This window comes from Varroa jacobsoni, unplaced genomic scaffold, assembly GCF_002532875.2.
Source record: "Varroa jacobsoni isolate VJ856 unplaced genomic scaffold, vjacob_1.0 scaffold_270, whole genome shotgun sequence".
Taxonomy (NCBI): Eukaryota; Metazoa; Arthropoda; class Arachnida; order Mesostigmata; family Varroidae; genus Varroa; species Varroa jacobsoni.
In genome coordinates this window covers 260,633-332,721 of record NW_019213172.1, presented here as the reverse complement: position 1 = coordinate 332,721, position 72,089 = coordinate 260,633, and the positions used below count along the sequence as shown (strand labels likewise).

At 41.1% G+C, this 72,089-nt stretch overlaps 1 long non-coding RNA gene across 7 annotated transcripts; it reads left to right on the top strand.

The window, feature by feature from the left end:
• The first annotated feature begins 17,473 nt into the window (after positions 1-17,473).
• Positions 17,474-46,266, top strand: LOC111258845 (uncharacterized). 7 transcript variants are annotated; one of them, XR_015310320.1, is made up of 7 exons: positions 17,474-18,474; positions 23,405-23,598; positions 23,757-24,109; positions 41,735-42,028; positions 42,472-42,546; positions 43,276-43,356; positions 45,413-46,266. It is a non-coding gene; the product is annotated as an uncharacterized LOC111258845 (long non-coding RNA). The 7 variants fall into 7 exon arrangements; XR_015310319.1 differs by lacking the exon at positions 43,276-43,356 and having other exon boundaries at positions 17,475-18,474; XR_015310317.1 differs by lacking the exons at positions 41,735-42,028; positions 42,472-42,546; positions 43,276-43,356; positions 45,413-46,266 and adding an exon at positions 38,422-39,786 and having other exon boundaries at positions 17,476-18,474.
• Positions 46,267-72,089: the final 25,823 nt, after the last annotated feature.

The window sequence follows — 72,089 nt, the reverse complement described above, 5'->3', positions numbered from 1 at the left end:
AACACCTGAGACGGTGCTTGGCCGGTAACGGATTTCAAAATTTGCGCGCCGCGCCTAATCCTTGAACCGATGTGCTGTTGTAGCTCCCATAGAAAACATACGGCGATTTTATAATTGGCATTTTGTACGTAGATACCATTTTTATAGCTGATCTAGCAACGATGACGAAAGCAGTAACCAAGATACAAGCCTATGCGAGCGGTGAGGGGAAGAAGATACGTAAACGATACATAATGTATTCTGAAATTTCAATAAATAGCATAGTCATATGACTGTTATTAATTTTTAATTTGGTCGCTACACATTCTCTTTCTAAAATAACCTCAAGTATTTTTTTATTATTTAAACATTTTAAAAACGACACAACAGATATGCTGTACTAAAATTACTGCGGTCATTTTTAATCACAACCATATTCCCTTGGAGATATTCTAGGAGTAATGATCTCAGTTGGTACTTTTTTTTCTATTATATTGGAATGCTTAAATACACCCCATAAGGTTGTTGATTTCCCCATGACCCTCAAATCTTGAGAGGGAAGAAAAGTGGTATTCACATGAATGAACATTGCCACGATGGGCTGTGGGATCCTTCAAGTGCGCGCTAGACTATGTGACGATGGCTGTTGATAGAAGCAGCCTTGACCCATAAAGCCTGCGGGTTTTAGGTTAATCTATTAGTTCACCTCCCTTAACACAGGCCAATGAGTCGATACGTACTTCGGCTGCGGCTTTAGGTTAGGCGCGCTATGCCTGTTGGCTAGATCATTAGCTGCCTCACTTCTTAAGAGTAAGTGGTGAGGATATCCGACGCAGCGTCGCGTTTTCGAAGATCAGAAACCAGGCAGAATATTTTACAATAAAGTTGCATTTTACGGTCAAAAATAGAAACGAGATGTTTATGGAAATATAGATCGCCTTATAGTGAATGAATCGAGTAAATCTTAACTTATTTAATTCGTGCGTTCGGGAAAGAGGTGCAACCCTGCCAACCAAAAACTTAACGCTACGTTAGTTCCGAACTTCATAGCTCGACCTTCCGTTTTCCCCCAAAGCGACTGACGACCAAAGTTGCTAAATAAAGCTTTCGGTCATTTTCAGTGCTTTGTCCCCATCTTAGTTTGGCCTATTACACAGCAACAGAAGGCTCGTCGTTGGAAGCATCCCATGTTTGTAATTTCGATAATCTGGCCAGTAGCCCATGGGTGGCTCCATTTCAGCCTTTAGACTAGGGTCCCGTGCACCCGCTGAGCTGAACCCGATTTGATCGGACTCGTCGTTGCTGCTGTTATATACGATTCCATCGAATGACTGCTAAAAACCCCATAGGGTCTACTGTGCTTAGCGGTTCGCTCGTAGTCAACTGTGTACGTGTGCAGACGCTTCAGAGGCAATATTTTTGTTGGCGCATCTCAAAGCGCAAGCGTTAAGGGTGTGTGTTGGAACGAAAGCCGAAATAAGTATCGATGCTTTGATCCGCAGTGTTTCTCTAAGGGAGCATAAGAGGCAGCAGAGTAAGCCAAATGAACATCGAAAGGTAACACAAAAGAGGGGCGGCGTACAAAGGACGAGACACCACACACATTCTTCCATCGTATGCTCCCACACAGATTATCAAATCGGCGAATATGGACTTGAGAAGTCTAGGAGGCACGGAGCTGCTCGAAAATCCACTATGTAAGCGTTTCCACAGATTTACATGTCACATTGCTTCAAGTTAAATAAATCAACTGGCAGTAGGATTAGTAGAGAAACTAAGCCCCTTACTTAGTCCGTGACGTGTCGCGTCACTGTTTAGGCCTTCCCCTAAAAAATTAGTTAGCCTGTCGAATTTCATTTATTATAAGCGGCAGATAGAACAACTACGCTTCCTCATTGGTAGAGCGTTAACAAGATGTTCTATTCTTGGCAAACCATTAACCCAAATTTGTACAGTTCATCATAGTTGATGCACGTCCTGTTCCTTCTATGTAAAAGGCTATCAAGCAAGAGTAGAGATTTACTAGCCTGCAGAAAATAAAATTTATCACGGCAGACGTGTCCGTATCATTACTAATCAGAATTTTCCAGATTTTCTATTTGTCAATATATCATGACTTTCATTATCTTCTGTGACCAGATATCACGTTAAGCATAATCATCATAACGATAATGGTAATAGTGATGGTATTTGGTAGTCATTTTTCTTGAGTTTTCTCTGTATATGTGTAAATGTTCATACGTAAAGGGAGCGCACCGCAATTGAATGCGTTCCAGTGCGTATTTGCCATGGTACTAACCGCTTCCATCGCGAAAACAGGAACTATAAATAGCCGTCACATGGAGACAGAAACCTCACCATCTAGTAAGATGCAACCTAGTACTTTGCCTTGAGAGATGTTCTTCCTTTCATACCTGAAACTGTATGATATTCTGAGGACTTAAGTAACGCTACGAGGAGGCTCTTTTCCAGTAGGCTGTGGGGCGCCAGCGAAACGTGCCCCCCACACATTCTATTGCCGTATAATGGTGTAAATGATTACATAGAGAAAGAAGTCAGCCGTAGGCCGTGGACGATCTAAAGCTTGTGGCCTGAAAACCTGAGGACGCGGCCCGTGTCTACGTGTCTGGTAGACCTTGTAAAAGGAAAACGAAAGTACGGCGCTTTCATTCTTTTGATCCCAAATGATGCTTTAGCAACTATATCCTGCCTCGTACCGTGTCACCCACTAAAGGTCCGAGCGTTGCAACCTAGCTAGCTGACTAGTGAATCAGGACTTTTCATTTATTTTACGTAATTTCGAATAATGCTTATAAAGAAAACAACCCAGAAGTGGGCTGGGCTTTGTGCATCGTCAGCAAAAGAGTCCATTAACCTTGTTGTCTTCTCAACGCAGCAGGGGCATCTGGGAATCGAAGACAGGGGTATAGCGGAAAAAATCCTACGAGGATATGAGTAACAGAATACAGCGGGTCATCATGCAGCACAGCCTAAGGCATTGCTGGGCGGTTATATCCAAGCATGCGGTGCGAGAAGATTTAATGGATAATCGTTGTGTCGAATATCTTCAAAATGTAGTTGCGTCTGTGTGAGCACGATTTTAGATATATCATAGATGCTTGGTATCAATATATGTGAGTGCTTCATTGTGGGTGAGAGGTCATCTCCTTCAGAAAGGCTGCTTAGCCCTAACGGAAAACTCGACAACCAATGTTATGGAGGCGCTATTCACTAGTTTTGGCCAATCACCGATAACAACAATGAGTACAATTTGGTGGCGACTGAAGGGCAATCTTTTGATGTTCTCGATGACGGGGAAAGGGAAATCACGTTTGGCACTCGTTCACCCGCCAGAACAGCTTTAACGGCAATATAATAAAAGTGCAATAGGAAACAATGGAACTTGATTGTTGCCTTCTTTACGTACTCTAATTTCCATCATTGTTGTTCAATTGGTTTAAGAAACGAGTCTACCCTATGCATTGGAAAGGATGCTATATTAAAGCTAAATTCTCCGTAATATCTGGAGACCATCATCCAAATGTACGGCTAAGTATCTGTGACGCAACACCTGACGACACCTAGCGGACATATCAGCGATGGTCTAATTGTCATTGTTGTGATCCTTAAATCCTAATCTGGAAGAAGGGCAAGGTTTCCAAAATACGAAGCCCAATCCATTGCGCATTTAACACAAGACAGATAGTAGTAGCCTTTTGTGATCGGTAAACAAATACGTTTCTTCGCTTCTGTCATCAATTATTTCATTTCATCAATGAAACCAGAGTCAGTGTAAAGATCTTTTAGGAAACCCGAACGCATCTACACTGGAAGTTCATGATATGGGGTGCATTTTTCGATCAATCTATATACTGAACGAAATGAAGAACAAAATGTAAGAAAGACAGAAATAACCTATAAAAACGTATATTTCATATTGTACGGCCTGTCAGAGATTCAATTTCAACGTAACACCGTCGAATTTGACTACTCATAAGAGTGTAAATTGCTCATTGCTTAAAAAAACTGTCTTCTTTTTGAAATTGTTTTGTCCTATACTTGTGTATAGTCTGGCTAAATTCGAACATGGTGCATTCATAAATACTGAATTTATCATAGTGATCCCCATAACGTTGTGATCTTACCGCGCTTGACTAGTAAACTTACAGATCCGTACATGGATTCAAATTCGAAACTTAGCGTATACGTGCGTTGGGGGCCCGCCATCGGAAGTTGTACTTTACGGCAGTACCGGACTTTCCGCTCGAAAGATTTATAGGTCGACAACAAAACGCTAGTTAGCCCGTTTTATAACTCTAACGTAAACGCTCTTGTTCTATAGCTTTTTTTTTTTTTTTTTTTTTTACCAAGTAATTATATAGAACGACAGGCGAACGTGTGTTTCCTTCATTTTCATATTATCATCGTTTCGATACATAGCAGGTGCACGATTTCGCGTCAGCTTCTTCTGGAAGAGTCGGAGGGGTTAGGTGACGCACAGCGTTACGTGGAGGCCGATCAAGAACCCGTTCCAGTTAACATTCAGCTAGTGAATGTGAAATCAATTCGATTCCGTGTTTTTGGCCACGTACTTGCTTGCTTCTTCCACCCTTTTTTATGTCTAATTGAGTTACATTTCTTGACTCCGGGATAAAGTAGCAGATCAGCTTTTCTAGATCGGTCCCACTCCGTCGGTTTTCAGTTGTTATTGCCGCTGCAACCGGGTCCAGTGGCGTTTGTTCTCCAGAGCTTTTTCCTGATCTCCGCTTCCGTTCGTTCTAGCAAGCAGAGGGCGGAAGCAAGAGAGTCATCAGTAAAAGTCGTGTCGCCAGCAGGACAGAAGAGAAACGGTGCTCATCTGAGACAGTTAGGAATGAACGAGTTGGCAGGGGCGTAAAGTAAGGGGACAAGGGCAAGACGAGGCGAAACGAAGTCGGTGAGAAACAGTTCCTTTTATCTTTTTTTTTTTTTTTGCTCTGGAAGCCGTCGCCGTTTTCGGCGTCGGAGAACCACAGTAGAAGAAGGACCTGTACATGCGTTTTGTCTCATGCGTTCTCAGGGCGTTCGATACATGGCGGCTATGGCCTTGCTTATGTAGCCACCCCTCACCCTGACACGCTTCGCCCTCGCCCGGGACGCCAGCCGGTGAGCTCTGTTGTGCACAATGGCTCCCAAGGGATTCAGGGCCAGCATATGCTACTTTCTGAAACATGTGCAACTTTCTTTTGCCCAGTAGAATTGGAACCTGGACAATTTTATCCTAGAAAAGAAAATGTTAAAACACGTTAGCGATACGCTGACTGAACAAGAGAAAGGAGACTGATATTGCTCACGTAGTAGGCGGACTTGTCGAGTTTGAATATCCATCAAATGTATGAGATGTTTCGAATTCTATTGTAGCCAAATGTACCTGCAAATCGAATGGTAAGACGGCCGAAATTGAGCTTGACAAATAAATAGATATGCGTATAAAAGATAAAACAAGTAAGAAATTGCATATGGAATTATTTAGGCCAACACGGATTCAGGACAGATATAAACATGATTGTAAAATATTTTATACGTACTCTTGTCTTGATAAAGCAAATACGATTTTTTTTTTGTGAATGTCTGAAAGCTAGTGATGACAATTCAAAAAATATAGCCGATCGATAAAATAAAGTTTTCAATCAAAATGTTTGTCCTTTTATTTGCGCCGGTCTACTTGCGCTATTAGGCAAAAGAGCTGATCAATCAAAAGACACCGTCACATCTTGTGCGCCCTGTCTGTAATAATAAAGAATCAACGCGGTCTTGTTTTTGTCTATTGTCTTTGTAATTTGTACCTAAAGGGCCCGATTGGCAGACAGGGTCATTGGCCCAATGTTTTATGCGCCCGTCATAGCCGGAGCTAGCTAACAGAGTATTAGTTTAATAGGCTAGCGTGTGCTCTGTTTGTTAAGTACGTAGAATAAGAAAATCTATTACTCTTACATTCAAAATCGATTTCAATTGACTTACTAGAAACAGTGGATGTATTTAATTAATTGGCATTAATTACAAATGGTTGTTAGTTTATTGCAGAAATGATAGAAATACGCGTATGACGATTTGTCGGGACAGCAGCCCTCTTCAAATTTTTGCGATGACCTCATGTCGCAAAACTTGCAATATTGTTCCAAATTAAAGGACACCTCAGAGAGCAGAACTATTAACCTTACATCCACAAAGTACTACGTTTGCTAAGGGATTCTATACGACTGCGTAGAAGGAACATTTTGTTTTAAATGCGCTCCATGTCCTCATCTCTAACAAGCAGAAGGTGGTGCTATAACACCGTGTGTCGCTCACTGAAACACCAGCCTCCCACCATTGGATATATGGTTACTAACAATATCAAAAATGCCCACTTAGACCCAGACAGAGTCATTTTTTTCTGGTCAAATAGATAGGATACATTTGAACAACACGATACAACTATTAGCGTTGCAAACAGCGTAAAAAGAATAGTCCCAAACAACACTACGAACCTCATGCGGTTTATATAAAAGATAAAATAATATAATGATATCCCTCTGGCCCACACCAAACAACTTTAGTTAGCGTCGTCTGGCATAATACGGAAACTATCAATACCGTGTTAGATGCATGTATAAATCACCTCAATGATTTGAACAGGGACTCAATCGAAAAGCATTTTTCTCATTATCGTCATCTTCTGCATCTGCTGATGCTGCTCAGGGGTTTTGTCAGCTATGGACGCATGTTTGAACTAAAGGACAGACCGTGTGCATTTCCAAACGTACTAACACAACACCTCTCTTGCCCAGTGCAACAACGTGAATGTTTCCTAATCGTGCTAAAGTAGATGGCAGCTACGTAGATCAACGCGTACTTTAGTGCTACCAGGCCTTGAACTCTCTTAGCAGGCATGCCTCACAAGCGGAGGTAAACGATACCCTGTGAAGATGATGCTCCAGTGTCACAAAATGTGTCTTAAATCTATCTGCACCTCATCAAATCATAGGTGCGTATGCTCTGTACGTACTAAGACAGAGTTATGGCTATGATACTTAATGTAAAGGAACTCTGCTTTGATATCGTTACTTGTCTTCCCGAACAGGCCTGTCCTGTGTCGAGGGAAGTATTCAGACGGTGGCAGCGTTTAGGCCCCTGATTATGACCGCTGATGTACTTTGGTTAGAACTTTTCTAGATATTATTCGGCAGAAGGAACGAGGCAGTCCGGAGGTTCCTGCGAGTGCGGGGCATTAACGATTTTAATGGCTTCTGCGAGACGTTGGATTTTGTGATCCGTACTCGAGCTTCCATCGAACCGCCTGATGCACAAAGGCGCTATGTTGATTTACGCAAAATTTCAATAGGGACTATAGTGACGTGCCTTTGTTTGTGAGGCACCCCTTACTCAGCGATTTGCTCGCGCGATTAGAACTCTTCTCTAAAGCCAGATGATTGGTCTATTATTAGACAGGTTGCTGAAGTCGTGAGCCAGATGGAAATTGCCAGTGTTCGCTGGCCACTCAAGGACCCGCGAAACAGATTGTGATTAGACTATACAATGTTCTAGCTTGCTATCGTACGCGACAGCTTTGAGTCGAAGCAATCACTTTAGAGCTATTAAAATACGATGCCTGCATAATTATTTGTCAGGGTCAGTGTTAAAGAACACTTTCTTGTCCAAAGAGGCCGCTATTTTACGAAAGAATTGCCTGCTAGGACTGCCTGTAGGCTCGATTTTGCAGGCCTCTAGATATGAACACGCTTGAATGTACCATTTTTGGTTCTTGCCTGACAAGTCCACTGCGGAGCCTCTTAATAATAGGGTGTCCATGCTTTTCTCCGAAAATGCTTGTAGAAAACGGTCATCTACAAGGATTGCAGTGCGGCACCCTAGAAAACAGCCACTCTCAAGCAACTTAAAACAAGATTCTGTGTTCTACTGAGGTATCTCAAATTCATGACTCATTTGCAGAACAAAAAATGACCAGCTCTGTAAGCGAGAAAGAGCTGTCAAATGTTTATAACTAAATTGAAGTGTCTCGTATCGCTTCTTCAGCTCAAGTGTCATCATCAGATGAACTTTATTATCGGGCCAAATCATTTGGTCAACATCCTGTTTGTAAATGTAACGAATAACAGAAAGCAGTTTTGACATATTACTGCCCAGATTGACATTCTATGCAACAGGCTGTATCGTGCGGTAGCATGACTCGTGCCTTTTTGTTATAAATACCTTGAGTATAAATGATTCAACGTGACAAACTATGTAACAGTTTATTTGTACTATGGCATGGTGAGACTTGTATCAGTCCCCTTTGGCTCGCCCAGGCGTGACCCTGTAGATAGTTTGTAATTCAGTAATTTTATTCAGTTTGTCTCACCCACCTATATAGGTTTTATAGACTATACATTTATCACTAGTTTCGGGATGATTCACCGAGGTGCCTGAAAGACGACTATGATTCAATAGCACCTCATCATCATCATCATCGCCTTTGAAAGTTTCCAATTTTCGTTTTAGTTAATAGAGAATTAGGCTTCTCTTCCTATCCAGCAATAATGGCATTGAACGGCTAGAGCTGATGCTTTTTGTCGAACGTCACTTGCCCTACAACAAGTCCTTGATTCCAGAAGGCTTCCAGAAGACCTTAGTAGTATAGCAGAGGAACGTTAATACGAACATTATTTTCACTTCAAATAAACAGAGTGTGAGTATTTTCAGGAAGAGCAAATCTGACTGAGACTAGCTGAAAAACACGATCGGGTGAATACGTTCGGACGCTCAGAGTTCGCTTCGGCTTATACACACAAACGCCTTCTCTCGGTGTAGAGCTAAATGAATTAAAACGACTCTGATAGCTTTTGTGATGATCTTACAGCAAATAGGATACCAAATAGAACGTTATTGAATGTTTGTTTTTTGTTAACTAAATCAAAATGTACAACGATAGGTAAAATGTCGTGAAATTACATCTCGAAATTGGAAATTTTTGGGATGAATAATTTCCTTTTAGCGTGCCGACCCTTCGAACCAGAATTGTTATTCCCGCAACTGGGCAGATGGTGTACACGTTATTATATATATATCGGGAGAAGAAAAACACTAACCGATTATCGGACCATTCACGAAATATATTACTTTCATTTTCTAAATCCGATAAATGGGCCTTTTTTTAATAATCGCACCCATCGTTTATTATGTCAAACTTATCAAAATATTAGCAGAAATAAAGGCGTTTCCCTGAATGACGAGGTTGAGTTAAGGTAGTTATCCTTTAGAAAAAATTATCTTAAAATCTCCATGTTTTTATCGCTTTATAGCTTGAGGCGTCTGAGCGAACGTAAATCGATTAAAATTTACTCAAGCTTTTATGGTTTATAGCTCCGGTAATAAGCTCGATCCCTATAAGAATAGACTCTGGAGAACATATAATAATAAAAGAAATAATAACAAGATAATTTGACGAGAAAAATCGTTGAAAATAATGTCGCTTACGTAAACGTTCCCCTAACCTAACCTAACCTAACCTGGAAGCTAACGATGAATAGTTGCGTTATTCTTTACCGGCGCAATTTGGCACGCGTAGTAGGCCGAATAAAAACATTTCCTGTAAATGAATGATTATGCCAAATATAAACAATAGCCATTGGTCATAGTGATTAGAGACGTGACGTGATAATAAACGAAAAATCCACGTCAGCTGTAGGTATCAAAATACTGAAATAATAGGTTAAACACTAGGAAAAATCGAAGCTTTTGTTTTTCTATGTATTTTTCAATCCACGTAGTCTGCTCAGGTGACAGCCCCGTTTCATACAATGCTCACCCAATCCGTGCGCAGCCTTCGTAATCAGTATGTCAATAATAATGATAACTCGAAATAAATTAGTTCTGGTTCTGCGTAAATGTCTAGTTGACACCTAAAAAAAAATAAATAAATAAAAAGTAGCATGATTTGACTGCTATAATGCTATTCTTTTGTCATCTGCTGGATTTCAGCGTTTCTTGGGTTAGATCATTTTTTCCTCCAGCCATGTATACTCACCTTTTCCCATGGGCTAACAACAGAAGCTAAGTTTATACTGAGTACTTGTACAACCCGCAACGTCACAATTGCTATATGGGCTGGCGTACGGAAAGCCTCGTATCACCGCATTTCATTGGCTCATTCACTACCGAGTGACTTAGTTGAAATAACTTCAATTAAATACATCTCTCAAATGATCTCCTTCAGTAGAGCTTCACTCGCTTTATGATACTGTCTCCTCTACGATTAGTTATATCGTCTGTTCAGCTCTCGGTATCTTACTCTGTTTATATCAAATAGGTAAATTCGCTGATGGCTTTCGGGTAAATTTCGACAGGATCGGTAAAGTGGCTATCAGAAATGTCATATATATACGCTTAGCAATATTTCATTGACTTCAATCAATTTCAACAAGCCAACGGGTCCAGTGTGAATGATCCTGTAGCCAAAAGTATGGCCCAAAAGAGTGGGTCGCTCCTAGCGTAACTAAATGAATTTCGTAGTGAACATGAAGGCTAATCTCTTGTGTAGTCATAAAGAAGTTAATAACTTGAAACGTTATCGGAGTGATGCCAAAGCCCTTTACATCTAGAATAGCGTTATGGGTTCATTTTCAATGGTACCTTTCTTCAACTAGACATCCATTCATTTGGAGAAAAAATGTATGCGTGTAAGACTAAAAACAAAATATCACAATCATTAGATAGATACTTGCTATATCCTAAAAGAAATACAAATGAACTAATTGAGCTCGCATCGATATATTTTTTACTGAACCCATTTGCATTCCCGGTTAGATAGTCCCCAACTTCGTTGGTAACAGGAGAGGTCGGTATAAACATTTTCCAAAATCAGATTCAAGTTTTGGGCTTTAGCTTTTAACCACTAGCTATTTTATTCGTACGAACTTTATCTTATACAATTGCTAGAAGTCAAGTTAGATTGAAGTTAATGGTCGAAAGAACAACTTTCGGATATCTTTTGTACGAAAAATGGGGAGCGTATCCTGTGTGAAGGTCACTGTATGTATCGAACACAAATAACTGTAGAAATTATAGGCAACACGTGTTGCAATGGTCAGAAGCACAACTTACCATCAGACATGCCATGACAAAAATAAACCAGGTTCTTTGGCCTCATGATGAGGCGAAACAACCTGTTATTGACCGATTCTCAAGCCGTGATCAGTTTGAGTCCTGAGAAAATTGCTGTACAGTTGATCAATCAGGAAAAAGGGAACTACTTGCTTATTCTGTTTTAGCGTCCGAGCCGATTAGGGTACGAAGATCGCCGGATCAAACACACAGTTAGCTCCAGGCAGATTGCTTGTGGCCAAGAACTGTGTGCCAATAATGTACATGCTGCTCGATATGGGTGATTGTACATCGACTTAGCCTGCGGGTTATAACATAATTAGTATGAAATTATCCGCTTTTGAAAGCTTGTTTTTGTCCAGCGAGTAAACAGGTTGGCCCAAAGACTGCTAACTATATGTTACGGGGTTACGATAATCACTGTTACGCTTTGCGGGATTCGACTTGAGGGGTGGGTCGTATGTACATTTTAAGGTCATCAAGATGATTACACCGTTCACGGTGCCTTTAACTTACGTACGTATTGTACATTCCTCTTAACTAGTCTCGACGTAATGGTCAAAAGCGCGTGGGTCCTAAGGGTTAAACCGTAGTAGAGAAGAAACTGTCAGAAGATACAAAAGGACATCGGTTCTCCTGATCTCTACAACGACACTCTACTAGTTCTGCATTTGATCAACGATGGCTTATTCCTTCTCGGGAACGTTTCGTGTACGAGCACTATTTGGTATCCAAGACATAGACCGTCACAGGCCAGTTTTTGGAGCAGATTATAATGCAAATAAACAGTGGCGCGCTCCCTCCGTTCGAAGTTGGATAGATATACGTGGGTCTAACGGCATTTTTAATTCTGAACGTCCAGTCGGGGCAAAATCTATCAAAACATATTTTGTGGAGCAGAGCTAATTTTATCAGTCAGCAATATCTAGTGTTGTTGTTTTATTGAGTTTAAATAATTACCCCTTAGTCTGTTCAGTAGACTTGTACAGCTTCCAATGCCCGTTCAGGGGGAGATAGCGTCACCTGTATGGCCAACAATAGCCAACAATTTTTCTTATATTTCTCAGGCAAGTACTACGCGTAAATTATGTGCTTGTACGGCTAAATTGTCTAGCGTACATAGTGAAATTTTTCCAGGTGGGAATATGTCAGTGGAAATATCAAAGGTTCAAAATAGTTTATCGTGACTCGTGTACAAATTGGATATTGTATTTAGAATAATGTGGAGTGAAGATTTGCTAACTTGGTCAAAGTTGTTCTATTGCAATCGAGAGACACGGGTGGACCACTGTATGGCACTAATTGACATGCTCCAAGTGACCTGCGTTTTGTGCTCCTCTGCACAGATTAGAATTATAAACGGCCTCGTTGTCTACCGTTGCAGCAGGAAGTTACTTTAATGCGAACCATTACCTGCCGATCGGCAGTTTATATACACAAGGAAGAGTAAATAAAACATTAGAAATTACCCGTGGACGTCCACTGCAGCTTTAGCGTAACAAAGCGGCTTTTACGCTCACGTCTTAATTACTCTACTTTTATCTGATAAGAATGATGAGCCCTCTGTATAGCTAGCGCATTGATCCGGGTTTTGCAATTAAACCCTAGTTATTATCAGTATTATTATTATTATTTTTTAGCTTAGCTAAAAATTACTAAACAATGCTGCTACATTTAGCATTGTGCCTAGCAGCTGATTCTGACTCTGTGGTCGTCACCGCATCAAACGTATCCGCTATGTCTAATCGAGATAGACAACATCCACTAGGAACACGACTGACTGTACACCTAAATATAAATACAATCTTGTGTATAATAATGGTCATAGTGTTTCTTATCGTTATTATTCGTGTTTTTTTTGATAAACACAGTCATATGATATTTTTCGCAATAAAAATGAACACTATTACTACCAGACTTGCAAGAGAAGAAACAAATTTAAAGCGCGCTTTGGATGCCATCGAACAATACACGCACGTTTACATGACTGAGCGGAGTATAATGACCAACATAATCGAAGATCCTGATCTAAGCAAGATAGTTACAGAATTGAGAAACGGGTAATAAAAGCCCCGGAGTTTTGTTGTGACATGTACGTTATGAACCAGAATATAGCCGCTGCTATGCCTCGATGAATGTCTACCTGTCACGCGAAAACTCCGCAAATCAAAACTCCATTGCCACCGCTAGCTGGTCCAGGAACTGTGTAGGCCGCAATTTGTTCAATCATAGGAAAAAAAGGAAAATCCTTACTTACGTAAGGTTGTAGTCTGCTGGACTGAGTAGAGAAAGCAAATATTGAGGATCCGTTACGATTAAATAGAGAAATTCTTGCTTTATTTAGACTTCGGAAACAGGCGTTGATTGCTGTAATTCTAGGTCGATTCCTCAGCTCTACCGCGCTTGCTTAGATAGGAGTTAACATTGTAACCAGATTTCCTGTACTAGGGAAACTTGGCCACTGGCGTTGCCGCAGTCCTACGAGAGCGTGCTGCTTGTACTTGCTTTACTCACCATCACAAAAGCAGTTATTAGGTCAGTCCAGTAGAAAAGATGTCCTAAGTGAACTTTGTTTATGAAAACTGGTCGAACCCTCCTTTCAGGATTGATTGACTATAAACAAATCCTGCAAATCCTATTGGTAAGAATTTGCCTCGCTTACCCATTTATTTTTCTCAGCTAACAAAACGCCATATTATCTACAAGCTTTTTTTGTGTCGTTAGCGCATAAAATAGGTAAACTAACTTGTAACCCAGTTTACCGGAGGCTAACCAATGTAGCTCTTCCTAATGATCTAAAATAGTCGAATAATCGTGTAGGACGGAGAGTTTTTATAGTATATTCATTTAGAAATAGCAGAACGCTCAACTTAGCTTTTGCGGACAGGGTTTAAAACGATACACGAAGTAAACCAGCTACTCAAAATTAACCTTCTTCACCAGAACGCCTTTTGTTCTGTTCCCATTTTGATTACATCTTGTGTTTCTCTCTAAAATACGGACTGATACAGATGACCAGCGGGAGCATCCGGACGAAAGAGCACTTAGTACAATTTATGGTTTAACTTAATAATAGTAAAAAAATAATACTTTTCAATTGAACGATTTGCATGGCCATCAGCCGTGGTAGGATTTGTTCCTTCCGAGGTCACTGTCAAGGTCTAACCCATCGATAACCATAATTTAGTACAATCTTTTTCTATAGATCATACTACATAGATAATACGATCTATTGGGCTTAGGCGTTCAATACCTTCGCATGTGGTTGATGATTGAAAGTTGTCCTCGATCTCGAAATTACAGACATGCCCTTCCACATGTTCCTATCCTGTCAAGTCACGGTTTAGCAAGTTTAAAACCGATTAGCGGATTGATGGTGCGTGTAAAGAGTTCGGTGAAGTGAGGAGGGTGAGAAGAGACTGTTCGGGGGGCAGAGGGTGTCGGGGGGCACGGCGACGGATTTCTAACCGGACTAAATAATCAATCTCCTAAAATAAATATGGACATTACTCCACAGAGGCGAGTTTCCAGCTGCACACTCAGTAGAATTTCGCAAACAGAATAAAGTCACTCAATATAAATATTAAAACCTTTGTTTTTCAGCTTTACTATTTGATTCTACTTCTCTTCTAAATTGACAGGTGTTGTAGGAAAATTACATTTTCGAAAGTATTTTACTAATAATAAAAAAAAACACTAAGAATCGTGTATATTTCCTTTTCTATAGGAACATATCCTTTCGTGGCTCTTTGTCGATTGATTTAACAATACGCAAGACGTCCACTCCTTTCGGCAGACAATGACTATCTACTGCAACGAAACGCCACGCCATGGCAGCAAAAACACATCGTGAAGTAATCCTATGCGCGTATTCGGTAGATTCTACAAGATAATTTCGCTACACTTGGTTTCGACGTAATATGACTTCGCTGTTTCGTTAAATAAATCTATTGTCGTAGAAAAAATCAATTGGAACCTGACTAGTAGTGAAAAATTTACTGGTCCTATAATAATCTCTTGGCCCAAAAACTCAAAATCCACACGAATTTTATAGCATCATTTGCAACCGAATGGGTTTTTTTAAATCAAATGCCCATAGCATGACCGAACACGTGACTTCAGCAAAACTGTTTGGCCACCGCCTTGCTTTTAAGTAAATGTGTTGAAGTAAATATAATGTGCCTCGTCTCATTTCTAAGCTATTAGCGCATGCCTTTTGTACCTGAGTATACGATACTATTGAGGAATGGCGTTCGAGTATAGTCCAGCGAGCCCGAAATCGTAGCCCCCTCGACTGGGATAAATGTGTGTAGGGTTTGCCATCATTTTTAGATAACTGAGCAAATTCAAATACGTCCTAGTCCGATTCGTACTCGGAATCCTGGCTGTCTTCAAACATTCTCCAAGGATGACTGTGAATAAAGGACACTAAACTTGTGGGGATACTGCGTTCAAGCACGCCTCGTGGTAGGCCACGACATTTCATAGATGCGAAACAACGTAGAGGAGGCACCTTGGAACCGGGGACGTCCATGTTGAGCAGAGCTCGCTGCTCTTTATTTAGGTCCATTCTACAGCAAATTCGTGCTACCAGCTCTTGTCTAAGCTCTTCTGACACCTTATGATTGTCCTTCAATAGAAAATATAGCGTGCTGACTCGCTGGCCAGGCGGAGCCATCAGGCTGGCGTTGAACCTTACCAGTGACAGGATGATTGATTCAATTGATTCATTTGAAAAATCGGAATCATACATGACAGCGATAATACGTAAACTTTCATTACGTCGCTCAATAATCTTGTTAACCTGTGCATCCAACTCGGTAACGGTCATTCGGAAAATCGCTCGCTCTAAACCCTCGCGAACTTCTTCTCTTAGCACTCCATCTTCAACGGCCTCTTGGAAACAGTCGTATAGCAGGGGCAAAAGAGTTACCGGTGGATGTTGGATTTCCCATAAGATCGAAATGCAATACTGGTAGAAGCTTGACAGAAACGCTATCATCTCCCTGTGGCGTGTTGCAGCATCAGTCGATGGTAAGAAAGCGTTTGTATTGAGGATAAACGACTTTATCAAAAGCAGCTCATTTAAGTCGTTGACGTATTCTTCTTGAAACAGCCACGAAGTTAGTGCCTCTAGTGGATAGTGGTGTTTGGAAGCGACTAGGATGATCTGCCAAGCAGTCTCAACGTAATTGTGTTCAGATATCTGCTCTTCTAAACGGTCGATATCCTCAACCGATTCGAACAGTCTTCTCGATCCGACGACCAGGCGTCCTTCAGCGTTCACTTCCGGGCCTTGTCTGAATCGCAAGGACTCCCGAAAATATTGGAGCTTTACAACTGGCATATTGGTATGAAAGTGGCGTGAAACTTCACATATTTCTAGCGCGTCTGCCAGTCGCTTTCGTTCTGTGGCGTTTGTCGTTAGCTCATAGTTCAGTTCTGCGAGTCTTAAGGGTCTCGAATTGACTAAATGTGCCGCTAGGTATATTTCATCAAAGGTAAATTTGACAAAGTTCCGTAGAACCTCGATATGCTCAGAGGTTAGCAACGGAATGAGTTGTATTGGTGGCGGCATTTGATTTCGACCAAATTTCACAAGTGGTTCAAGTAAACGAAGCAGACGTGTCTTTTCACAACGAAGTATAGCCCACAGGCAAAATGCTCTCGGTGGCACAGGAAGTCCGACAGCCGCAAGGTACCAGAGTACGTTTGGTTCAGGACTTTCTTTTCTCAGAACTGAGCACATTGGAGACATGAAATTCGCGTCTGAGGAGATCTGCGCCGCCGGTAGCTCGTTGAGTCTTAAGCTGTCTATTGCGTAGCAAATCTCATTAATGCTTCCTTGTAAACATATGATTGAAAGAAGTTTACAGCCTTGATCGTTTGAAAGGAAATATGCATGACGATCTTTGGCAGGAATTTGTTGAAGGACAATCTTAAGGTCATGTTGAAGCTGGCCGCGTTCATTCACGTGTTTCCAGAGATCGCCGTATTCCTTTAATTTGTTTCGAGATTGCTTTTCGAAACGAGATCGTTTATTGGAAAGTGCAACGGCACAAAGGTCGCCCGTGTGAAAGGCCATTTTAATCGAAACTCACAAAAATTCGATGGTTTACGCTGGCCGCACCTTGACGAACGTTCGAAAGACACGAGTACAGTAAAAACATTAAAGGAAACATTAAATGTGGAGGCCTGCATTGTGCAAAAAGCGGTAAGCACATACGCACGACATAACTGACCGACCATCTTCATCGTGCCACCATAATGCACGTTTAGATAATAGAACATGTACACCACAGTCTGCTTTTTCGCATGCTGATCGATCCGGGTACGTATGATGTTGACTGAAAAACGTCCACGTAAACAGCAGCACCACACTGCCCGAGCCATTGCTGCTGCTGCTGCTACAATGGCCGCACCAGCACGAACCAGACATTGGAGCGTAGTCAAGCTGATATTTGCCACGGTACCGAATAACAAACTTCCTAATAGTTTCTATGAGTTCTAACCATAGATTAGAGGCTTCATGCGCGCGATCGGTCAAGGTGTGCTTATAGTTGAACTAAGGATGATAGACAAGTTAACAAATAAAAAATATTCGTGTTTGTTGAAACAGTTGAAAAAAAAAGTGTTACTACTGCGCATTACTAGTCCTTGGTAAGGCGCCAACAACACAAATTATTCATACGTGTTGCGTAATCATTGTTAAATGGTCCCTGAATATGTGTATGCGTGTGGTTTTTCAAAAGAACTTTAACAAGAAGAACACAGCGAGATAGAAGAACGTACAGAGGACCTTCTTGTGATACCCGAAGAGCGTGTTTGTCGCTTTGTCTGTGCGTCTTAATGAGACAGGTTCTACTGTTCTCAGATTAACAAAACTGATCGCCATCCTCGGGCTGCAAATACAAGTGTATTACTGATTGTGTTGTTAGTTACCAGGCAGTACAATCCGGTATCATTGGCTAGTAGGCTCATATGACAGAATTAGAGTCGGAGCTGTCAATATTTCTATGGAACTATGACCGAAAGAGATGTGATTTTGCATACTGCTACAATGCGTTGGCCGTCACTAATGTTTGTGGTCATATTTACAGTGCTGAGATCATTACAGCCAACAGCATAAAGTTTTACGTAGAGTGAGCATCGAACGTTTACGTGTTTTTTTTGGGAGTCGAAAAGCTGAAAAGTTGCGCGTGAATATTCTATGTCTAAAGACGCGACATGTATCAAGCCCTCTTATTGAATAATGAGCCAAGTTCACTACATTTTTCCTCCCCTCGAAGACAGAGTAAGACAATGTCCCGGCAGAAGGACTTCAATAAAGGCACTCTATTAGCCTTATCACTCAGAAGATATCAAGATGTCAATGTAAGTTACACACGCTATTCGGGTAACAACGCTAATACTAAACGTGCGTCAATACGTAAAAGTCTGCTGGGTTCATGTCTCAAAGCAGAGAGAAAAGTTTCGTAGACGAGCTGCTTAGAAGTATGGGGGAACCGCTAAGTTTTCGAATGTTGCCATAGCATAACAATGAAACTTCTGATGAGTGCTAACTATTTAACGACCGATTAATAGCTCTAAATGCAATTCGTAGTAACAGTAAAAGCAGTTTAAAAGCTGAATCCAGGTTATCTCTGCTGGAGAGCTGATTAAGGGGACGAATATATAGACAAAGACAAAGAAAATCGCCAGATTCGAATTAATGAGGAGACAACTCAGAATTTATCTATCTATTTGATAGGCTTTCGGTTGCAGCAAGTTACAGTTGCCAGCACTGTAGAAAACCAAAGATGCCGAAAATAAGGCCTGATTTTGAGGCGTTCCAACCGTGGAGACCTTTGCTTCTTGACAGCTTCTAAAACTCGTTAAAAATATCAACAATAGTAGCGGCTATTTACAATTGGCAATATTTTCCAAATAAATATAAAGAGTACTGGAAACTTGAGGGGAGTGTTGTTGGCAGTTTAACAGGCCAGATCGTTCATCTTGATTTCACACATGAACTACATTCAATCGCGGTGCAGACGCTCTACCGGAGAAGCTTCGGCAACATATGAGTCGCCGAAAATGTGCATATGCGGCCTACTTGGCAGGTTTTTGCTCAATTATCTGACCTTTGTCAACCCTTGATAGGCTAAACACCTGTGTCGACAACATCAGCGCATTCTCTAACGAAACATTACCACAATTATTATTATTCTATGCTATCGCAATGTCTATTAAAGGATACTGAATATCTAGTTTCATGCAATGAAGAGGCTGTATTAGATACACAATTCAATAGTACTCGGTTAGGGGCAATGTTGACACAACTTGGAAGATAGACTAGAAATAAGGCACTAATATGACGAAAATAACAGGTAACAAAAACGCTAGACTTTATATCTTCAGGCGTACAAAAAGTCGTTCGTTTCACCGTCCGATGCAACAATATATTGTTCATCCGCGTAGACGTAGCACACAAAGTCCTCGAACAGGCAGAGCCCAAATTTACAAAGTTCTACTCGTAACTCAGACCATATGCTTACTGCTTCATCGGAAGATGGTGATTCTCAGAAAATGCGTGTTCTGCATTCGAAAGGCACCAACGATATACGTGTCGGACAAATATGCCGCCGAAAGAATCGAGCCTATGGATGTGAATGGGGGCTTTCGCTGCCACACTGCCAGAATAAGTGGGTTTAATGTGACATCTACAAAGGGAAACGTTTTTCGATAATGCACTAAAAAAAAAACTACTGACACCAATAGTGCAATGATTTATCTTTAAACAGTGAGAAGTTCAGTGTGAACATATAGGACAGCAGCACATAGACACGGTAACACCGAACAATGCAGTACGCCGTAACGCTACGAATTACAAACACGTATCCTCTGGTTGTCAGCGGAAAGCAAATAGATCCTGTGAAGGATTTTGCAAAAGTCAGGACAAACAACGCTTTTTGTCATTTGTCGGTTGAATCATAAGCAGCGTCTTGGATTTGAGGCAAGGCGTGTTCCCTTCCAATATTCCTAAGAATTGCACGGTTCGTAAGCTCGTGCTGAATAGCCATCTACATCAAACGAGACCAAATACGTCAAAACATTGGGCGTTGTCTGCGTAACAAACGGTCAACTAATAGCCGATCACATCAACCGCGACGTATTTGACGCTATCGATTACTGATCGGTAGAGGTATTTTACGGGAGATATTGCATATGAGTTCTACCTTCTCATCATCTGTGCGCTCATTCGTAATAAACACCATTTTTCCTTTGCAGCTACAACGTTTCTAGAAGTTTGTCATTCGAAGTCCAATATTACGCGCGTTATGTTACCGGCTAACTATTTGACTAGATTAATATATGGTATAGATAACAGCTATATATTAGAATGGAAAACATGACTGTAATTATTATTCTTACAGACCCAAAGTGAGAGCAAATACGTGTAGTTCCTATATGTATGCGTGTGATCTTTTGGAATAAGCTTAATCGAACGGCCCTTCGACGAATTGGGCCGTACTAGTGCCCCTTGTCACTTTCAAACGGCATAGCTATTACGTTGCGTGCAGATCTCAACGAGACTAGTTCGGGGAACACATCTCAAACTGGGATGATTGACTGCCATCCTCACTGTGTCCTCGTAGTGCAAATGCATTGATACAAAGATATGGTTTAAAGTGTTGTCAGCTATTAGAAAGTGCAATCTTCGCACACACAAAAAATAACTTTTTATCTATAGATAATAACTGGTAAAAGTGTCAAGTTGGTCCGAATTTTTCCAAATGGTCAATCGGATCACTCCCTGGAAAGTCAGACATTCTGTACCGGAAATAGAGTTGTAACTAAAAACCCTAACTGCTATTGCTCAATAATAGAATATGAAAAATATTCGACTAAAAAGAAGCGGCCACATTGATTCCAGCGTCGTTACGCAACAAAATATCTAAGTCGTCCTTCGTTAATCCCATAACTTAGTTTATTGACATAAGTAGGTAGAGTTCACCCTCAAAATTTAATGACACTTAAAGAATCTATAGTAGAGTAGACCCGTTATTGGGAGTTCGAACAGGCTAAAATTTGTGTTGGTCAAAGACTGCTCATTTTTCCTTGGACCTCACACGATGTCCTCGTTGCCTACGAAAGGAATCTAAAACCTATATCCGAGGTATCCTATATGATCCGAGTCATTAACAGAAGCGAGCTTACGATGCTAATAAGGCCAGTGAGAGTTTAATGTAGTTGTGGTTATTTCATGGGAACGCTTGCTCCTTCTGCAACCCGAGGGGCCATTAGTAAGGCGGTGTAAACGTCACCACGAACATGTCCTCCTCTCTTTAGAAAATAGACAGAGAAGAGGCGTTTTCGTCCAGTCAATTTGATCAACGGTCTGCTGATTCACCCGTGCTCCAACGGCAACTCTGGCCGAAAGTAAATTAACGTAATCAAGGTTAGCCCCTTGATCAATTTACTTCGCCCAGCTTCTAACCTCAATCTCTAAGAGATAATGTCGGAGAACCGAACATGTAGATCATCAACAATAGTTTGACGGTGTGTGCAAGGAAAGCCTATCCAACGAAGATTATTAATAGGTCAAGCAAAAACGGAGATAGAAATAGTTAACAACAGACGTGGCCAACAAACGGATCTTCGACGATATGCGTAAATAACCACATTAACACCTGCTCAAGTGATCATGAAGCATATGTATTTAACAAGATCTATAACACATGAAGATATCACCACTTGAAGATATCAGTTCAATAGGTTCACAGGGAGCAAAATAACTGATAATTGATATTTTCGTAAATCTAGAGATAAATGCACTGAAATTTTCTAACCATTGTCAAAAATACTCACTACATGGTTTACTCTCATTCGTAGTATTTTATTTCCTAAATAACAACTTTATCCACCTGACATCAGCCGAACATCATCGCTGCCGTTTATAGGTGTTTTTAAAGACACCTAAAAAAAAACCCAACAGAATCGAAGGATAAATCGTAGGTGAAAGTTAAATGAAGAACTCTCGTTCCTTCTATAATAGCATGCGAGTGGTCATCTAATAAACCGACGCTTTTTACGAAAGAGCAAATCTGGGTCACAAGCATTTTTTGGCGCGACCGGGGGTTAATAATCTACTATGCTGACACAACGTCGGAAACTTGAAAGGATACTTCTGTTTTGGAGTACTTTTTTTATCTTGTTATAAACCTTGAGCATAGATCAGGTCTCTATACTTATTGCCAACTCCACATGCTAAGAATACGGTAGATGAATGAAAGAGAACGAGGTTCTCGAAAACCCGAGGCGGGCATTCTGGGCTCATCCGTTTCTTTTTTTGGTGAATAGTGTATTTTAAATGGAAATCAAATGACGACCATGGGACGGATACGAGGAATACAGCTGTCCGCTAAGGTATGTAAATTTTACGTATCGCCTTCTGCAAATTAATGGACAAGACATGATGCCATACCAGGTTTAGCTTTTTTGAAGCCCACACCACCTGGGATTTTGTGTGATGCTGTCTTACATCGAGCTCGAGTCTCTCAGCACCAGTACTAAGTTATATCCTCTATATGCATATGAACTTCCTAACTTTTATCCTCATAATTGTTTGCTTGCTTTAAGCGACACAAGCCCTTTCAGGGATGAGCCATAAGTTTACCCAGTCTGGTTTTTCCGTAACATCAGCTCACTTCCCTTTGTCAAGGTCCCTAGAGTAGCCAACTGATTTTTTAATTTGGCGTGGCAATTTCCCTAAAGCTTACCCCTTCCACCTCGATGCGTACAGTTCTACAACACTTGTAGTACCTTCTTTAGTTAAAAACAAACTACACGCATTTAAATATTGTAAATCTATATTTTTCATTATTACATATTTCTCAATACATTCTTCCTTATTATATATTCATCAACACATTAATTATTATTTATTGAGAGATTTATCGACAAACCTATACGCCATGACCTCATCACATATTATACATTTCTCTGATACATTTATACTTATTATTTTACATTTGTCGATACATTTCTCATTACATTCGAGGCCGCTTAAACTTGCTAAGGTTCTTCCTTTTGACTTCTTCTTCCCTTTGCAGTTAAAATGTTTGACGCTTCGTTGAACTGCTGTTCTTCGTGGAAATCAATAGAGTAATTAGCGATTTACAGGATTTGTTCCATAAGAGAAGATTCAAAAGAGGCAGATGGACATTTGACAAAATGCCTTAGAAATGCCTTAGAAATGTGTCAAAATAATTAGAAAAAGCTTCGCCGGTGCGGACGCATCAGCTGATCGATTTTTCCGCAGGTAATTTTCTTCCGAAACCAGCACTTGACACGACACAGATGCGACTGAACGATCACGGCAACCGATGGTATTGGACCATTGATGTCAAGAGGGCATGGATAATGGCCAACGACATTAACTACCTTGGCAGACCGTTTTTGAGGTTGTTTCGAGGATAGCGCGAATATTCGTCTGCAGCTAGGCGAGGACGAAAGGTAAGCCTCGAATGGGAGACATTTACGTTCAATCAGGCCCACTAGTCTAATGTTCGATCCATTCGATCGTCGAACAATTAACTTTTCATAGATCGGTTTGACCCGATCATTACGAATGGTCTTCAGTAGATTGATAAGAGTACTCTTTATTCGGCCAGGGAGCATCATCAGACCCAACTCGCGGCGTAGCAGAGATCGACTATGCTGGATCGGTACAATGCGCGCGTGACAACGTACTTATGAATAGACATTGTTTTATCTAGTCAACTTATGCGTCTAAACTTAGAGCAGGAGATCCTCATTTAGCAAACCGCATGAGGAATACCCGATTACAAAGTTATTATGCAACATAATAACTCTGTGTCGGGTACCGGCAACAGCCATGAATATGGAAAGAAATAGGGAGTGGGAGATGACAAAAAGATCATCTTTGCGGCGATGCCGGACGCTACATATGAACTCAAGGCGTTTCGCGGGACTAAGTGATTCGCCAGGAACGGCAGCGCATCAGGTAGGAACGATTTCCTATCAGCCAAATTCAGTTAGATTTTTCACACATTGTAATGGGAGAGAATCTACTTAACTTTTAGATTCGCTGTAGAAAATACCGAAAATCTGAGTCTGGAGGCAGCAAATAGAGTCACATAGTTCCAACGTGATCATCTGTAGCCATCTGCAGCTCTAACTTAGTTAATTCGCAGTTTATCTGTAGAAAATATGGTTGGCTAGAAAATTTTATCTGGGCCCTACTCATTCATTGATGCGTGGGCTGATATGGGCTTATCGGGGTATGATGCCAGTCTGATACAAGCGCCTTAAATTATCAATGTCTAATTATGAATAATTAAAGCCTTGTCTGTTTGACAAGCTTACCCAGTTATTTGTACGTTCCCAACTTTGATCGAGATGAACTACATGGGAACGGGGAAAGCTTACTTTATCCATCAAATAATATTCCGACCGACACGAAAGCACAGGCGGCTATTCATTTGAAAGCGATTGCTTAATTTTCAGCCGCTATATTAATGTTATATTAATATATAGGTTTAGCGCTCTTCGTCCGCGTGTCGATCGGCTGTGTATCGGCATCGGTCTGTGTTACGATCTGTTTTGTATTGAAAGACTGATCCGAATTGTCCACGTTGGAAGAACGAAAGTCTATCGTGGTTACTGCTTTTAACATATGTTCTAACTTAGAATTGGCCAATAAAAACTTCCAGGTCTTATTAACGACAATTCGCTTACTTAAGCGATTAATGCCTCCAGTGAATTTAAATGGTTTTTATTAACTGCAAGCAGGACATCCGGTGGGCGCTTTCTGGACGGAACCTCGTAGACTTTCAAGGACACCTCGGTTCCCGGAATTTGTCTGTGCCGAAGGTAGCATATGACCCTTCACATCTGGAACTATATTCCGGCTGAATGTGGTTTAGTAGGCTGCAGCCTCGGTCTAGACCTTGCTCAGGATGTGTGGATGGAAAATACTGTGAATTGGATTCTGACAACATGTTAATGATCGTTATATGAACGGGATTCGAAAAAATGTTTAAATAAATATGTGTACATTCATCAACAAGAATCTTTGGCTTCGAAAGGGTGACGGCCTTAAACGGTTTTCAATACATAAAACCTGTTCGGTTATCCACTTGAAAAGAAAATGAGTAGTTAGAATGAGATTAATCCTAGACCTAGATAAGCACCCGATGTCTAGCAGGATCCTATCTAGTCGCAATACTCGATTCAGGTCCTGACTTCCTACTTAGAAAAAAAGACCTGCATCCTAACGGGCATCACGCCGTAAACCGTATTGAACTTCCGTGACGATTTACCGCGTAGCCAATCGTTCGACAACGTTTACGTTCAAAAAAAGCCTTCGGTGCAAACTGATCGTTGTTGTTCCGGCTTCGTCTCCATGCAAAAGCTGCATGTGTTTGTTTGCCTCTCTGCTAATTGAGTGTACGGGCTGGCGATGAGTGCTGCCGATGGGTCGCGTGCTGGTCTAACCATTGAAATAAACCTAGTAAGCGCTTTTGACAGCTGTATAAGTCATCCAATTATTGGCCATAGGCGAACGCAAACGAACTAAATAGCTACCAAGATTCTTGACACACGTTATACAGCTGAGCTTCTACGGGAGGTTCGAGGGAAAAGCGGAGTTCGCCTGAGAGCTACACAGTCCAGGGGGTCATTCATGTAAAGGCAAGATGGTGCTGCTTCCGATGGCGCTGTAGTTTAACTGCGTTTCAATCTACGCTTGTGCCTGACGAAATAACACATCGCGTGACAAGGACTAGTGGCCACAATATGTCCATATGTGAAAATATTCGTGTACTCTTAAAGCATTTTATACGTATACGTGAGCGCAATACTTCCGAGCGTGCTAAAATTGCAAAGTTCAAATTTTCGAGCGCGAACTGTGACCGCATGTACACCAGTACTGTCTTATTTATTTGTACGTTACTCTATGCGTATTATTTCGGAAGACAGTGTCGTCGGCCAGCCATCTTTGTGGCTGAAGCAAGCGTTTTAGTTACCATTGAGCGACTATAGCTAGCTGCCATTAGGCATCCTTAGTAGTGTTTTCCAATAGCTTTTTTTCCCCATAGCTTTTCTACTGAAACAGATGTGATGATTCTATCTAGAATTATTGGCTAAAAGAGGACGTTGCGAGGAAACTCCCTGAAATCTCGAGGGATATCTGGTACTTGGATCCGCTATGAGTGAACGTAAGCTTCTTCAAATAGAACAGATGAAAAAAAAGCGGTTAAACCCTACAGAATAGGCACTGGCAGATATGTCTCATTTACACAGACGGGCGAATATATATTTCGACTACAGCAGCCATTGTAGCTTTTAAAGTAGCTGGGGTCTCTATTTGACTCGTGTATCATTGTAGTTTTTTCATCTAAAGGCAAATGGAATCGATACTGTGTTGAGGCAACGGATACATTAATGCGGTCTATTGCCAAGTAAATTGTATCTATCAGATAAAGAAACCAATTGAAATATTGAGTTTAAAAGTTTAAAGGGTAATTAAAAAATGACTATTTGTTTAACACTTCTTTAACTTTAGAAAAATGGTCAAGTTCTTCTATATCGATGTTACACCAAAGTAAATTAAATGCGTTCATTGGACATGCAGGTAATAATTAAAAGCATTCAATAATTAGGAACAACCAACGAGTCTTGCAGTACCTGACATATAATCTTAAACGTAATCATCTATATTTACAATGATTTATGTTCCATTAACTTCAACTATAGTGTTTGTCCCATTAATTATCCCGATAGCCACCGGTAACAACAGTCATTTTAGCTTACCTTTGTAGCTTACTTAAAAAATAGAACAGAGTTGAACAACAGTTCCCGTAGTAACTGGCATATGTACACTGAAGAAGTTATCCTTTCATATGGCTTCGTGATTATTGTAGATTTTCTAATGGCCCCCAGCTAATTCCGATTCCTAGCTATCGTTCCCATTATTTCAGCTTACTTCCTTATTCGCTAGTCTAGCAGTCATTACCTTATCTGATTCAGGTAGACAACTTGTAGATTCGTCGTGCCGTGAACCTGGGTTTACTTGTACGTGCGTCAACGAAGCACGTGCACTTTTCTGGTATTTGCTTCGATCGAGCACCGTTCCCGCAAAATATCTATTCAGATGCATTTATGTAATTGCGGCGGGTGGTTGGTTGATCGTTGAATGAATTTGCTGTACGCCACAAACTGGCGCCCAACTTAAATTATTAGAAAGCGGGCGGCGCTAAGTATGCCGCCCACTTAGAGTCATCTCTCTCTCTCTCTCTCCCTCTCGAGTGAGCACGAAAATGCTAGTTGCTAATGGGAATAGCCTGTTACAATATCGAGGCCTCAGGGCGAGTTGTCTGAAGGTGACCAAATGCAGCCTGAGGCCGTCAAATGAAGGATAGCGACTAGCACAGGCTAGACCGCCGACGACGTAAACAACAACAACAACAAATACCTAAGCGGATTTCATGAATAAACATATATTTCTGTGCGTACATGTATCGCACCACTTTCCCACCCACTTTTCCGGACGCAGACGCCGTCCTGTATTTCTCCCGATTGCAGCTTCTTTAGCCCAGGAGAATACCTCTGCGGATTCAGCTACACTCCTGACTTTCGAAACCTCCGCACCTGCTAGTTCCCGCATGCGAGGCTTTGAAAACCCTGGGCCTCTTTGGGCAAGCGCGTCGGATAATAAACGAAGTCGTGTTTCACAAACACTTAGCCGTAGCAGCTTGTGCTCTCCGGTGCTAAGTGCGTCACGTACGGTGATTTTCAGAGCCTTCAATGTGTTTTGGTAAGCGGACAAGTAGAGCCCAAGATTACGGGATACAGTGCGAAATCGGTGCGCTAAAAAGAATCCGAAAGGCGGCGCTACCGTCTGGACAAAGAGAGGAGAGCGTTATATGTCTTCAATGGCTTTGCCTTAATAAATGCCTGCTTATTTACGCTTATCTACATTTATGAGCTATTCATGGCTTAACAACAAAAATAAAGTGGATGGTACATGTCGTTAGATGCAAATTGCAAAAAAAAAAAAAAGAGTTGTCATTCCAGTAAATATGCAGGCAATAACAATGATTTAATGCTGAGCTTCTGTGAGAACAAAAGATACATACTAATATGGTAGGAATACAGAAGGGATCATGAGTTCATATAGACATGCATCTCTCCTTTTGTTTGGCGTGTAGTAAACGTTAGAGACTTAATTCTTTTCTCTCATTACTTCAAGATAATCCTAGATTAGAAGTTTAGTATTCATAAAATATTGGCTGCAGACATAACCGTAAACCAACTATTTTCTTTGAACGGTTTCAAGATTTCATCAAATATGTATAGAATTCAGTATCCTAGTTTTGTCGTTGCACCGTGACGCCCACTTATTTTCTTATAAGCAGGCCTCACGGTGCAACATGCGTCTAACGGGTAACATAGTTGAGTTTAGTACATGTTATTGAAATCAACCGTTTTGCGTTTGTAGTTTTCCATGTTAGTGGCACCAAATAACGCATATAGTGCGCGGATATATTTTTATCTATTAAAAAATGGAAGAAAAGCGATCCGTTTTCCTCAGTCCACCATATATAATACGTTATATGCACACAGTGAACGCTGTAATAAAAGCTAATATGACTGTCGTAGAATGCGTATGCCAACGACAGGTCTTTCCAGGGCTTCGAAAATAGGAGCAAACTGGCAATTTTTTTTTGTAAAGTGCAAAACGCGGTTCTACTCTATATTTGCTCACCGGCCGTAAACGGCCGTCTGGCGTCTTGAAAGCACCGTTAGTCGACGAATAAAAGGACCGCTCCCAAAAAAATATGCTTCCATACGGGTTATTTTGTTAGATAAAGAGAACGACGACATATGCTCGTGTAACAGGTGGGACAATTATTAACGTAAGCTTTGCATTAAATTAAATCAAATTATAGAGCCTTTTGACCTGAAACAAAGAGTCGACGTTATTCACGCTTTCGTGGATGATTACGTAAGGCAATCAAGCTGAACGTACCGTACGATCTACGATCTAGAAATGCAGTTTACTATCTTCCAACGAAGCAGTAAATCAGCCGAAATTGTTTCAGTGAAACTGATCTAGCTGCCGTCGGTTGCGGCGGCGTTCGTGCATTTAGTAGGTGTATAAAGTAGGTGTATCGATCGATGGCCTGGAAAAAGGCTAAACCGTATTTCGCTTATATTAGACGATTTAAGACGAAGCAGCTTCTAAACTTATAATAACCAGCTGCAAATGTTTTATCGTAGATCGGTTGATCGGTGTAGATATCGAGCCGCTTCATCTTTCGTCGTTGTTTTAGATACAGCGGACGCGTACGTTTTTAGACAAAACAATTGAAATCTCTATTATGCTGTCATAAATGTGAAGCTAATGAGTTTAGTCCGTCCGAGAAGGGCTTTAGTGCGGTATAACCGAGCCAGCAAAGTAGAAGGCCTAACTCCTATTTTTTTTTGTTGTAATAATAATTTTTATTCGTATGCGCTTTAGGGACATTTTGTACAAGTAGATTAAGTGATCGAATGGGCCTACGTGCGTGCACGGAGAGCACAATTGCTTTCCGCCCAATCTAGGCTGACTTCTCAAACAGGCATAGAAGGACTTGATAGGGAGAGTTACATTAGTATCAGCTTAAACAACTGCTAACATCTGACAGGATGACTGATCATTGGAAAATATCAGAACAGGTGCATTAATACAGGACTCCGTTCGCGTTCGCGCATCGGCTGGTAATGCTGAGTAGATAACTTAAGTTTGGAGCCAAAAAACAGTCTCAGGTACTCAAAAAGATGATGGATGTGATTTGTTACAGAAAGTAATACCGCCAGCAACTGGATATTACCCTGCTAATATTCAGCCAGCGCCATATTGGTTTGGTCAAAACTATGTTAATTAGGCAAGATCGTTTTTTGTCATATTTGACGTTACTCGTCTCAACCCTTTTTTTTTTTTAAATATTTTCGATTTGTGTTAATAGGAGTATACTTATTGCAGACAATCATCGGCTTGATCTCGATGGGTGCTCAGTATGACCACCATGGAGAACATACTACCCCTTTTCTTTACAAAATTTGCTGCCCGATCTTGCCCTACTTGAGCAACACCTTCCCCAACTTTATCGATGTTAGCGGTCAATGATAGTACCAATTCTAATGCAGAACTTTAAAACGCTTTAATGCGCTGCCTATATAACGGTCAGCAGTCTAAATGTCTCTTCCTTTGACGAGTTGTGTAGAGCTGGCAGAAGCGAGAAAAGAGATCTGATTGAAAACCATATGCTCGTAGCATATAATGCTGAAGAGACTCATTTGAATCTCTTTTTTTTTTTTTTTTTTTGTATCCGTCCAAACAATTTTAGTTATCAGACCAGTTGTACACTGTGCAAGTACGCATAAACATAATATGTATCTAGAAGTCGATAGTCTATCGGTGATATTCAGAGTATGCATGTACATGCCAATTCACCGATGATAATCTTAGTGAACGTTGTCAGCGGTTCATAAAGATACAGTTGCGTTTAATAAATAAATACACAGCTGAGTTTTCCGCCAACAGCTGTTGTGGACGATAAGATGTATCGATTTCACGAAAACAACTGAACCACTCTATATATACTATATATAATTATAAATCACCGAAGGCTAATTTATAGCTGGGCGTCATGTCTCGTTTATTTTGTATGTGCGTGCATCCTGCCCTTTAACTATGAATCTGTCCTTTTTCTCCCTTGAAAGTTCCTCGCCCAATGAAAAGTTTATAACGCGCATTGCTTTGCATATCATTATTATTCTACTATTTATGCAGCAATAAAAATCCGAGCTAGAAAAGATCAGGAGAACGATATAGATAGCGAAAAACACTGTATAGATCGAAAGTGACTAGGCAAAAGAGATAAAATAAGTGTGCTACTATGGTGCCTTTCTACCAGGACATCGTAGTCACCTGGTCTTTCATTCATGCATTCACTCATACTACCTCGATGCTTTCTATCTGTGTATCTCTTCATTTTTAAACTGATGGGAAGTAAGCCTTCACGAACCCTCGGCGTAAAACAACAATTTGACAGGATGAATCGACGCCAAGATTAATTTCCCGCCCATAAAGTCTATACACACGACTTACACAAGTTATTGTTATAGAGTGTTGTAACAGTTTTTCGTTGCCTTCTACCGTCCGCTATTTCACTCAAGTAGCGCCCCAGGGTGTAAAAAGCGACTTCGCCGGTAGTGTAGCTTTCCCATGGTAATTCGTGGTAGAGCAGTTGAAAGCATCTGCCTGCCGTTTGCCCCACTGAATTGCGTTAGATGTTAGTCGCTGGCCCCTCCACATCTTCAACGAGTGCATCCGGTCTGAGTAAGCCGCTTAAAGAGACTGGACGAGAAAGGGGCGATAAGCAAGGACAGGCGAACCATTGAGAAGAAGGCAACAAGAAGCTTTTTCTGAGCGGCTTCTTAGCGCGCACTATCGCACGGTGGGCGGACGAGCGGGGAGAAGTCTCGAGCGTCCTGACGAAACGCCGAGAGACAGGCCACTTCGCTCTTCGTTCTACCACCATCATCATCATACACGTATACTCGTTCAATGCCGCATGGGTAGCCGGCCAGCCTGCCTTTTAGTGCTATATGTTGCCACGGGTTACAACTACTATAGCTGCAGCGCAATAAAGAAGGCCACAGGACCGCGGCACCAGCGGTGTCTGAGAAGGCTGCGGCAGCTCTGAACTTCAACCCCCACAAAAGCCCCATCAGCGCCCGCTTTCTTATCCCTTTCCAGCTCTGATGTCCACTACTCTAACAAGTGCGCGTTGCAGACCCCGCGACAGCTAGCAAAAGCTTTACGAATGGCTAGATTCCGTTATTCGACTTCGCACAACAACCAACCAACGTCATTTATGGGGAAGCGTTTGCCCATAGGAGCCTTCTGATGTTGCCGCTGCCAGCTAGTTTTTTTCGTGCTGGCCGCCAGGGGGATGCCAAAGGGAAATGGGTGCGAATTGGCTAGCTTTGGCTTGGCCTGCCTCGACGGAGACAGCGGCAGTGGGGGATGATAGATACGGCAGGCCAAGTAAGCTCACGTCAGCCAGAGTGAAAAGGAGATATAGAAAAAGCAATACATCTTGTTCTTTCTACACCACGCACAGTACCAGGAACGTCCGTGAACGAACGAACGAACAAGGGACCGGCCGGCCAGGCACTGCTAACCTAGCGTCAGCAATCCAGGACTCTTCCCTGAGCTTCGACACTGTAGAGCCCGTTGGCCAAGTGGCCGATTCTGTCGAGAGCTGATGGCGTCCGCCGAGCCAGAGCAGCGGCAGTCAGGCAGCCTTTATCGAGGCTTCAGGCTTCGTGTCGACTTACGCACTCCAAGCGACTTGGGAGGGGGTCTGCTAACGTAGGACGAGCGGTACCAACGTAGCTAGCGATTGGCTCCTTTTCAACTCGCACTCCTTCGTCGTAGCCTGGCACTGCTATACGGTCCATCTAATGGACTTACGCGCCAAGTTCGCGAAAAGACAAGAAAAAGCGGACTCAAACGAAGGGACCACGAGGACCACCGGCCGGTCGGTTGAAAACGTGTACGGGTTAGAAAAACGCATGAAGGTTGAAAAAGGGCAAAACCTCCGCACGATATATCCTGACAGCATCATTATATGATTAGAGTTAGAGAAACAGAAAGTAGCCTGAATCATAATGGAACAACAGTAAAGCAGAGGAAAAGAAGACTTTGGGAAAAAGGCCACTGAAGGTGACGGGTATTTGCATCTTTGAAGACAGCATTTTTCGTATCTTCGTCTTTTTTACAGTCAGCCTTGCTTTTGGGAGTTTTCAACGACGGAACTTAACTCTGCCATTTTGTTGTCGCTTCTGTGGGTTCGAGTCCAAATTTACTAGTGGAAAAACTGTCACGAAGAAGCCATTCCAGGAGGTTAATTTCAGTTCCGAAGCAGCCATTAGTCTTCTTCACTAAGCTAGGCAGAGATATATTCTGAAAGACTGTAAATTTACTGTTGTCAAATACCATATAAGTGTAAATATATTTCCCATTAGAGGATCGAAGTAGCCACTATGTAACCAACAATATGCTGCTATAATCGACTCTGCACGAATTACTGACCCATTTATTTTTGAATATTTGGACCAGTCTCATGGCCAGTGTATGCATAGTGATTTTCTAAATTTAACAAAGCCTGCCCTGGTCCTTTTTTTATTCAAATTGATTCCTAATTGATAAGAAACAAGGCGACACATGTTTTCGTATTATTTTTAACATCATGTTGACAATGACCACTGCCTATGGTGACAATGGAAATCTTTTGTTGGTAATTAGGTCGTACCTAGGTAATTAGGTTCCTTCAGATAGGGTCGATAGGTACGAGATTCGTTATTTGTATAGTCTAAAATTGAACATAGCATGGAAACTATTGCTTAGATCCTGCAGTGCCATAATCTGGAAGAGCTTAAAAAGTATGTAGATGATCAGAAGGTCGCTGATTGTCCGATCGTTGTGAAGATCGGCAGCTGTAAACGTAGTTTCTTTGATTTAAGAAAGCATTCTGATTAGCCAGCGTTAGAAGCTGGTTGCCACTAATAGTTAAGTTGATAGAATGCAACTAAGTATTGAACTGATATCACGATACTGAAATAATAATTTAGGATAGCGTCATGCCAAAAGCGTCATATGAAGGGAAAAATAGAGTTGGAACTGGGATCTAACCTACTTAGATACCTGATCGTTTCCAGTGCATTCTGTTGATGATATACAGAATAGTTTCTGGAAATAAAGTGCTTAAACTTTAACCAAATCAATAATCACCGTGTGCTATAAAACGACAAGGAACGACATTTGTAAAGGCAAAACTGCCGTAACGAAGATAGAATTAGGCTTTTATTAATGCGTCAAATACGCATATTTACTTCGCTGGATGCCTGCTAATACTCCCATCGCTATAAAATAACGATAGAAATTATACTTCGACTTACCCTAAACATTTCGAGCATCACTTAAATAGAAATCGCGTCGGAAAGTTCCTATGAAGGCAGTGGTGAATGTACCACGGTTTCGAATCGAATACGCATCGCTCCGCTTAATCTCGTCCTATTCATACCACACGGTAATATGAGGTTCACTATAAGTTGCCAGAAGTACCAGCCGTCTTCCTTGCTCCTCGATTTAGTCTCCCCGCTAGCTTGAACAGAAGATCTCCGTCTCTCGCACGAACGTGTCCGATTGTGCCCTCTCCGCCTCCGTTTCTGTTGGATTGGATGCTCCGTCATTCATATGGCCGTCTCTAATATTGCAGCACAGCTAGCTCCGTCTATTTCGCCTCGTCGGCCTGCCTTTATTTGTCCGGTTTGTGTCAGACATGTTCGTGTCCGTACAAGCGAGTTGTACCACGCGATCATGGTAAAACTCGACCAATCCTAATTAAGACATGATAAGAGACAACGACAACAGCCCTGTTAAGTTCTGCATTTCCAATGAACGTCTAACAAACGGAAGGCAAAGGGGAACGACGTGAGTACATAGAGAGCCATGGCATGTTAAAGTAGTTGACAGGAAACTTTCGAACGGGCCGTTTGTACCGTGAGAAATTGTTCCACAGCATTTAAAACCAACTGTTCTTGTCTTTCGCCAGTGAGAACTCCGCTGGCAGCTGGCCATTGGCGCTGGACGACAATAGCTCTATCTATGAACAGAGGGGCGAAACATACAGTGCCGTCAGTCATTGTATGTCTTTGCAGGGACGATAAGTAAACATGTTATGATAAGTATTAGACTGCGGGCATTGTTGTTTCGATTTTAAAAGTATTCCCTACATGACTAGATGCTACACATGTGTGCTGTGAAGCGGACCATGCACAGAATGGTATGCATCCAACGATGCGTCTTCGCTCAGTGTCGGTACGTTAACTATATGTATATGATAGGTTGTCTATGCACGAGTGACTATATATATACATATATATAGTCACTCGTGCATAGAGAAGCTAGAATACGTAGTTATTTAGACTACTTGGATATTAGCCAAGGAAATATAATAGTGCAACGATTTTTTAAACACGACGTAGCCATCCATCCTATTTACAATAATGAGATCAAATAATTTGTCGATTAATTAATTTTATTTTGTCTGCTAGGTTGGTTTGCGTTAAAAAAATTCGACCTAACTTCAATTAGTACATCTCTGCCCACAGCTATGAAGCTCGATTGGCCCGCGTCAACGCGACGTTTACATCGCGACATGAGACACCGCACTGACAGACACAAAAACAGAGAATTAAATATGAAATTTCCGTCAATTCATCTAGTGAAAATGAGTTTGGAGTGAAATTAAATCCGTTAGAATTGACGCCACACCAGAAAAACCAAAAAAACATACACCGAATAGACATTGCTAAATCATCTCGTTTTTCATGAGTAATAACTCCAATCCGTCATAATTATTGGTTATTTTTGTTTTTTCTATTATTTCGACTGTGATATTTTAAGAAACGATCTTGTTTATTTTTGAAAATGCCACATATCTTTTTTCACATAAACAAAAAACACTTGTGTTTATTTATATATCTTCGTTTAGGGATATAGACTTGCAAATATTTTTTAACTCGACAACTAATGATACGAAGCTTTTTCTATCGGGAATTGTTAATTCACGCTCTGCATAGTGCTTCTAAATCTAAGCCACTATGTCTTTGAAGGGTCTCTTGGCTTCGGATATGAGTTGATACGCCAGTCTAGATAAAATAATTCTGTGATATAGTTTTCCGATCTTGTCTACGTGCAGATGAAAATCTGGTTGAGTTCCACCGTTTGATTTTGTAATGACCTTGTTTCTTGAACAACACTGCCATTAAAGGTCGTGTTTTTTAGTTGCACAGATAACGTAGTCGCCACGACAGAAACATTGCCGAGGTGTTGGGTAGGCCGCCGGTCACCATTCCTACAATTTTCTTTACACTTACTACACCTACAAAGGTAAGAACTTTTTTACCCGAGTACCAATACGGTCAACCAGACGCTTCGTGCTTCAAAATGATAACAATTTTAGAAAAGCTTAAGGGTTTTCGGGGAATATCTAACTTCCATGACACAAGAAATGTACCTGAAGTCCCTACGAGGTGTGGGAGTAGATACACGCGTCTTCTAGAAACAGCGGCTAAATTTTTAATCATCGTACCGATTCGCCAAGATATGTCTTTTTTTCATTATGAATCATTGGCACCAGTGCGTAGAGATCTCTGCCGCACCCCTCGGAAGCCGCTTGACGATTGACAACAAAGCAGACGGAGGACTTCCCAAGGTGTTCCCAAAACGCAAACAGTCGGCATCACTTCTTTTCGGATCGTGCTTTGAACGTAATTGTTTGAATTTTGAGTTAAAATTTAGCAGACGCGTTTCGTAGTACTCGTAGCCTAGCTATTCTAAGCCCGATACAATTTCATGCTTTGTTACAAGTTACAAATTAAGGCATAACGCGGAAATAGCTAACTAAAAGATGTAAGTGTCGCTTACTGGGCCCCGTACGTTGTATTCGTCGTATCCTGTGGTACTAGACCTTCCGTTCAATATCCTCTTTCTAATACATCTTTCATAACAGCTTTCGACGACTGGGGTCTATAGACTACCCGATGGTAATCAGTCATTGACTCACTTCTAGAAGACCCATGTTCGACACAATCGATTAACTGTTATCGTGTTCTATTTGGCGGGGTCGATGTCCCACGTTTTTCCCCCAGCGACAAGCGATACTTTCGTTTATTTTAGAACAGCTGACATCGTCGGCGTACATAATAATTCGCATATGATGTACGGCTGTAGGGAACTGAGACTTGCATTGACATGTTACCTTTCTCAGCATTCTCAGAGAGCGGAGCAAAGGCACGGATAGAGGAATTCCCCTATTGTTACCCAGGAAACATTATTGAAATATTGTTACGCAACACTTTAGCAAACGGGACACTACCGCCACTATTGGACGATGGAAATTAGTCGTTCATTTGTCTATTGTAGAGTCAGCAGTTAAACGACATCGCAAACGGGCGACAAAATAAAGTAATAATCTACTGTCCCCCGTCCAAGCTGAACTTTTATACCAAAGCCCTGCATACTATTCTGTCAACAGCTAACAAAACGTTTGCCTATTGCTATCTTACTATAATATGCTAAACTGAATCAGTTAAATATACAGTAACCCACACAGATGGCTCGCGTTCGTTTTCTCTTCGATCTATTTAGTCCACTTCCTCTTGTACATTAGCTTTAACCAGTTCAAAGGCGTACTTCTTTTCGTACGTTTTTTACTGTTAACAACTTACTCGAGCATTATAATCACATCATGTTCCGCCTTGATTGATTTGATTCAAAATGAAAGTTTACACCCAACAGACAGCGTTATTTTCACACGTGTCCAGCCTAACAAATGTCTCGCATTTTCAAAAGCCTTTTCTACACCCCTATGTTCCGAGTTTTACGTGCAGTATTGCCGTTAAGCTTATCTAGACCATTAGAAACGACTCGAACTCTAGTTCTATCATTTCTAGACACAGCCTGGTTCAGTATAGCAGCAAAGAACAATATGTGCATATCAGTGGCCGATGAACCTAAGCATACCACTACAGCCTTTGGGAACGAAATAGGCCCACGCTTTTTTACCTCTGCCAGCATTTATATACATAGAGAAGACACACTGTTCCGTGATATTCAAGGAAAGTTCAGTTAACAATTAACAACGAGCTAATCCCAGTCTAAGCTGTATCACTGACTCCAAATGGGGCCTACGTGATTTTATTTGACTGCATCTGTTTTGTGGCATTATTGGATAACTTCAGCGACCTCTAAGCGGAATTCACGCTAATCTTCTCAATGATCCACAGTAATAGATTGCGGCAGAGAAAATTTTGTTTCTAGGACACACAAAAGTCTTTAGATCGCTTACGTTAACACTTCCTCTATATAGCTTTCTTTATTCTGTGTAGTATTTATTGTCTGCTGCATATTTAACCATTTTTTTTTCTATGTGGCCTAAAATTTTTCTACCTTTAAAACTTAAGACACAGTCACCATTTGTCGAACTGCGCAATAACATTATTCAGAACGTTGTTGTCCTGAGGGTGGTCAAGGCTGTGTTAAATGGGTCAAGAAGCGACGAGCTTTCTTTATCCATTGACCCGTACCGCTCACCCTGGGCAGTTATCGTATCGCTGCGCTTAAGCGATGATGTCAATGATAATAATTTTTTGCGTGAGACAAGGATCGTTTGTTTTTTTCGGTCATTATTTCAGGCACGAAATAAAAAGCGAAATGGGGGCGCTGGTAAGGGCGGCAATCTACATCAACTATCACCGCTTCCTGTCTGAAAAGAACAAAATAACGAGATAGCGCCTGGTATTTTCCCGTCATTTCTAGCATAGGCATGAAGGTGGGCAACAGTAACAACAGCTCGACTTGTGGACATTTTGGGCGAACCTAAGATCTGTTAATGCCACTTTTCGTCGAAGTCGGTACACATAATGGTACTTGAGGACAAGCACATAAATATATGCATATTCTGCACTGAGCAATTTCGCCTGCTCTCATTGTCGGCAGGCTTTATCGCCGACAACTTTGCCTTCATCGTCTTTTCAAGGAGCGACGGAGCGCCACTTGCCAGCCTGGGATATCCCGTTCTCGCGGACCTATCGGCTTTTCTATCTTTCCACTATAATCTACATGTACTATCACATCAATAATTAGAGATACCACAACAAAAATAGATCGTCGCTTACGATAATATCGATTTGTTGATTTGTCATCTACGGGCTCAGTTGATCAAGCTGCCTTTAAACGATGTCGGACGGTAGTTTGTTTTCCAGATAGATCCTAATAGAATATATCTGCGTAACTTGAAAATTTAAATTTCCGTATTTATTCGTTGAGCAAATATTGTCGCTTATTCACTTTGCATATCTTAAACATACGAGAAATTCCAAATAGAAAAAATGTTCCGGCGGGCGAAAGCGTTACGTAAATCATCAAAAAATTATGGCTCAAGCTAAATGGAAACCATTAAATCTATCGTATCGAGATCGATCGAAGTGCGTTTTATCTTCCATTTATCATCCATTTATCATCAACTTAAACAATCATTGTAACCTTCTTTTTTGCTAGCTGAAAAAACCTATCTAAAAACGTTACACGGGTTATTTAGCCGAGAATGTGGGCAAGTGCATCGAAGTTCCGCCGTATCAATGACCTAATCGTAAAGTTTCTATTACGGATTGTCTCAAATCCAAATGCGATCCGAAAACAGTTTACTCCTCAAGTGCCATACGTAAATTGCCTTCGTTAGTAGAATTCGGGAGTCGGCGCAGTGTCGTTATGTGACCTTTTCCTTTGTGATAGGGGGCTTCCTATACGCCAGTGCAGCCGATCTATGAAAAGAAAAGTCAGAAAGCCAAAAAAGCTTTACGTCTTAGTTAGCTTTTTTACGCTTTTTTAAAGATTGCAGAAATGCTTCTAGCAATACAAACAGTGCATCACTTACGACCCTAGTACAAATTTATAAAACGTATTTGTTAAGACCATTTGCGTCTAGTTGTAAACACGAATCAGAGAAGTTATCAAAGTAAATAGCAATTACTTCAAATAAAAGCGTCCTTCGGCATGTCTTCGATGAGTCATTAAAGAAATATGTACTTACGGAAAATTACTATTTTTATCTTCTTATAAATCTTATAAATATAAATCTTAAAAAAAATCTTATAAATCGGATCAATGCAGTGCTTTACTTAAAGATTTTTCAATGAACCAAGGATAATATAGCCATTATTATAAAAAATGGTGACATATTTTTCACTCTATTGCACCTATTCGTTGTAAAAATAGATGCTTACTCCATCTCATAATAACAGTGGCAGTTCTATAAAACTTTCCGCATCATCTATATGTGACGACACGTCGAGTAGATGAAGGCTGATCTTGCTAGTGAAGTCATGCTTTTTCGGATCAGTTAAGCAAGGCGCTGGATCCACGTGCGAACAATCGATCAACGTGGACACACTCTTGAAGTTCTATAAATTCTCAACCCTTTATTTTCCCTTGGGTCGTCAGCAAAGTACCCTAATAATCGAGCGACCCAATTTGCTTTAGCTGGTTAAAGACTGCCTGTCTTCTAATCCCCGGGGTTCTCTATAATGCTTCGGCGTATAACTATTCTGAGAATGACAATACAGGTACACTGGTAAATTTCTTTATTTGAACCTTTCGTCTGATCCAGTGATGATACAGCAATTGTTACGAGCATTTTCCGTGTGACCCACATACACACATTTAGGCGTTTTCTATATATATATATATATATATATATATATATATCTATATATTACAATGCAGACCTTCACGGACATTAAAGGAAATTTCAGACGTTGGCTAGTCGCAGATTCATATATAGGATATGAACACTTGCAGGCCCTCCAAACTCTCTGCCAACATTGAGGTGATCTACAAGAAAACTATCGCTTTGCCCTTGTATGTATGTAGTATGTATGTGGTATGATTAATACTTTGTGAATACTCTTGACTTCGTTGTTCTAAGGGTGTGTGTGTGCATGTATTTCACTATTTGTATGGTGAACTTCGGTGGGTTCGAGGTTCTGTCTTTATCTTTCCCTTCGTCTCCTCGTAAAGTGAGCGAAGCAGATCTTTATGTGGGTGGACGTTAGACAGACTGATGCATACATAAGACTCGATCGGAAACCATCTGGGCACGACATTTCACTAGTCAGGAAATTAGGCTTTAGGGCGTGGCAAAATAAGATCAGGAAATTGGAATTAGGTGGCTGTAAATCTGCTCTTACGAAACCTCGCTGTACTCACGAACTGGAGGCAGGCTTTGGACTATGGTGACCTCGACTCTGTAGGTGCAACGTGGTATAGCATAGGAGGTTAGGTTCACTGATGAATGACCATCATGAAAAACAGTGGAAAAGGGGAACTTTTAAGCATATCACTTGGAACACTGTGTGCGGAATCTTCTCCTCTTCGCCCTTGGTAACTTTGCACATTGGCCTATCGTCGTTTTTATGAAATTGCTTACTACCATATTCAGGTTCGTAATCCCTGAAGACTTCAATCACCGGAACACAGTGCTCGCACACTTTTTAATATAGGTATATTTACGAACAATTACAGTGTTATTATCTAAGCTGGACATAATAATTGCATGGATTTTATTATATTCAAATAGTGCATTGACAAAACTGATCGAGTACTATGTACATATATGTATATATATATATATATATATATATATATATATAATGTAAATGAGAGATATATGTGCATCCGACGTTTCTCTGTCATGCGAGATGCTTTCTCATGGATGCCCGTTCGTGTCGAAAGAAATTACGACTACTAACTACTATCAATAGTGCCTGGTAGACGAGTAAACATATTTTGCCTTTGAATCACGTCTTTCGGCGCTGGTCATACAACCTGTTCGTGGTCCGGGCCTGGGTAACGCCTTGCACTCCATCTTGCCTGGCGCCGTATTGTTGATAGACTATGTGAGATTATATATGCAGTTAAAGGTGCTTTTTTCTGTCGTCCTTCACACAGGCGTTTTAAATTCTGCTCGAACTCAGCCGGCCCACCAAGATTCCAAACAGAGACCCAATGGAAAAGTTGAAATGCAAGTAGGCACTTGGGCGCCAGCGCCCACTTTTTGGATCCGTCATGAAGCCTGCTGATCACGTAGAATGCAGTAGCTACTGTATATTGATGAATACACAGATTTGCAGATGACGAGGACAATTTGACACGGACGAGGTATACAGGGCCTTGACAAAACAAAGAGCCTTTCCGCCCGTGCAATACGTTCGGCAGCGAATTTTCAACGGAGATGAAGTCACGGTGAGGGAAAATATACGACACGGAGAATATATTCAGTTGATAAACGCCTAATCTGACGAATTCATCAGAGAGAGCTAAACAAATAGATAATTTCGATTTTGATATAGAGAATATTACATCTGAGCGCTTTCGTTAGCCGAGCCATTTATTTTTCGTGGAGTTTACGTTGTTAAGTTGTTTACCAGAATACAAATTGCCGATTTTGTTTTAATGGTTAAGTTAATTAGGTAAATAGAATCTGTATATAGTCTGATCGAATTCTACCGAGAATAGGTGTTCCCTTCTTTGCATATCTTTGGTGGACATCGAGCAATTGATTGCTGCTGCTTTTTTTTTTCTATTTTATTTATTGCCGAAGACATGTTGCTTGGATTTTGTTGTCTAACGAAGTTCAGATCATCTCAGTTTACGTTGACATTTGCCTTATCGTTAAACTATTACAGGAACTATCCGATATCGTTCCTGACCACTGAGGTTATCAGCAGCGCAATAACATACCTCATCACAAAAGAGAAAAGGTAAACGATGGCCAGGTTTCGTTAATTAATCACAATTTCATTATAGCTACCATTAATGTAAACTGTCGACTCTCTTTATAGAACGTTGTTTGATTGAATCTATTATTAAAATATATATATATATATATATATATATATATATATACTTAGTTATTATTAAGATATATATACTCTGACATCTTGCTTGCTTGCTGGAATACGACTATTGAGAGATGTTTATATTTTTCTAAAATAACATAATGCAAAATATTCAAGAAGGTTGTATACTACTAGGTAATAATAATATCGAAGCGTGTTTAGATAATAATTAAACAAATAATACAAGTATTTGTAATGGTTAGTAGCTTATAATTAAATCCAATAGAATAGTAAAACTTTGAGCTGCAATAAGAAATAAACTAAAACAGTTACCTTTACGAAATGCAACTACTTTAAGGGATCGGGTTTAACAACCCAGTGGTTGTTGGTCTTGAAATCAGTTTCGAGGAACAGTAAAACAAAAATCGTATCATGTTAGCTCCGGCATAGGCATGACAGGCGTCTAGTTTCCACGACGCCAACGATAATATTTGGCCGATCCTGTTTTTCCAACCGCTAGGTGTTGCCTAATTAAAGAGATTATTGATTACAACCTGCTAAATAAATTATCTCTCCATCAAGTACCAGAAACGTGCAAAGATTTGAAGTAACAATTTCAAATATTTACGTTTCATGTTTTTTTGCATCTAGATTGTATAGGAATGAAGATTTCCCTTATATACATGTTCGGGCAGAAGGTGAAACGTTCTCAAAGTAGTAGCATCCGACCGGGTATGTGATTCAAGCAGACTCTTTACATTTGTAGTAGAATTCAACTTTTGAAGTTGCGCTGTCAATAAGTTTCAGGTATCATTTGGACGCCCTTAGGGCCTGATGAACGGGAAAAGTTCAACCCAAGTTTCTCTACTATTCCAAACTTTTCGCTAATGAGAGGATTCTCAGATACTTTGGCCTAGAACAACAGGCTTTGACTTTCAAGAGGGCAGAGTTTGTAGGCTAGCCCAGAAACACTATGCATTTATATATATAATACAAAGACGAAAAACCAATTTAGCAAGCACCGTCGTCATCTAGTAATACCTACAGGGAATAAAATATTAATAGCTATCTGGTAACCTCGATAATGTTTCAGCAGCTCAAAAAAAAGTCAAAGTCTATCAGGTATCCCGAACGAGGACGAACTAAGCCCTCATAAACTGATTGTGAAATTAGTCTATCAAGCCGAACTTGGCTAGTCGTCTCAGAAGATCTCATTTAACCTAAAGTGATGTCAGATCTAAATAAAATATACGTAGGTCGACCGGAAGTTACACACAAAGTTGCATAGTTATAAAACGCCTTGCCTATAGCACTATTAAAAAAAACAAGGGTCCCATTATTTTACATTGGTCACCTGAAAATTAGGACATAGTCTTTCAGTCCGCTGTCGGCGTAAAATCACATGAGAATGTTTCACCAAAACTAGACAAATTGTTTGGCATACGTATAAATAAACAATAGTAGACTCGAGGCCCACTAACCATCTTTCTTCGCCGATAATTCTTACTTGTAAGCAGTAATAAATAATTAGACATTTGGTTTGACTCAAGCGTTCGTTTTGTTCCATGATAATACATCTAGCATTTTCTTTCCAATCCTATTGCCAACAGATGCGTGCTCTGGACAGACGGCCGTGCAGCTGTACGGTCGCTGTACTGTTCGTCTTTACTGAGTGCAGAAAACTAAATACCGCAGATAATTTTTCAAATTCATTGTTTTTGGGGCTATTTTTTGGCCAGCACTGATTCGTGGAAATCGCTATCAAGTTACACTCGTTCTAGCTTTTTTTATATGGGTCGGCCGAAATTTAAGCGAAATGGCTTCATCGAGATCAATTAGAAGGGTGAGGAGAAACTGGTTTGTAGAAAGTTGTGACCAGCTCGGAGATTCAGGAGCCTGTCCAAGTCACCTGCATCTGCCTTACGGCCTTTATCGTTGGCCTTCATAGTTCTTCGCTACACTCTGTTTGGGTGGCTCTTTTACCGAACTACTACTAGTTGACTTCACTACCTTGATTGCTATAGATACTTCAATTGGTTAATGAAGTAAATAATTCTCCCGTATGGTAATTTCTCTAACTAATAATAGAAACACTACAGACATTATATGTTAATTTGGACGCACGTTACCCTTTGAACATTCAATAAATTGCCTCATATGAGCAGTTGTGTATCCATCCTCTTGTCCTCAAATTAATATTTCTTATTTAGAAATTCAGGCAGTGTAGAGTTGGCGTTTGAATCGACCGATCTTCATGTACGTGTGTTCTACGAAATTTACAATATTGGCTCAAAGAAAGATGTAGACAAATTCTACCTGCCAACGCAGTCTTTTTCTCAAATTAAACGCAATGCGACGCACTATGTGCGCCGCCAGGCTCAAGCTCGGTAGGCTCATCTTCATCGTGCTGAGGGAAGCTAAAAATACTCATCTTCTTGAGGGCCTTACCTTATACGGTTGCTCACTTCGCTCGCACGAATGCGCTCGACGAATGAAAAAGAAAGAGATTGTACTTACGGTCAGCTCAATCGATTGATTAGGCCTGTTATATAATATGCTAATCCTACTGGGCAGCGCCGACATACGGATGCAATATGGAATCATGGAACGGGGCTTGTAAACGTACGTCTGTATCTATGATATAGTGAATTTTATGGGAGACATGTTTTTCATGTAGAACTATCCAGGAGCGCATGCTTTTGGCATTTACTCTAACTATTATCATTATTTTTGTTATTATCCACAAATTTTATTAAAAGTAAAACTTTTTTTTTTTTTTTAATTCCAGTTAATAACAATCTTCTGGCGAAGCATCGTAACAATCTATTAGTAAATGACTTATCGCAGATTGTTCTTGAACGTCCTCTGTGTAACTGTGTAGAAAATTACTTAAGTAACTTTTTTCTTAACGCTGTCACCACTCCGGTGCCAGTAAACCACACCATCGACTTGTACTCGTTCGTTGAGGCATCGTTCGATTGCTTCTATTCGCTGTAAAAATTGAGACGCCGCTACCATATTGAAACAGCCATATCCCTACCCTTCGAGTCTTCGTCATTAGTCAATCATCGTTGGTATAAAGATTCATGCGGTAGCAGCAGTAATGCTACTGCTACTGATACTGATACTACGATTATGACCTTTGCAACCAGCAAGAGGTCGCCTGCGACCGAAACGAGCTTACGATATACATATTATCTGTGTCCGTATGACATGATGTCCCCCATGGATGACTATTATTCGTGATGCATATCAAACTATAAGAAATACTGCTGCCACTAGAGTTAATACGTGAATAGGAAACGTATACGGAAAACAACAAACGGTGAGAGATGGAGGATAGACTGCGTCCAAACAATCATCTTGGCTCGTTTACGACGACTTCTATGTGACAACATCTATGGAACATCTCAAATAAAAAGACAGAATAGAATAAATCAAAACAGAGTGGATGTGCATGTATTTGTATGCGTGCATGCGTGCGTATGCAGCGTAACTTCTTTTCCTGACACACAATGTAGAGTATTGCATTTCTCCTACTCGTTCTGCACTTGCCCCTTGTGTTTACCATATAAAAATACTGGATATATGTCATCTGGGGAAAATTCATCGTATAGACAAAAAAAAAAAAAAAAAGAAAAACGGGGCCGCTCTGCTGGGTGGCACGGCATGCAATGCAACACAAATGAATAATGAATACCGTCTTTTTCCCTTAGCACACCCACGTGGGCCAGTAGGAAGAAGGGAACACAATACTTTCTGTCAAATTGAATGCTCAGGCATACTCATCGCTTTATGGTGTAGCTTACTCTTGCTGGAATGTATATAGCAAAACATCTAGAAGTATGAAGCCTTGATGCCCCACTCTCGCTTCGTTTTGCTCTCATCCATTCTGCTGTTCTCATCCTTCGCTTGGCCGGGCGGGAAACGGTGTTCAAGACAGCCAACAGGATTTCCCCGATACTATTATGCATCTATATACATCGTATCGGACGATACAGGGTCCCATCAGAGTTACCAAAAGTATGTGATTCGTATAATCTATAGGCAGATACACTTGTTGCTGCGATCGATATCGAATGTTACGTCTGCCAAGCCCGTTAAAGCCATAAAATAACATATATATATATATATATGGTCGTCGTTATAGAAAACGCTAAAGTTGTAAGGGTTCGATTAAGCACTAACTCGCAACGGACATTAGATTTCTAGAGCGTTGTTTGTATTCGTTCGCCCATTGACTAATCTAAAACGAGTATCTTTTTCTTGCGCTGGTTATTACTGCTGTTGGTCAGTGCTTGTTTCTAGCCCTTGAGTCAATACGTTAGCTTGAATTGCATTAATATTGGAATTTTTTCATGTTTACTGTTTTCAATAAGCTATATACATTTAATATATCTCACGGCAAATTGTGGGTCTATAAATGGCTGGCATCATAGCCACCGTTAATCAAGTCGTGTCGCTGCATGCTAAGCCAAACTGTTCGCTACCGTCAGGGTACGCGCAAATGTTTTGGTGGCCTCATGCAGCAGAGTAATTGGATAAACGAAAATGCCATACACATGGCCTTTATACGCAAACATTTCTATACATGCTGCCTTTGGACATCTCCTGCATAGAAAGTGTCCAACCAAACATCTAGGTAAGTAAGCAAGCAGGCAGGCGAGCGAGCGAGTGTCCCCTAGATATCCTTGCCCTCCCTTCTGCGCCATTCTGCGCTTACCTTCTTACAGAGCAATCATTCCACTTTGTACTTGGTAGTAGACTCTCTGGATATATATACAGTACTATAGATAATATTGTTGTTTAGTTTAGTCAGCTCTATCACGTACAGGTTACGGCATGGCATTCGTGCGTTGTCTTGCAACCCTCACAGGACAGGGCTAGATTGGATTATCACTGTCTTCTGCCTTTGCATTCTGATGCTCCTTCATAAGGACAGGACGAAAATAATTACCACTACGATTATCAGTGTCTCATTGGCGCTTCAGTAAGAATGTGGATTCGAGAACAAGGTACCAGATATTTTGTTCTTCGTGGTTCAGGCCGGAGCAAGCCGTTCTGTCTTGACCTTTCTCTCTTGTTTTTATTTCAAGTTCATAAATAGGACAGTCGCTTGGTAGGACCTAAAAAGAAACACAACAAAACTGGACAGACGGGGCACCAACTACCTAAGAACTACCATGTGATTATAGCCCCGTGGACCAATGGGCCCTTCACTGAGGTATCAAAGAGATGATATTACGGTGTCGAAAGGCCGCAACGCCCTTATTGCCTCTTTAATAGCTGGTGTTTCTTCAAATATCTTAGCCTTGGTACGAAACATACTAATGACTACAACAAAATCACAATAATAATCTTCAGACTGATGTTATTGTTGTTAATATCGTCAATAATAATGGTATGTCAAGTATTTGTCGAAAAAGTCAACTATTTTTGTTAGGAAACAGGTTCTATGTTGTCGAAATTCTGTCCCAAAAGGTAAACCTCACCTTTCTTTTTCTTTCGTGATTGTTGTACTGGAGGAACTGTAGGCCAAGCATCAGTATATCTAGAAAACATTCAAACGAACTTGTATTTGAATGTTTAACTTTCCTTAAAGTTTTGTTCTTTCATTTTTATCACCGGTATGCTTGCCTGGATAGCTTTTAGCTAACTATGGCGTAATTGCTAAATCGGATAAACATTTTGAAGCAGCGGTCCAACAAGTTAAGGCACTGATGGCATCTAGATCTGGAAAGCTACATTTATAGTCACCATTAAGAGTTTGAAATAGGAAATTGAACATTAATAACCCGTTTAATCTCTTATAGATTACTGCATTGTAGCTAATCGGTCCCGTATTGCAACACCGCCAAAGTTATAAACTTCAACATGCCTAGATATATAATAGTAATAGTAACTACGTAACGTGATTACCCCTAACATAGAATCTCTACTACCAGCCAAATAGGTCTGAGCGTCGAAAGAAAACAAAAAACTCATTCGCACTAAATACGAGAAGCTGTCTCACTTATGTTCTGCCTATTCCCCTTGAGCTGGCGTGTCCTACCAATCCGCTCATTGGACGTGGGCAATCTAATTTCGTCTCTACAAACTGCCCTTTTCGGAACAGGGTGGGCTATCTTCGTTATCTTGTCTCAGATTCCTTGAGGTAAGATTCCCCTACACTACGAACCGTTACGACCTGATACAGAAGCATGGATAGAAGCTGTCAAAGTTAAGCCAAAACGCCCGAGGCTGCTTACTCGGCCTCAGAGCGCCGGCGACCGATAGAATCGTACATGGCCCTTTATTACCGAATAGTGTGAGACGCCCTTATGGAAAATCGGGCCAATTTTAAGCTGTCACCAGCCGGTTTTCGCTCGAAATTGAGCTTAGACTTCGAGGAAATAGATCGTGGCGACAAAGAACGATGAATAAGTCGATTACGACAGTCTTCTGAGTGAGAGATGGGCTGGTAGTGAGCCGATAAAATGAATAAACAATACGGGAAGTTTCCATAAACTGGCAGTAGACTCTTCAGCTAATCTTGCCCTTCTAAAAGTGCTCGAGTGTTGCCACTGGAGCTTTCGACAAATTCCGAGACAGGCTTTCCGGCTAATATATACATCTACTGAGTTTACCACAATGTTCTGTCAGAATATCACGCAGTTCGGGTATATCAAATAATTTATGCGTATATCGTTGATGACCTAAGTGTAAGCCAGATGTTAGTTTGTTTGACTAAAAAAACGTTTGAGTATTTTTTCCTCAAGTGCTCAAATAATGTAAATAGAATGAAAAGTCTTTAGCTTAAGACGATCACACTGTGTATTAAGGTGCATGGCCAAATTTGCTACCCTGCGGAAAGGTTGCAATGGCTATCTGTCAAACTTTATTAGTTAAGCGCACTACAAGTGGTGGATTAGGGAGCCTTGCAAGCCTTTGCCTATATTGATTTTGTCTCCTTATTGCATTCGCAAAGAGCAGACTGATCTTCTACTGTGCACAAGGACGAACTAAGATTAAACAAGTAGGTATTGCATAAAGCCTTCATCGGTTAGGTAAATACGACCAGTAATTGAATCGATCCCGTAGAGCAAGATCGGTCCATTATATTGAGCTTCTTTCGAAGACGAATGATACTCAACCCTAAAAGCAATATAACATAACCTATTCCGGCCCCGTGCATTTTGCCTCCTCGTAATTATTAAGAATTCAAATACGAATAGCAATTGAATCTATGGTACATTTGCAACAAAACCATTGCGAACCCCCTTACGCAACGGTTAGTGAATAGCAGTAGCACAGTTACGCGTGCAGTAGTCGGAGTATAATGCTTATACAAGCCTCTCTGCAATATCATGGTTCTGGAGCAGTATAAAACTTTATGGACGCTGGTTGACTTCTGTCACCGCATTGTGCATATTTATAAATAGCTTCTATTTAGACGGACCGGTGACGGCTACATTGTACAGAGCAGCAGCCCAGTCTGTCGGGTGGGATAGACCCAGCCGGTTTTTGGTCTAGAATTTTTCGAGTTTAGAAACGAGGAACGCCACAAGAGGAATGTCGGCTTGTTTGTTCACTGGAATGCATCATTTGTATGAAATCTTTTCCCGGATTTTATTTGATGCGCACAAAAGGTTTATTTTCGCTTTAGCTCCTTTTGACTAACTGCGAACCTTAATTCCCTTGTAGCGAAGGGGCTTTGCTATCGGGACGAGTAGAAGGGAACAGAAGCAAGCAAAGAATAGCAGTTACCATTCTGGTCATTTCAGTAGTTGCCCTTAGTGTCATCTGGTTCTCAGTGGTCCTGGTCGGCCTTGAGGATTATGGCAGAGACCTTCAATCTGTCCAGAGAATAAATAACGGTCCAGTTTTCTGTTACGGCGAGTTCAACGAATTGACATGACTCTAGCTCGTCCTTCTATCGCTGTTTTGTTCCGTGTACGAAGACATTCAGTCAACGTTGTTTTTGTTGCCAGATTTTATCCAAACTCGGTTAAATTAAAGGGCTCATCGTAACAAGGAATCCAGAGACGCGAAGTAAAAGGAAAATACTCCACGGACCTTTATATTTTTCTGAGATTTGTGAATATTAAAAGAACATATGTAGAAAACGAAGAGAAAACGGTAGTCGGCCAGTGTGGATTTCTTTACGCTCTAAAATATTGTAGAAGTAGAACTAATAGATTTTTGTCTGAAATCAGCGCATAGGATGTTCTAGTTCACCTCCTAATGTCGTTACTAGAATTAATAGAAGCTGAAGCGTACATTTGATAGGACTATTACCATAGTTTCTGGAGATGTATGATAAACTACTATAAATAAAGATTTAATTCGGTGGCGACAAAACGGTTTTGAGCGACACGTGTCAGTGTTCTTTGCAGGCTTTTTAATAATTCCGTACGACACATACACGGGAACGTGGGCTCGTACTATAAGCATCTTAGTCATCGAAAAGTACTGACAGTCGCTTCCTGCAATGATCGGTGCATATTTGTTACGACATATCGAAGTCATTAACAGATCCTGGGTTACGCAACTTACGCTAAAAGGAACCGGTATTTCATAGAGTTCTTCGGTTCTCCTGCCCTGTCTGCCGCAATTTGTGTTGACGTACATAACGTGGCTGAACATGAGGTTTATGAAGTTACTGGGCGGGGTTCTGTGAACGTTGGCCGGGTTTACACGGATGCGGTAGCGGATAAGTCGTTCACTCGCAGGTGACCAACATCACCCGCTAAACAGGTTTCCTGTCACGTATTGGACAAGTGGAAACAACGAGGAAGTCACCTCTGCTAACGTACTTGTGTGAGCGCTTTCTGGGCAAATGCATGTCTAGCAAATGTGTGCAACGCTTGCAGAGAGGAAGTATATCCTTTTGTGACAAAAACGTGAATCCAGCACTAGACGTTGAAGCCCCTCACTCAGAGCTCAGTCAAGACTTGGCCTCACCAACATATGTGTTCTTTTTTTCGCGGATGCCGATGAAAGTTAGACTCAATTTTGCATGGCACTCTAACAACGACTCCGTGGCAAACTAGAATTTGTCCGTAAGTTTAGGAAACACTAGCGGAGACGCAGATGAAGCAAAAGAAACCGCAGATCGTTATAATGCACGAGGTGTCGCCTTTATCAAATGATAACAATCACAGAGGCTTCGCACAAGCCTCATGAATAGCCACCGGAAGCAACTGCGAAAAACGAGAACGTTTTTACTAAGGGTGGCGGCCCTTGGCCATCCGCAAGCACGAATAACGTCAACTGAATGTTATCACTCCAGCTGACCTGTCTCACTGGCTCTATGAGAGGGCGCACAACGTCCTGACAACGCAGAAAGCTCATCAGTTTTCTGCTATAAAAAAAAGCCTCAATGAAAACCTTCCATCGTCAAGAACAGAGATTGGATAGCACATAGCCATTGAATAACAGGTCAGAAGAAGAACAAGGCGCGGAGATTCAACAGCAGATTACATTATCAGCATAGCAGGGATAGTTCAAAGAGGGCAAACCCTACCCATACAAGCCCGTAAAAGAATGATCGCTTACATTGTTCAAGTCGACGGCAATTTTGAGCGGGCAAAAACTCAAGCACCTCCACATGCACTTCTAGCCTTCGCAGCCTAAGAAGATAAAAACAGTTCAGTATGTCCTTCTTGTATCGGGCACAGTCGTGGGGTCGGATACATTCAACAGAATGTATTTTTCCTCGATTTTGAAAAGGAAAATGCGGTGAAGTGATTAAATTGCCAAATCCTGCTTGGTACTGAAGATACAACGCTCAGAGGTACGAGCGCACAGATATTATGCGCGCTCACAAGTCCGATGGAAAAGGAACGCGACTGAAAACACCCGTTGCTTAATGAATACATAACACTAAAAGACAAAGTAAGGATTCGACAACGTAACACAGAAAATGCGGAAGCAGGTTCGTTATGTACCTACAATTGATACTTCTTGTTTATGGATACGCCGATTTATCGTCCCATATGCTAGCTACGTTAATAGTGGTCAACAGGATTATCCTTAACGAAATAGAACTACTGTAACCAATCGATCAGTGAATGTACAATTACTTGTCATAGCAAGAAGCGAGCTTCAAGCTCATACGCTTGATAATCAGCAAAAAACAAATAGGACCTCTTGGCAAGATAACTATAGGCGATGCAAATTTATGAAAATGTCTATTCTTTGTAAAACTTATTAAGCTAGTTCTATGAACCGCAGGTTGCCTTAACACGAAGTACAAACTAGTCAAGGTCCTCCTGCATCATCTGCATCGCTCTGTGGAGCGGGAAATTCTGATTGAAACAAAGCATATTATGGGTAGAACAGATTCTGCGATAAATCACTATGCTCGGATTTGCGTCATCGTGGTCGCGAGGACACAGGAGAAACTCTATGGCGATCCTTCCACGTACATTCTCAGCAGACGAACTACCGAGCTTTCCCGTTCTCTTTGAGAATGAGAGACCAAGAACATTTAAGGCTAAAGGCACAACCCGCGTCCTGGCTCATCTCCATTAGCTTTTTATGGATGCAGCTGCGAACTGCGGTTGGTTGACGATTTGTGGGTACTTTATATGAATCGTGGAGTTTTCTCTTAGTCTTTTACCTAGTGGACGAGTTGAACGCGCGTTTCCAGTAAATTCGTATAGGTTAGGTTAGGTTAGGTTAGGTTTTTTTATTGGCCGACGGTTTAGCAGGCCAATTGAGCGTCACAAATATCAAAGCTTCCATGCTAATAATAGTACCTGCGCTCAAATCTTTTGATATAAGCGCTATCATATTGTTCAGCTTATCCAAAGGTAAAATGCTAAGTTTTTTAGGTAGTCGCCAATGCCCCTAGAGGGGTATGGCCCTGCATCATCATTTTCTCTGGGCATTTTTTCAGAATGCTAATATATTGCTGTCCTTTAATTAACGTAGAAAAAGTCCGCGTGTAGTCCTTAATAGAATGTCGGACGGGAAATATAGCCGAAGGTAAAATAATGTGTATTCTATTGATTTCGAAGAGAAGCCACCTAGGTAAGCGATCTAAGCAACGTCAATCGACGATTTATGCTCCTGAACATAGCGTTTGTAAAAGAAATTTCTGCAGATACAGAATCAGATCTCCTTTTGTAACGTAACATCTAATGAAAGAATAGAAGATTATATATGACAGAAACTCATTTGCAAACTAGAATAGAGAATTTTAGATAGCTTCACAGATGGTTACAGTCGTCGTCGTCGTCTACCGATTAACTGTAACACCGGTATTAGGCAGAAATGGCTTTTATTGGCAAAATATATATTCATGAGGTGTTACCGTGGTACTTCGAGTTTGAGTCAAATGGCTATGCAATTTTTTCCTATTTGTTCGCCTATTAGATAAGCCTGTATTGGTCGCGTACAGGGCAGCTACAATTCTCGTCTTAAGTGGCACGCCTGAGATCAGCTTAGGCAAATTCGAACGAAAAGGTATTCACGCTGGTGCTAACGCTATTATATGATGCTCAATTATACTACTTAGACAAACTGGATGCCTTTCAAACAAAGCCTTTTCACCATATCTGCCCCTCTGTTTTTGTTCTACCTTTATTAACTTAAACATATACTATTTATGATGATTACTTTATAAAATCTGATCTGTATCGAACTAGAGATTTGTCCTGATCCCAACGCGGTGTTCTAAGAAATTCCGTGTAGTTTATCCGCTCGAGAATTTCAGTTCAGTAGAACCTCGATACTTGCCTTTACAGAGAGCAGAAAAACAGTACTAGCCCCCGTATTTCAAGTCGCTGACTTCGTTAAAGCCTCTCCCGAAGGACGTCGACACATCGACGACGGTGATGACCGTGAGGGTTAAATACCCACCCATCCAAGTTACACGAACGCTTGAGCATCTCACGGCTTAAAGTCGAACCAAAACTCTTTTCGGTTTACCTGATGAACTGGAATCGCAATTTTTTGCCTAATCTTAAATGACTAAAAAGCTGGATCGAGCGAACAATATGCTAGAAGTTAGTAATGAAGTGGAGGCGCAACGGTAACTTAGAACTTTCCAGAGCCTTGTAAAAACTCTATAGATTGGAAGTTGGGCTGAAAAAATTTCTGAGTGCGATTGACTTAACATATAACACCAATAATATGGTGAAGAGCGATATTCAGAAAACGAAAAGGGTAAGGTTTTCTGATATTTAGCGTCTACTGATGCAGGTGACCTTATGTTTGTTTTAGTTGTTATAGAACTATTAACTTTATATCGAATCGACCCGCCTCAACACAAACAGTTTGAAGAAGGAGTACGATTTTGACAGTTTGCTGTGTAAGTTGGACATTTATATCGAAAATACTCATATGTTTTCGATTTGCAGTGAAATCATGAGGCCACACATATTTTTCATATATACTAGACTTTAAATTTTTTGGGACATTTTTCTAATTTGTCAAACAAAAAATTATTTTTGTACATTATTGTTTACCTTCATTGTTTCCAGAAGCTTATCATCAATGGTCATTCATTGCATGAACTATCTGTAATCGTACAAAGGGCTAACTGATCAGTTTTAAAATCACAGTACCGTTTACCAACGGGGACACGCATCACACCTCAAAAAGTGTAACTTAATAGTAAACAGGCTCACCAAATGCTGTCTTAATACTTTAGTCACAAGTTCCCTTAATAATAAGCCGTTTCGCGGAAGAACCACTGAAGCGTATATGCTCCCGTCCATAAGGGTGCTTCTCTTTTGCCGTTCATCCTTTATGCCTGTTGGCCATAGATCGTGTACTTGCACGTACTGAACGATCTGACGCTCTAGGCGGGCTATTCGAAAAAGCTCTTTAAATCAAACTTTGAACACAACCAAAGAAAACGCTATTTTCCGTAGCCATAGAGAATTTCACTGTTCCAATACATCTGTCCAACAAAAGAAGCCACGGGCCATCCGGCCGCGTGTACATTTAAACGTGCAGCGATTCAGTGACCAACTCTATGGAACGAACGGGGGGAGAATATTCAGAAAGACTTAGCAGGATCGTGTCCTCTAGGTTTATGTCGGCCGTTGTTGGGTTAGCGTCCGCTGCCGTAATATGCGGTACTTGTTTTAGCCCGCCCACCAGAGACCCCCCTAGGCCCATTCCGAAAATGTATATTGAAATGAATTGGCGAACTAGGTTGCTCACAGGCATCCTGCGATGCAAGCGGACCAATACTGGCAGACAAGCGAATAGAGTTTAGTTGTACATCAAACGATCAGACAGCTGAAGCACAGTTGCCCCACCGTTTGATTTAAATTTACTTTAATATGGTTGTTCGGATCTGCGCCAACAAGGCTGATCGCGTTGACGGTGGGAATACGCGTATTATGGCCAAGGGCAAAATTGATTCTAAACGAGATGCAGGGCAACGTACGGGTCTGATGCTAACGCACGCGTGCTGAGTAACTCGCGCACCTGTAGCTAAAGAGGAGTAGACGTTCCAATGAGAAAGAACCCTTATTTATAAAAATAGCTTTATTATTATTATAAATAAACTTATAAAAAAAAAAACATTGTGTGTAAGGTTATCGCGCAAACACTATTACGCTACTGTGACGAAGCACATTCTACACCGTAAGGACGGCGCATGTCACGTTCAAATTGTACAATATCTGGGTAAGGCTTCCTACAATGCTAACTTGGGAGGCGGAGATTTTTAGTTGCTAGTTTTGGCGTCTTTGTTTGTAGAATGTCGATTTTTTTCACAGGTTTCTAGTTGTCACTTAATGGAATATTGAAAACACTAATGAAAAGCTCGTTTCAGCCAGGCACGCATTAGCTGCCTGGTGGGCTTTGAATATTTTAGCTTTAGCTGCTCGTCTGTATGCTATTATCTTCATTTAAATGTATAGCGATAAATCAACTAGAGGAGAGGCACTGCTTGAAGCTAGCGAATCGAAGCCTTGTAGGTTTCTTCTACAAATACAAACAGCCCCGGATACAATGCCGTTTCGCTCGAATAGGAGCGGTTCGTGCAGAACGTGCCTAAACGGCCAATGTCATACAGTGCATCTTAAAATACACGCTAAATACAATGGAGACGAAAAATGCAAGTCAAACAAATAGATCATTTTGATTAGCTCAGAAAAAATTTAGTATTTTGCTACTGCTAGAGGTCACTTTTTCCTTCTAGCTGCCCAGTACGTACAGCCATAACCAACACGCTGTGGTGCATACGGCTATACATTACGAAGGTTGTCCTAATCGAAATTCATTCATTCATTCATTCATTCATTCATTTGAAAAACGATGGTGTACTCTTTTTGCAATAGGGAGAAGATTCTGCTACCTTACCAGGCAAATTTTCAATATATATTTAGTGTAGTGCTAATATTTACTAAATTAAAAAGAGTTAGTTTTAAATACTTTGTTAATACTTGATAGTAAATATTATCTTACTAAAAAGTATACAGAATTCTTTTTTTTTTTTTTTTTAAATTTCTCGATGATCTATTTATGTTTACTCGTTTCAAGCCATAGTGTGTACCACGTAGCATAGCTACAGGACTGCAGGCCATCATAACATATCTAACATTTTACTGATAATAAACGCGCGCTTGCCAAAAGAGCACCAAATACTGTTTCCAATTATTTAACAATTAGAATAACATAACCTGAACTTAGCTTGAGTCTAAGCCTAGTTTACGGCTACTATAGTGTTACACGGTGGCATAGATAGAAAAGTCTGCCTAAATGATAAAAAATAAAAAGGCCAATTCACAGAACCTAATATTAATAATGGAGTTGTTCCCTACATTCGTTTACAGCTGGACGAAGACCTGCCGGAGTCTGCTGTTACCAGCAGCGTACAATATGGCAATTATTCAACTTCCGCTCCCTTCTGGGTAGCATCAGCCATAAGAAATTGCTAAAAGATCCTTGTACTCCTTTGCTGCTCGTTACTACTTCCTGTCATCGTTGGTACACTTCCTCCGTGTCGGGCTCTTGCTAGACAGGACTCTGTTGACGAAGAGAAGGACTACGTTTTGTCATTTTACCCTATCCTGACGTAGAACAATTTCAGAGTAACTATCTCCAATCGCACCAAACGTTAACGTTTTGCCGAATCGCGTCATATATACCCCGATCATTTCTGGTAGCAGAAATAAGTCGAAACACAATTTTAGAAATTATCGAGTTTTTACTTTTTATGTATTTCTGTTCTCTGTTTCTCGATTATTTTCTTACATCATGCTACGCATCTTCTCTATGACGTTCACTGCCCGACAAAATGTGTATAGAGTGAGGTTTACGGTTTCGGATGAGCCGCAAGAATCTAATACGTATGACCTCCCCGCGAAGATCACGCCTTTAATTTGTTCGTTGGTATATAATGCCACAAGATGGGCGTAATGGGCTAGTGCCGGCAGTAACACCCTGCGGATGCATCGTGCAGGTCATCATATAGATCTTGCCAGCTGGCGTATCGTCATCAACGGCATAGTAATGGGTTGGTCTTGAAGTCCCATTTATGTTACAGTGCGAGCACAAATAAGAGTCGGCAAATCATGGATGAATAACTTTGCTATCGACCACCGATTACGGAGAAATATTGAGTGGCCCACCTACACCGTTCTATTCTCTCGATGGCACACACCGATATTGGGGGTTTCCAATCGGGTCTGAACGTTGTACATACGGTGCGCAGTTTGGCAAGCCGGATAGCATCGAACTGCTTCTTTGAGAAGCCGTCGCGATAGATAGATAGATAGATAGATAGATGGATAGCAGGGCGGGAAGCCTGTTGCATGCATAGAACATCCGAATGCATTGCAGAAACACCTTATCAAGGTCTACCACTTCGATTTTGCTCAAACGAAAAAACGACGTAATATAGTGCGCTTTTTCTATTGTATGCTTCAGTGGATGTCAGACAATGTTTACAGCTTTAAGCGTCCGATAATATAATATACTAAGGTATCGAAACTGCTGGCCTAATTATAATTATATTGATGCACAGACGTCTTTTTAAACACAAGTCAAACGTAGGAGTATTCGTGCCATTATGTACAAGCTACGGCTAAAATAAACAATAAAACAAGAGTTATAAAGAAAAACAAGTGTACAGTACGAAAATCCCCAGAAGTGTCCTATAGAACGCAGGCAAATACTGCAACGGGCTTTTCATTGTCAAAATTAGCTGTACGTAAATTTACAAAGCTTTGAGCTCGGTACGCTGTTTTACAAGATATGCACGTTTTACAAGATTCAGTTTTATCGAACACAGTTAGTCGAGACAAATCCTCGTGCGTAGAAAGCTTTTAATCAACAGAAGCCTCTTTCGCTTACCAGCTCCCGCGTGACAAACATCGATTCCAATGGCTACAAACCCTTTATCGAACACTGGAGGTCTTGAAGCCAGGCCGTTGTTAACACCGGCGAGTTTCGTGTTGATTTTTTGCTAGGGGACCCTGCACAAACATCCTTTCGAATTAGTTCTAGATACTATAACTCGTCACGCACTGAGTTTGCGTGGAGGGGTCAGATATTTCAGCGGTAGTCTTCAAGAGACCGCAATTGGTACAGCTGAATAACATAAAAAGCATAATATTGATATCGCTCACATTCGGCGTGATGTCCTTGTGTATTTCGCATGGAGTTACGTCATTTGCTTGCTGCTTTATGTTTGGAGATCTTCATTCGAAGTTTTGCGCCCCCCCCCCTAACTTCATCAACTTGAGAGCATTTTGCACATCGTCGGGCCGGGCATGCCTTAGCACGGCAACAGCTCAGCGATTAATCGGTGCTGCATTAAAAAAATTGCTATTAAGTCTCTAGACGACTTCGTGTTTGTAGTTCGAGTATTAGCAAAATTGACTACGACGTATGGAGTCGGGCACGCGGGCATTGTCCTTGAGCGGATCTGGGTTGATTTTCGTATTGAATTCATTCGCTGTATGGTGTTGAGCTTTGGCTCAGCGGAGCCGCAGCTTTTATCGGACGTCGGTACCGTTCTTTCAGTGCGATAGCTACCATTTTCATCATCGTTTTGCCTAATAAAGGCCGAGTAATTTGCGACGACAGCGCTGTTCAGGTACGAGTTTACGAATCTCAATGGACAACTTTTGTGTTACGTTTACCATCGAACGTCGCAGTTGAAGCTTGTTCTTTTTGGCGCAAGTCCATCATTGAAGTGTACTTTTTTTCCCACTCGAACATCTCCTTATTGGCACATTTTCGCAAAATGTTCTGGATTCGAAGATACCGCTTTATTGGTTTATGACAACAACGAACCCTAAAAATACGCAGCTCCTTGACAGGCTTGATTTTTTAGGTGTTTGGTGCATTGAATAGGTTTTACATCCGATTGTTTGAATCAATGATTTCCCAGATGAACTTCAGTAGGTGTGATCGGGCGTAAAACGCTATGGTGGACACGTTGACAGTGACCAGAGGCTTCCAAATCCTAAGACGAATCGACATGTAGAATTCTAATTATTATATAATTTAGGGCCTTCAAGTGGGCAATCGTTATCTTCCTATAATCATACGATCCACATAATAGCAAAATCCAAAGACATCGTTAGCTATGGCAAATTTAATGGCTTAAAACTTATATATTTCATCATGCTAGCCGAGCAATATAAGTACATCTGTAACAATTGGCAGTGGCAAAAAGGCTTGTTAAAAAAAAGGTGTCGTTGTTATCTTATAGGGAAAACTAGAGGGTGAATAGAATAAGTAAATATTGCGTGCAATTCTCTTTACTGGTATTTGGTTTTTTTTTTACTATGGCGCTCCTGGCTTTTGCTGATACCAAATCATCCAATACGGTGCGCAATAACAGCGGTATTTGTCTGCTTCGTACAATTCGTTGCTGTAGTTTTATGTGGTATATTTCTCTACCTCTTTAATAAATTGCATTTAAAGCTAAACGCGAAAAGACATAATTTTCGGTACACTAAAAAATGACAGGGGCAAAGTTGGATGTCGGCCCAGTTCGAACAACGTCGTCAGAAACTTAAATCACATTCTAGAATGTTCCAGCTTCTTCCTAGCCTTCATACAAAGCCCAGGATGGGCCAAACTAGATCAGCCCCGCAAAGACAATGCAAGCATAGAATTGCTATCGGCCTTGGCTTCGATCACAGACGTTTCGTCCTGCATAACAGCTTTGCGCAGGACACGCGTTCAGTATAAATTGCACAGTTAGCAAGTCGGACATCGCAGTCGATTCCTGCAAGAATTGCCACACAGTTTCTATCGAAATAAGGTTGTATACATGGATGAACAAATAAATAAATAAACTAAAATAGGGATACATTTTAGATTTGAATTGAATATTTATCCGCACATCATATACTTGGCAAAAGCTTTTGACAAATTTAGGTATTCTTCCGCTGATTACAAGCGAGTTTGAGGTTGTTTAACTCGGTTCGGTAGATCGCAGGCAACGCCTCAACTACCTTCCGGTTGATATTGGCCAGCAACCTCTCATAGTTGGCGCCTTTTATAGATGCGTCATAATGGAATACGAAGAGAATGTTCGAAATAAACTCGGTTGACTCTATTCATCGTCGGATGGATGCTCGCCGTCAAACACATGTATCAGCATTTTACATTTCAACCGAGCGTCGTCGACCAGCTCGTTGCTGATACCCACGGTACCATTTATTTCGGATGGTTTTCGGCTGGATTTCAGCAAACACCTATGAAGTTCAGGTTGTGTCGCGGGTAACAAACGGTACAGTAGCTGGCAATGGTGGTGAAGTCGCTTCTTCAGCAACTGACGCAGCGGTAGAATCGGCAGCTGATACGGTCTCTGGAAAGCATGTAATTGTTATAACCTGACCTAGAGCTAGTATTATCGCCCACTGAGCTACATGGTTTGGTATAACAGTACTCCGGACCAGCCCACCTACAAATGCAGGCTTCACTTGACTGGGTACGGATGCTCTACGCACAGTGACAGGTGCCGTATTTGGCTTGATCTCGCTAGACGCGAACGACCCCTGATACGACCATAGGCGGGACCCACCAAGCAGCAATTAGCACAGGCCTTGGCCTCATTGCTAGGCGTCAATCAATATTTTTTGGGCCTCAGAAAAGATTGCTGGTGGAAATTTTGCGGTACTTTACAGAGTACAGCAAGTTGCTGAATCCGGTGCACTGCCCACGGCTGCTAGTCTCACTTAACCAGGCCCGGCTCCAGCCTGCGCCTGGCCTGCAGTGGCTGCAAGTTTTGAGGTACCGTGAGTGGCTGCTAGTGTCACTTGTTTTAGAGCCCACCTTGTGGTCTTACTTGGCCTATAGGTAGCGTCACGCCTATTGATTGCTTGATTTGGCCCTTAAAAAGTGTCATGCGTAGCCTGTCTTGTTGCGTCGATACTGTCATGCTTGCTGGTGGTCCGTTTTTGGCCTTTAATTGGCGTCACGCCTACCCGTTTGATTTGGCCTGGAGCCACTATGACACCTGCTAATGGCATGAATTGTTCTGCAACAGGTACTGTCACAAATGTAGGCCTAATTTGGCCTGAAGTAACTGTCGCAATTTCCGGTCGTGTTTCAGCTACAGCTATTGTAGCTGGTCTCACTCGTTCTGCAATTACAACAGGCCTCGGCGGCAATTGGCCTGCCGCGCCAGGCTTTGACATAACACCTGGCGCAACTTCACGCCGCACTTGACTTCCTACTTGGGGAGCAACCCTTCTTGCTCTCTGCTGTGCAATACCGGGGCGTATACCTGAAACAGTTGATGACCTAACCACCTGTGGCAATGACTCTGGTACAGGCTGCGTTTCTCGACGTACCATCACGGACATGGCAACTTCTGACCAGCCGGCGAACGCGCTCAACATTACTGCAAGGCCAGACGTCGCTTCTCCAAAGGCCATTGGAGGACGTGGTCTAGATTCGTGGCTTGAGTCATAAATTGGCAGAATACAACGTCGATGCCGGATCGAGGAGCCACATCAACAGCAACAATGGTAACCATACAGCTCTAAGTTTCTGTGATATCGACCGTCGTTTTTGAACTATCGGCGGTTGACTCGGGACGGATGGTCTATCTCGATCTTCTGCTAGTGTCTGATTGATCGCTTTGCTCAGCACTGCTCTAGAAATGCTGTTCTGAAGCTAATCGGATTAAATGACTACCTACAAGTTTATAGAAAGATAAACGACTTTGACGTGATACATCTAACGTATACTAACGTGATGAGTAGCAGGTGTGATTATAATAAGCTTACGTAAACTACTACCAAATAGAATAGCAGACTAAGCGTTTATACACTAAATTTATACTGGAATACAGCCAGCTTGAGTGTAGTGCACAACGTATAAATGGAACGCATATAATAATATAGTTCGAAACAAAATAAATATATTTACTGTAAACGATAGCGACATATCTAGTTTACTAATAAGAAGATAAAATGTCTTCTTCCATGAGCGTAATTTTGCAAGTTCAGGATTCTACTTTCAATTTAAAAAATAGCATTACGTTAGTTTGTAAATAAATACGTAGTATAATGAAGAAAACTAAAAGGCTCGTCCTAAAAGTGTACCTTAATCCGGTCCGGCTCCGGAGGCCTTCATCAAGAATAGAATATTACTGCGCTCAGGAAACGTAGTTATTTTACGGTTTACTATGTCCTGATGTTTGTTGGAACCTAAGCATTTTATGACATAGCGTTTGTACGACACTCGACTGTAAGAAATATTTCCGTGTTTAGTTCAACCTTACTTATTTAACAGAAAGCACATAGTTTTTATAACAATTCTAGTAGACACAGACGCCATAGGTAAATAAAGAAACGTATTAGTAGCATCAGGTCGAAACTACAGGCGGACACGTGACGTATCGTGATCATTTAAAATTGGAAAAAAATAGGGTTAGCCATAGCCGAATCAATTGCACCCAAATGTTGCATCACATTCATTAGATGTCGCTATTTTCCCGCTGAACGGACAGTCACTCAACAAGTACTTCTATAGACAGTCACTTTAAAACCCTACGAATGGGATTAGGTTTCGTAGACTTTAGCTAGAAAATAAGGCTATTATTTTGGCAGGACTTGGTAACTTTCCGAGCGACCGAACGTTCGTCCTTCTCAAATATTTAATGCATCTTCTATCTTAAAACGAAGTCCAGATGCAGTGTCTATGTCTTTGCTAGACCTATTCAATCAGTTATCTTTTTACCTATCGTATACAGTAAGCAACTCGTATTTGCGTAAATTCATACCAATAAAACTTGGTACGATATATCCATTAAGTCATCATCTCATACTAAATCCCATATAAAATCGGAAGCATACCCCCATCCGTGAACGCTCCAGACTACAATAACTCAGTATAAAAACCCGGGTCCTGTTTTATTCAGGCATCGGCAATGGCGTAATAACAACATAAATTATAGAGGACAAATTACCTCTTATACATTCATCTCTTTTCTCTCATTTCAGCGCACAATTACCCTATTAATGCTAACCTTATTAAATAATATTTACCACACATGTGCATTACCATATGATTCCAAGGTAACAACAATATCAATAACAGCAGCAGCAGCAACAACAACAACAAGAAAAAACTAATTTATTAATTACAAAAAAAGAAAAAAAGATAACTAACTTGTACGCAGATGCTGTTTGGACAACTCCCGCCCATATATGCAACACTCAGTTAATATTTAAAGTTACACGTAGCAAGCTATGCACGCACCAGTCTCAAAGGGTCACGCATTTAGGACCGCGTGTCGAGACCTATACCAAAAATCGATATTTATGGTATTCGGAAACTTACCTAGATATTTGCAAATCAGACAATTGTTACTGTTGTTCTTCCTAAAACCAATTGAGACGTTGTTGTTGCCTGCCGTCGCTAATGTAGGTGAAGAATGGACCATTGCTAAGTCATATTTCTGTCTGCATAGCCAGTCTATTGAAACGTTTTTGTAGGATTTTTTTCAAAAAGCCCATTTTCAATAGATGTCAACCAACAACAGAATTACCGTTATCCTATACTGTGCGAGTTATCTGTCAGATGGAGACTTTTTGCCGCTCATGCTACCACTCTACTGCCGTCATTTTCGAGTTTACCTATTGTTGCCATGACAATTACGAATATTACATAGGGACAGCTAGCATCTTTGATAAATTGCATTATATACAGTTACACTGTTATTGGTACCGGAAGTGATTTTTTTTTTGTTGCGTATTTGATTTAGAGAAGAACGCTGTACAGCCTGCGAGAATAGGACAAATTATTACGAAGGATTAAAGGTCATTCTTAGGATAGGAGGGCCCACCACGCCGACAGGACCGAATCAAGCAGCACTCTCAAGCAACAGCGCACAGCTATCTCAAAACAATATATAATTAAAATGACGCTAATGTCCAATAAATCAGTATACAAAGTAAACCTGCAAAAGGTACGTTTAACTTTTCGTAGAATACATTTTCTCGTTGAGACGATGTCCGAGACCTTAATCATTAAGTTAGTAAGTTAAGTTCATAGTGTTCCTTAGCAATGTGTATACGCATCGATCGTAGAGGCTATTAAAAAAGGAAATGTTGTGCAAGGCAAGGGGGGTGTTTGCAAATCAAATGTTGCCACCGGTCGTCTTTAACAGACGCCAGGTTGGACGTACGACATTCAGTCGAAATGCATAAACGATGAGCCATATGACGACAATTTCCTAAAGTACCGGGACGTTGTTGCTTCCGTATAACTGGGAAAATGAAAAACGCATTTCCTAGTACAATCAAAATCGATACGATTTGCTATTTTTGCATCGACTAAAACTTCTATTAAATTTACCTAATTCCTAACGCTAAAAAAATCCTGCATATTGCTCGTCCGCCAGTACCCGTAATAGGGTTATCTTTGTGACGGCCAATATGTTTGCTAAAAGGTCTACAATATGGTATAAACAAAAGAATCAGATATAATGGCATGCAGCAATCGATGCAACACATTGTTATACCGTAGTGGATTACTACACCACAGTAAAACGGGTTTTTCTTTTTGGCTGTTTTCATTAGCGCGTCATCGGGAAAATCGTCGATTTCGTTAACGGTCTGTGCCCATTAGTTGTCACTGAATCTTCGTTGACGATGGAGACTAATGCAGCAATCGTCGGAATTTAGATTTGCTCATCGACTTTTCAATTGTATTTTGGGTTCAAAATGAACTGGTAAGTTAGTCTTTTGCGTTTTCATTCTGCCACTTCCGTCATGGTGTAGGTGCCGTTATTCACGAGCCATTTCCGATGCTCGACTGCGGTGACACTATTCGATTCCATCGCAAGAACGGTAGGGTCCGGTCGATTCTTTCAGGTCAAATACGAACCGACTATGCAGACCCAACACGGTCGTCTCTTACGAACAACGAGATGCAGTTACTGTTATAGCGTATGCCGCAGTGTCATGGTCCATCCAGTAAGATTCGCAGATGTAGGCCCCCAAGCCCCAAAGACGAGTCCCCCATTGCTTGGCGCCGGAAGGAACTGGCCATTAATTTGTCTCGGCGGAGACATAAAGAAATCGCATTCGCGTACACGGCATGCGCTGTACTTCTTAGTTCTCAACAATGGGTGCATAGCTGGCGGGGCGAAACGACCTCGGCGATGACTTAGTCACTGTCACTCCTTCGGTTACTCCAAAGACGCAGGAATAACAACATGATGTGCCAAAGGCTAGGTTGTAGTTGGGGGTCAAAAATACCCAATTCTACAACCTCCTCCCCCGAGGATGCTTGCTCCCCCTCTCACAGCTGCCAATTTGTGTAGAAGCATATGCAGCGAAGATTAAGGCTTAGAACAGTAAACCAAATTCTACCTGGTAAGGTACCTTGTTCCTATATATATATATAAACTGGCCTTATCTGGTAAAAAAAAATACGCAAAATGCCAATGAGTTTATATACATCTATAGAATAGCCATCGTTATTGTTGTTTTATCGTATTATGGAATACGTACGACTATGCTTTTCAATATTTCAATTTATCGCAAACTAAATAATGAGTTAGGCTTGCAGGCCACGTCCTTAATAATGCGTCGAGTTGACCCTATGTTATAAGCTTGCATAGGGTTAAAGTTCCAGTCGCCATCTACGACATGCCAACGCTTAATTTAATTCGTTATAGAAAGTCGTTATTATGAGATGATGACACTCCTGGAGTGATCAAAATCGGGAGTACTCAACCACCAGCAAGCGTAGTTCTGAGTCGCTTAATGATCAACTATTTTCACAAATTGGGGAAACAATCGAACCTAGCGAAAAGGATAAATGCAGGTCGACAAATTAGGACCGTATTTCAGTAAATCAGGTAAAGAACTGAGCACGTTTGGGCATATTGTATGTTTCAATGCTCAACAGTCAGTGATCGATGTTCCGCTTCCTCTCTAGTTATATATCCCCTATTCACTTCTCCATCTAGTGGAAAAAAATCTTAGCCGCTTTAACTTCGAGAGGCAATAGGATTTCATTGATTCTACCGTGCTGTAAAAGCACGTAGCTGCACTATAACAAATGCCTATACTAACATACAAAGGTTTTAGTTGGAAGTACACCCTAATTGGCAGACAGTTCAATATGCCTAGATATTAAATCAATCAACTAAATATATGGACTTCTCGGGTGTTCGGCGTTTTCGAACCATCCGCTTTGACGAGCCTTTTTCTTGCCTTGCCTCACTCTGACCTTAATCGCTTCGCCCTACAAAACATCTGTGTATAAAGCTATCGTCGTATAAGTATATGATGTAGTTAGAGGCGATTGACATCTGATGATAACATTAGAAAGCTTTCTTTAAGAAAGAATATCAGACTATACAAGTAATGTGTTCGTATCTATCCGAGAGCCTTTCAAATCAAATGGCCACCGGTACAAACAAGTCCTCGATGAAAATTTTTCGTGTCTGTCAAAATTGCGATATAGAAAACAGTTTCACTGACTGGTAAGCAATTACGTTAGCCCTGTGTGAATCTTCTATACGATGCAGTCATGCAACGCATAGGAGAGATTGCAGTGGCTGTACGAAATTTTGGCCTTAATATCTGCGTCAATAATGCCTGATTCGTATATTCAGCTTTATCACACAGAACAATTGGACAAAAGACAATGTGGAAAAACAACGATACGTGTTATTTATATTCCTAAAACATTGGGTGACGTGGCCTAGGTAGCCAACGAGTATACAAGTTTTAGCATTGCCAAATGACCACTATCGTCCCTTGTCACCATTCCGCCCCGCAAATTTGCCAGACAGAAAACAGTATTCGTTCAGTGGGGTCCGTTTGAAGTAACGCGCAATAGTTTAAATGTAGAACGTTAAAGCACGAAGGCTTATCAGAATTATAACGAAATTTAATTCATGCTGACTTAGTAAAATAACAAATTGTATGCTACGTACAAAGTAAGGCTTCGAAAACATGTTTCATTTAGATTTCATTGGATTTTTATAACACTTCGATTGAATCAGCAGCATTTTTGATCGGTCAAACACAGTGACCCGACAAGGAAATTTCGTGTCCCGCAAAGCTTCTCACTCCATGGGGCATTTCAGACGCAAGTTAGATAATTCATCAATCCGTTTCTCCATAGGGCAAGTCAACAGCAGGTAGACTGAGATAGGACTTCGATTGGATGTTGCGGCCGATTACCCGCAAAATCCATACAAATTTTACAGTTGCTGTTACTCGTCATTGAGGTGGGGTTCTTACGCGTCTAGATCTGCCGGATGAGCACGGAGTACGGTTAGCTCGTACTAGTAGTGTCATCAATTTCCCACTTAGTCACAATGAAGATACGTATTAATTCAGTACTGAGAAGCGAACCTTTGTTCCATCCAGAAATCAGAAAGTTACACTTACCACTCAGATGTGATTCGACGCATTTGTTGTTGAAGCATCGTTTGTGTTTGTCGCGCTTCAAGGCCAGAGTAGTAGCAACTGCTACAACCTCGGACACTGCGTTTGAGGAAACCAAAATCGATTTACAGATGACATAGCTGTTTTCAATTGTTGTTATTTCTTTTTGCCATAACTATAGCATAGGAACCAGTTCCGGTTATGTAGCCTTACATAGACGCAAGACAATTCAGTCAGATGTAGCACAATCATCAGCAATTGCGCACAGAATATCCTCTACAATAGGAAAGCAGACATGATCAATCGAAAAAACGCATTTCATAAGAGACGTTACGGTTAAATTATAAATCACGTCCCCCTTCACGTTTCATGTAGGTGCCAGTCGGCTGGATCGTCATTTTCCTGGTAATCAAATGGGAGCCCTTGATAATAAAGCCACGGACATCCCGGATGCAGCCAGGCACGGTACTACGACCAACTCTCCGAGCCTGAATTTTCGGCGGCCAGAAAAATTACGATTCTAACTGATATAGGGAGGTTCATTTTTGAATACACAGTTTGATCTGGTCGAAGTAAACGCATCCATCCAGCCGTCCAAGGGCATCCTTTCATAAACAGACAGAGGACGAGTTACTTCATCATGAACGTAGCCAAAATCAATCGCACCCGGGATGGCGACGGCCAATGCCAATAAGAATGCATTGCTCGAGATACACCGCCACAACTGGCCAAGTGGATTTCCACTTTTGGGTTTGACTAAGCTTAAAATTATTAGGTCGCAAAGATCCTATCAACAACGCGGCCGGGGCGAGAAGAAGGTCAGACAGAATTACCATGTTGTTTCGCATCGCAGTGATTTGCGACAAATAAGTCTGACGGTCCTAGACACTTCTGGGTATACTGTTGATAATTTTTACCTCACGAACCTCGCAGCCAGCCGCCGTCATACCTGATGCGTTATGCGTCGAATCAGAAAGTAGTGCGTACCAAAACTGCGCCTTCGGCAACCTAGTACGACACTTCATAAGTTCTCTGATCACGCAAATAACGAAAACATAGTAAGGATCGATGCACCCTCACGTCGAAGCCTGGAAAAAAGATCGACAGAATTAGCAGGCGCACAGGCGAAAGGAAACAAGTATATGTGGAATTAGCGAATGGAAGCTTAGCAAAGTGACGCGTTATTAAGCAAGCTCCGCCACAAAACCGCTGATATAATAGTGACAAGCTGATAGTGAAGTCAATGCTAACTGAAATCCGTCCGCACCAGCACGGAAAGTTAGCCAAAGGTTGCTACCGGAAAATTTCAAATTTATGCGATAGAAGTGTCGAAGTTTTCTGACACTATACTAAATATTTCTACCTAACTCTTGTAACAGAAAGCTCTGGTATCTCGATCCTGGGTTCCAACGTTCCCCTCGAAGGCAGCCTCGACCGACGAGTGCTATGTAGATCAACTTGAAATACGCACAACTCCGGAGACCATCCTTCCAGTATGAAGGTAGCCATGATTTATTCATTCAGGAAAGTTAATTTAACGCAACGAATGAAGATGAAGTACGACAAAGCAACATGACAAGTAGCATACTGCTATCAGGCGACCTCTGTCGTCGCTAGTAAGCAACAAGCGTGAACAGAGAGTGTTATCCCGTACTCTCAGCATTGCCTATGTACACTCTCCCTGTGCGCCTATAGTATTGCTATTCAAATTCTATCGCGCTATTGTTTATTTTCTGATCATACAACAAAGGTCCAACAATTTTGCGGAAAGATATGATCGTTGAACCTATTTGCACCTCACATATTTACTCGTAAGGCCTACAAGAAAGCATTAGGTTCGTTCTTGTGTATTGACATGGCGTATTTGTCATCCTGAATTTGCTATATTCCATGTATCAAAGCAAGAGACCCTTTGCATTTCTATGGGATGGATAGGACACGACCTTTTCGAAGTTTCAAATTGCTGCACGGAACATGTGTTTACTTTACACGATGCAAAATTTGCTGAGATTATATTTATTCAACAGTTCGCTAAATGGACTGGCAAGATGTACGACTCGAGCTTAAGTTTTTATAAAATAAGTTAGCTGGACAACAAGGCGGTCTTGAAAATACAATTAAAAGCCGATGATCGCGATTTGCGGGGACGATCATAAGCGACTAAGGACCTAAACCCTAGACAATGCCCAGAAGGAGGAATTGTAAAGCGAATCAGAACTACTCACAATCTTTAAGTGTTTGTCCAGTTTCTAGTGCCATCAATTTAGGCGCTCAGATGTAGTCTGCGTCCGTGGAGTGACGACGAAGCTAACTGAATGAATTTGCAATGGCATCCTACGAACCAAAGGAGGTTTGCTGTGCCTCACGGTGTGCATATACTCCCCATAACGGAAGAGCAGCAAAATTGCCCCCCGACAATGCTGAGGCCGTCGTTCCTATTGGCAAGGCACAAATTCAGTGAAGTGTTTTATGCTACGAATGCCTGTTCCGTTTAATCCAGGGCTGTTTAACCACGCTTGTTTTCATTGCTATAGTTTACGGTAAGATTACGATTCTGACTTAGCGGTGATGACCTTCTCTCAATGACAGTTGCCCACTGTCATTGATAGAAGGTAGTTGCCGCTGATTCAGACTTTGTCGTTGACGTCCATCATACAATATATGTGATTGAGTGAAAGATCTATTAGCAATTCAAATGTTAGTATATACTTAAATTATGTATGTCATGTAGGAATGCCTGGGCCTATCAAAAAAAAAACTAATGATTTTTGGGACTTTCTACGTTCTGGCTGTATGAGAATAGCTTGTAATGGGGTCTGTGCACCACGGTGGTAAATTACCTGAAACTGATTATAGCGTTCGGTGCGTACACGGAATACGGATCATCGCGTAGAAAGGGTGAATATATTAACGAGCCTTTGTGGGAGCTACCAATGTGTACGTGGTACCACCACTGCAATGCTGTTCGTTAACACGCAGCTCTAGCGTAGACAGCCACTTAGTCCTGGTGTAATAATAATCATAAGATGAAAGGGAACGGTCCGTTATTTAACAACTCAGTGCGAAAGCTGTTAGCCAATTTCGTACGGATGAAGTCATCCAGCTGCCGGTTGAAGCGGCAAAATAGCTCAAATTCAAGTAGATATGACAGTATGACAAGGAAAAAAAACGCTACGATTCTATCGCCACCATTTGCTTGGGGAATGGAGTAAGCTACCAGGAAGTAGCTGGCTATTCGACAGCGTTACGATAACAAACGAACAGCGAAATTCGAACTAAGGCACGGGCTGATATCGAGCATAAGGCCTCGGATTCACATCCATCTTCAAGGCAAATCCCCTCTCAATGGAACAAACAGAAAGATTGTGTTCCTCTGAGCCTGTCACAACTTGCCATGGGGCCCTGGCCATCGCTAGAGAGCCAATTTGAATGTGTTTACCGGAAGCAGAATAAGTGACAAATGCTTATACATTTGTGTCTACGAACGATGCAAAGTTACAATTTTTAGATTGGATATGACATTGTTTCAATCGCACCTTATCCTAGGTTTCATTCGTGTGTAGCGCAGTCATATAGTGCAGTGAACACGGCACGCAAAAAAGGGTGCGCCATTAAAATAAGTTGGTCTTGTCGGGC